This window comes from Papaver somniferum, chromosome 7, assembly GCF_003573695.1.
Source record: "Papaver somniferum cultivar HN1 chromosome 7, ASM357369v1, whole genome shotgun sequence".
NCBI lineage: Eukaryota > Viridiplantae > Streptophyta > Magnoliopsida > Ranunculales > Papaveraceae > Papaver > Papaver somniferum.
Genome location: NC_039364.1, coordinates 212,834,943 through 212,907,031, shown reverse-complemented (window position 1 = coordinate 212,907,031; position 72,089 = coordinate 212,834,943). Strand labels below are relative to the sequence as shown.

The 72,089-nt window shown below is 37.1% G+C and overlaps 2 protein-coding genes across 3 annotated transcripts; both read left to right on the top strand.

Moving 5' to 3' along the window:
- Positions 1-41,933: 41,933 nt before the first annotated feature.
- LOC113299510 (probable protein phosphatase 2C 14) lies at positions 41,934-46,613 on the top strand. 2 transcript variants are annotated; one of them, XM_026548529.1, is made up of 6 exons: positions 41,934-42,382; positions 42,487-42,657; positions 43,594-43,764; positions 43,863-44,042; positions 45,223-45,475; positions 46,354-46,613. In XM_026548529.1, exons 1-6 carry the CDS (start codon positions 42,026-42,028, stop codon positions 46,413-46,415), a joined length of 1,194 nt encoding a protein of 397 aa, XP_026404314.1. In that variant the 5' UTR covers positions 41,934-42,025; the 3' UTR covers positions 46,416-46,613. The 2 variants fall into 2 exon arrangements, with proteins under 2 accessions (XP_026404314.1, XP_026404313.1); XM_026548528.1 differs by lacking the exon at positions 46,354-46,613 and having other exon boundaries at positions 45,223-45,731.
- Positions 46,614-46,744: 131 nt separating this feature from the next.
- Positions 46,745-48,528, top strand: LOC113299511. Its single transcript, XM_026548530.1, has one exon. It carries the CDS (start codon positions 46,923-46,925, stop codon positions 47,961-47,963), a length of 1,041 nt encoding a protein of 346 aa, XP_026404315.1. The 5' UTR covers positions 46,745-46,922; the 3' UTR covers positions 47,964-48,528.
- The last annotated feature ends 23,561 nt before the right edge of the window (positions 48,529-72,089 follow it).

Genomic DNA, 72,089 nt, shown 5'->3' with positions numbered 1-72,089 from the left:
TGTATAAGTCCTTATTCCTTGAACCGAAGTTTGCAAACTTTGTTGATCAAGAGAACCAGAATGGTGGCGTGATCCAAGTCCGCGAACTGGCAGAAGTTCTCGTCCCGAGAAATTCTGCTGGAGTTTGTGAACACCGTCCGGGAACTTAAGTCCGCGAACCCATTCCGCAAACTTGAGTAGGTTATATCTAAAAACGATGTTTGTGAACTTATTCTTATATAAACTAAGGAATGCAAATTGCAAACCGTGGCTATATAGTTCATGAACCGATTCGAGTGAATCAAATCGTTTTTGCTTCAATTGTGTCTTGTGTAGTTACATAAGATTTCTTTGCAATTGAACAACTCTCTAACTAGTTCATTTGAGTCACTTGAACTAGTTATGGTGAAGAAGAATATGGTTGATATGAAAGTGATCATATGGCTAACCATTTTGTTGACTATTGTCGAACCAACAAATGTACAAGTTTGGGTACAGTTACACAAGCCTATAAACGTGCATTTCATTTGTGTGTAACAAGCTAGTTTTCGATCTAACGATTGAAAGATATTAGCTTGAATCTAATTAAGTTTTCATCTAACGGTGAATATTGAATGCTTTGTTACCAAGCTAACATTGATTGCAAACCCTGATTTGAAAGACTATATAAGAGAGAACTCTAGCAACTGGGAAACCTAATCCCCACACCTTCTGTGTGATACTAGTTGTGCTAAGCTAGAGTCGATTCTCCTTTAACATTTGGTTTCTTCTTCTAAACCAGGTTAACGACTTAAAGACTTCATTGGGATTGTGAAGCCAGACCGATACTACTTTCTTGTAGTTATGTGATCTGATCTTGCCGTTTCTATCGTACGAGTACAATTGTAATAATTGGCTTGAGATTGGTATCTCTGATAGGCAAGATATAAAAGAAATCAGAAACACTTCGTCTCATCGTTTGTGATTCCACAATATCTTTTTTCGCTGCGTCGATTAAAATTATTGTGAGGTGATTGATAATACTAGGATGTTCTTCGGGAATATAAGTCCGGTTTATCAATTGGTTCCTATTCACCTTGATTTATCAAAAGACGGAACAAAACTCGTAGGTATATTCGTGGGAGACGGATTTATCTATTACCGTAGACTTTTCTGTGTGATACAGAATTGTTTATTAAAGTATTCGACTTTGGGTCGTAGCAACTCTTAGTTGTGCATGAGATCAGCTAAGGGAATCAAGTACGTAGCATCCTGCTGGGATCAGAGACGTGGGAGCATAACTGTACCTTGGATCAGTGTGAGATTGGTTGGGGTTCAACTAAAGTCCAGACCGAAGCTAATTTGGAGTAGGCTAGTGTCTGTAGCGGCTTAATACAGTGTGTGTTCAATCTGGACTAGGTCCCGAGGTTTTTCTGCATTTCCGGTTTCCTCGTTAACAAATTTCTGGTGTCTGTGTTATTTCTTTTCCGCATTATATTTTGTTATATAATTGAAATATCACAGGTTGTGCGTTGTTCAATCAATTAGAATATCCGACCTTTTGGTTGTTGATTTAAATTGATTGACACTTGGATATTTTTCTTTGGTACCATCCAAGTTATATCTCTAGTATTTGATAAAGACTCGCAGATTTCTATTTGCTTGAGTATATATCAAATCGAGAGATTGATATATAAACTCTTTGATATACTTTTTATCTAGATTGAGTCTGACTGTCTAGTTGATTCTCTAGAAAGTATATTAGAGTTTTCCATACAGATTGCTAAGCGAAATATTAAGTGTGGTTGTTGTACCCCCTCTTTTTCAATTGGTATCAGAGCAGGCAAACACGTTTAAAAGACCTTACAAATCTGTGTTTGTGGCAATCTGAGTCTGAGGACAGAATCTCTGACATATACAAATACCAAGATGTCTTCTAAATCTTTTAACTATGCCAAATGTCTTGGGAATACCTCAAAGGATTACTCCTTAGCTGATTCTTCCGAATCCCGAGGTAAGAAGATTGTTCCATCTTGTGTCAACAATTCTCTCTCCGATGAGATGATCGCTGTCGTAGGCGTCAAAAATAATTACACTTTCTTACTACTTAAAATATATAATGAAGCAAGGGCAAGAAATGATCGTTCCCACAGAGAGGTCTTGGGTTGTCAATATGTTACGGTTTCCTATAGATAACAAGGGGGGATTTTCTGATTTTTATAAAAGTATACTAAAATAAGAGCAAAGCAAAGAAATAAATCAAGGATGTGAACTATTGGGTAAAGATTTCATCTTCAATTGTAAACAAGTTTTTGAATATATGAATAGAATTCGTATTTAATCTCGCTATCATCAAAAGCCCTAGAATACCTTATTGCAAGAATACTCCGTAAATTTCCTAATCTCATCAACATACACATTAGAGCTGCGTATGTGAATTCTACCTAAAGAATAACCTAACGCCTTGCGTTAATTAAGTTCAATTCCTAGGAGCATTAAGTTTCAGAAATAGGCTAATCAATGCAATTGTCATACATTGCGCATAACAATTCGGACAAAGGTCAATTTCTACATATGCCTACAAGAAAGTATCACTACAAACCGTAATCATATCATGCTACTCATATTCAAGGTTATCGCTCGATGGTGAACCCTAAAATAGCTATAGATATGGATGCAAGTTCAATCAATTCTAGACTTAACTAAACAAACATTCAATCATATTGTAATACGTCAATCATGCAATTATTATAAACCGTAGAAAGTGAACGATGATTTTGAGAGAAAGCTAATTCATAAATAAAATATCATGCTTGCAAAATCCAACTACAACCTCAAACCAATAATAAAATTCTAGCTCATGTTCATGGAGTTCATAACAAGAAGAAAGAGAAAAGATTTCATGTCTAAACCCTAGAACAAAAGTAGAAGAAAAGATATCATCAGAATAGCAGTGGGTTTCTCCTTTTATAGCCTCTAAATTGCCAAACTCGTGCAAGTATAATCTGCACGTCCAACACCTTCATGGGATGGCATGTGAACACTAGAACCCAGTCCAAGTCCATCTGAATCAGCTACTGGATCGGTGATTCAACTCGGCTAACTCGGAAACTGGCCGAGTTCTGGCCGATTCCTGACTGTTTCCAGGCCATATTTTAGCCATGCTCTGCACCTGAACTTTGTACCTGGAATCTAAGCATGCATCCAAGCAGTTCAACTCTTTCTCAAACAGCGTCAAGCACATTCACAACAGCAGCTTCAGCTTTACATTGCTGCTTCATCTCACCAGTTGCTTCTCCATTTGTTGTGCTGCAGCAGCACACAATCTCAAGCACAAAGCAACTGCCCATTTTCTGCAGCATCATATCCTTGTTCTTTTCAGCCTTGGAACTCATCAGAACCTGTACCCATTTCAATCACCATCTTCTGCTTCTTCCATATAGTGCCCATTTCAGTTCACATCTCAAATCTTCTCGGCACCAGCTGCACACTCAGGCTCTGTAACTGCATATGTTCTACCAACATCACCAATGCTTTCAACTACAACCCCCATCTCAAGCTGCACTTCTCGGCACAACCTGCAATTCTGCAACACAGCCAAGCTGCCAACCATTCCCTTTTCTCTGTAGCTCTATTTCAAGCCATATCAGTACCACCTGTTGTTGCACTCAACTAACCACCATAGCCTTCTCTTCATCCAGCATTAGATGTCGTCTTGTCCTTCGAAATCAAATTCAACTTCAGTAGCAGCACCAGCTTCAATGTCTGCTCCCATCTCATCCATTTCTTCAACTGATTCAATCCTTGTTTTACCGTGGTGCATAACTCTCCAGCTGCATCTTCTCTTGCAATTGCCTGTGCACAGTCTCAGCTCAGTTTAAACTCAATCCAGTCACCTTCTCCACCAGAAACCCATAACACTGTATCGCCTCTCCACCTTCAATTTCATCTATATCTTTTTATGCAATTCAACACAAGCTCTCAGTAGCACCAGCACTCTTCCATTCATGGCCATCTAGCCATGGCACCAATTCAACCTCAGCAACCCATTTCACTTTCTGCTATTTCATCTGAGCCTAATGAATTGATCTCTTCTATTGCAGCAACAAACAGACACATCGCACCTCAACTTCAACCATTTGCAGCTACATATCCCCTGTATCATATCATCTCAAACCCATACAAACCATTTACTTTACTATAATTCGCCAGCTCTTGAAACCCACTGCACCAGTTCTTCCATCACCACTGTTGTGAATCTGCTCCTAACCCCCTGTTCATCGTAAATCGTCACCAACAATAGCTTATACTCGATGTTAACCTGAACCTGTGACAAACCCATATTCCTGATTTATCTTAAACCCCTTTCTGCTTCAGATCCATGTTCTTCTTTTCAAATCTTCAACGAAAACCCAACTTATCTCAATTGAAATCTCGAATCTCTCCATTCTTCAATTCACAACATCAATTTCATACACATTCAAGAACTAATTTGAATTACCACCTCTCGAAACTTTCCCATCAGAAGACTAATCAAAACCCTTTGAATCTCGACTTTAATCTTCACTTTCGTCACCGCTACACAACAACAATTCTTCATCTGAATCTCCACTCTCAGACAACAACCATCTTTTCTTCAGACATCTCTAAATTTCAAGTGAGTTGTAATGAGAAGAGAATTCTCGATACAGGGTTGTGTAGTGAATTGGGATGGATACTTGCACCCACTGATGGATACGGGCCACCCAGTAGTAGCCCCTTAACCTGTGATTGGCTCAAGATAACACCGGCCTGTGAAATGACCATAATACTCATTTTGCGCCTATTTCCTCTTCTTCTGCTCCCATTGACTCCGTTGCACCTAATAATCTCAAATTCACACATAAGATACATAATTCACAAGAAAAATAGCGAAGAAAGCATAAACAATAGATATAAATTTGGGTGTTTACAACACCTGTCAAATTCCCCCACACTTAGACTTTGCTAGTCCTCGAGAAAATCAAACAAAATAAATTCTAAAACATACATACAATTCCGTGTTGTCGAGTCTACGGTCACACTTAGCATGTATAACAAGCCTTTAAACCCATAGGTGTCCCTAGTGGACGAGTTATAGTCTCGTGAAGGTTTACAAGAGGTGTACCTACAAAACCTATACATCCAAACTCCAGCCACCTGTGAAAATTTAAGAACGGAACTAAAGATTTTTATTAATTGGCATACTATCAATGATTATAAGAGGAAGTACCCACTTTCAAATCCAATTCATAAATTAGTGATATAGCTTCATTCGGAAAGTTGAACACAACCACAATACTCGGAATCTAATCAACCACAATCACATGAAAAGATTAAGAAGATGGATATAGAAAGTAAATGTTGGCGGATTGTTGACTAAGGTGAACGGTGTTTCCCATATTTGTCTGAAGGTCACTGCCAAAACAAACCTAAAAATCCTATTGGATTGAGCTATCGGTTTGAATTCTAATATCAACACAGCCAGCATATACAAGGGAACCAGCGGTCGACAAACTTAATTCTAGATCAATTCACTGGCATATACAAGGGAACTAGTGATCGATTTTATTCAACACAATAATAATTTTTTCTTTTTCTTTTTTTCTTTTCTTTACAATATTTTTTTTTTGAATCGACAACATGATTGGATATTTTGGATCCAAGCGCATGATTCTTGTCAGCAGATTACATGGTAATTCCCATGGATCCTGCATTACACGCTTGTTTAGGCGACGGAGACAGGGAGAACACACACATATTGCTATCCAAGTGTCAATTTTTTTTTCTTATATATATATATATGTACACCGTTTGGTCAAATTGTTATGGTTTCTTTTTTTGTAGTAACTCAATCACTCTACTTCATCCTAGCAGTGATAACAATTCGATGCTTGTGCCCCACCAAATCACTTAGAGAAACAATAGATAAATATGGAAAATAAAAATAGAACGTGATATGGTGACGTCTCCGAGATATGGTAACAACTAACATGTTATTTATTCTTATATTTTGTTCGTTTTCATATGAATAGACTCTACTAATGGGTTCCTCCACTCCTACAACCACGATGTTTCCATTAGTGTAAGGCACAAGTTTCTAGACCTAGGAGTTTATCATCTTTTTTTTTTATTTTTAGTTTTTCTACTTTTTTTTTTCTTATAAACACAAGGGAAAACTAACAAGGCTAAACACTCTATATGAGAACACTCCCCTACACTTAAACTTTACATTGTCCTTAATGTAAAATTTAGTCAATCAAAGTAAAGTTCAAGATGGGAAATTCATAACATGATATATATACACAATAAGAAAATAAAATGCATAATAAAAACTGATACTCCAACTCATAGTTATTTCTGAACAATAGAGGATAAACATTAAACAAGCTATTCAGTTGGCATCTAATCCCAACTCAGCCAATATATACCTCATCGTCAAAAAAAAAAAAATCCATCTACTTAGAAAGGCTAGTGTTTATTCTAAATTGTTCAAAAATCTCTAAAAGTTGGAGTTTTGATATGAAAATATCCAAAATAAGAAAATAAAGATAAAAGACTTGAGAAATAAAAAGATAGAGATAGATACACAAAACCAGTGGGTTGTCTACCATTTAGCGCTTGGTTTAAAGTCGTCAGCCCGACTGGCAAGACGAATTCTCCATACACCAATAATCGGAAAAGTTGGGGATCCACCCATAGCACCTGGTTCGCAAACACTAGCTTCACACAAATATTAGTAATATAAAACAGAAATGAAGCTATTAACCGATAAAAGTATCCCCCACACTTATTCTTGTCCACACTTGGAAGTGGGTAAAGAATATAGAATTCAGGAACTTCCACGGTTTCTTGTTCCAAAACCTGCATAGTAATAGAATCAAGTATCTCTAATGGAGGATATCGCGAAATAAAGTCATTCAACAATACTCTAGAAGCACATAAATTCAAACCAATAAGAGGTAAAAGACAAGAATCATTATGCAAAGGGTTAGACAAACCCTCACACAATCTCTTGTAGCATGGAATCCTCTTCATCCTTGAAAAATTCAAGTGAACTATTCACCTCTTGTATATCATGGTCCTCTATCAAACCTTGCAACCATTCTTCGTCCGAATCTGCCTTAACCAAAGTCTTGACATCAACATCTTCATTACAATCCTTTGCAAGCTCAATTGGGTCTTCCACAATATTGGTCATACCGGTCACATTCTCAACACACTCTTCATCATTAGACTCAAACCTTGTTGCAAGGAAGTTCTGTAAAACACTAGTTTCATCATACTTGTGTACCTTTTGAATAGGTGCTTGATCATTATAAAGATCAAGAGTTGAGTCAACTACACTAATTTCATCAAATATCTCCAAAGGTTGGTCATTTTCAACACAACTATTCATTTCCTCTGTGTATTCATCAATGCCCTTTCTTATGTTGGAAACACCTTTTTGAATCTCTTGGAGTTATCCATCCAAATTCTGAATATAATGTTCCATTTGTTTGTAAAGCTCGTTCGACAAGGCAAAAGTAGAATCACTTACTTTAGTATTGCTACGCCAATTATCTTCCCTTTGAATGGGTGAATGACCATAACTACGATCAGAAATTGGGCCAAACATACTATGAGCATATTCGGTCGATGAAACTGGTTCCATGCTTGGTTGTCTACAAACTGACTCCATGCTGACCATAAATTGTTGCATTTCATCTAACAAACTAGAGGAAATATTAATAGGAGCACAAGTATCATCCCCTCTTTGTGGTTGCTCACTTACATACCCACCATAAAAAGGTTGGCATGTATGAGAATAACTAAAAGGGTACGTAGAGTATTGACCATAACCAAAGGATTGGTTTTGATTGTACTCCCCATAAGGGTGATAGTTGTCATGTTGTTGAGGTTGAAAGCCGTATTGATTGCTCCAATATGCTTTGTCCATAGAAATTGGTACCTGAAACAAGATTCTCAAACCAAGGTTAAAAATCAGAAATGTAAAAACAAAAATAAAAACAAAACAAAAATAAGAAACCAAAAACAAATAACAACCCGCTGCCTCCCTGGCAACGGCGCCAAAAATTTGATCGTTGTCGTAGGCGTCAAAATAATTACACTTTCTTACTACTCAAAATATATAATGAAGCAAGGGCAAGAAAGGATCGTTCCCACAGAGAGGTCTTGGGTTGTCAATATGTTACGGTTTCCTATAGATAACAAGGGGGGATTTTCTGATTTTTATAAAAGTATACTAAAATAAGAGCAAAGCAAAGAAATAAATCACGCAAATCAAGGATGTGAACTATTGGGTAAAGGTTCCATCTTCAATTGTAAACAAGTTTTTGAATATATGAATAGAATTCGTATTTAATCTCGCTATCATCAAAAGCCCTAGAATACCTTATTGCAAGAATACTCCGTAAATTTCCTAATTTCATCAACACACACATTAGAGCTGCGTATGTGAATTCTACCTAAAGAATAACCTAACGCCTTGTGCTAATTAAGTTCAATTCCTAGGAGCATTAAGTTTCAGAAATAGGCTAATCAATGCAATTGTCATACATTGCGCATAAAAATTCGGACAAAGGTCATTTTCTACATATGACTACAAGAAAGTATCACTACAAACCATAATCATATCATGCTACTCATTTTCAAGGTTATCGCTCGATGATGAACCCTAAAATAGCTATAAATATGGATGCAAGTTCAATCAATTCTAGACTTAACTAAACAAACATTCAATCATATTGCAAAACGTCAATCATGCAATTATTATAAACCGTAGAAAGTGAACGATGATTTTGAGAGAAAGCTAATTCATAAATAAAATAACATGCTTGCAAAATCCAACTACAACCTCAAACCAATAATAAAATTCTAGCTCATGTTCATGGAGTTCATAACAAGAAGAAAGAGAAAAGATTTCATGTCTAAACCCTAGAACAAAAGTAGAAGAAAAGATATCATCAGAATAGCAGTGGGTTTCTTCCTTTTGTAGCCTCTAACTTGCCAAACTCGTGCAAGTATAATCTGCACGTCCAACACCTTCATGGGCTGGCATGTGAACACTAGAACCCAGCCCAAGTCCATCTGAATCAGCTACTGGATCGGTGACTCAACTCGGCTAACTCGGAAACTGGCCGAGTTTTGGCCGATTCCTGACTGTTTCCAGGTCATATTTCAGCCATGCTCTGCACCTGAACTTTGTACCTGAAACCTAAGCATACATCTAAGTAGTTCAACTCTTTCTCAAACAGCATCAAGCACATTCATAACAGCAGCTTCAGCTTTACATTGTTGCTCCATCTCACCAGTTGCTTCTCCATTTGTTGTCCTGCAGCAGCACACAATCTCAAGCACAAATCAACTACCCATTTTCTGCAGTATCATATCCTTGTACTTCTCAGCCTTGGAACTCATCAGAACTTGTACCCATTTCAATCACCATCTTCTGGTTCTTCCATACAGTGCTCATTTCAGTTCACATCTCAGATCTTCTCGGCACCATCTGCACACTCAGGTTATGTAACTGCATATGTTCTACCAACGTCACCAATGCTTTCAACTACAACCCCCATCTCAAGCTGCACTTCTCAGCACAACCTGCAATTTTGCAACACATCCAAGCTTCCAACCATTCCCTTTTCTTTGTAGCTCTATTTCAAGCCATATCAGTACCACCTGATGTTACACTCAACTAACCACCATAGCCTTCTCTTCATCCAGCATTAGATGTCGTCTTGTCCTTCGAAATCAAATTCAACTTCAGTAGCAGCACCAGCTTCAATGTTTGCTCCCATCTCATCCATTTATTCAACTGAGTCCATCCTTGTTTTACCGTGGTGCATAACTCTCCAGTTGCATCTTCTCTTGCGATTGTCTGTGCATAATCTCAGCTCAGTTTAAACTCAATCCAGTCACCTTCTCCACCAGAAACCCATAACACTGTATCGCCTCGCCACCTTCAATTTCATCTATATCTTTTTATGCAATTCAACACAAGCTCTCAGTAGCACCATCACTCTTCCATTCATAGCCATCTAGCCATGGCACCAATTCAACCTCAGCAACCCATTTCACTTTCTGCTATTTCATCTGAGCCTAATGAATTGATTTCTTCTATTGCAGCAACAAACAGACACATCGCACCTCAACTTCAACCATTTGCAGCTACATCTCCCCTGTATCATATCATCTCAAACCCATACAAACCATTTACTTTACTATAATTCGCCAGCTCTTGAAACCCACTGCACCAGTTCTTCCATCACCACTGTTGTGAATCTGCTCCTAACCCGCTGTTCATCGTAAATCATCACCAACAACAGCTTATACTCGATGTTAACCTGAACTTGAGACAAACCCATATTCCTGGTTTATCTCAAACCCCTTTATGCTTCAGATCCATGTTCTTCTTTTCAAATCTTCAACGACAACCCAACTTCTCTCAATTGAAATCTCGAATCTCTCCATTCTTCAATTCACAACATCAATTTCATACAAATTCAAGACCTAATTTGAATTACCACCTCTCGAAACTTTCCCATCAGAAGACTAATCAAAACCCTTTGAATCTCGACTTTAGTCTTCACTTTCTTCACCGCTACACAACAACAATTCTTCATCTGAATCTTCACTCTCAGACAACAACCATCTTTTCTTCAGACATCTCTAAATCTCAAGTGAGTTGTAATGAGAAGAGAATTCTCGATACAGGGTTGTGTAGTGAATTGGGATGGATACTTGCACTCACTGATGGATACGGGCCACCCAGTAGTAGCCCCTTAACCTGTGATTGGCTCCAGATAACACCGGCATGTGAAATGACCATAATACTCATTTTGCGCCTATTTCCTCTTCTTCTGCTCCCATTGACTCCGTTGCACCTAATAAGCTCAAATTCACAAATAAGATACATAATTCACAAGAAAAATAGCAAAGAAAGCATAAACAATAGATATAAATCTAAGTGTTTACAACACCTATCATGAGACGTTAGGCACTATGGAAAAAGTTGAAATGAAGCTCACCAGAATGTCAAAAAATTCTACTGAGATCATTGATTTTCAGGATCATGATCAGCTTATTGATGAATTTGAAAAGTCTCTTGATCGAGAACATGAACTCTATAGCATCATTGAGTCCTTCTCTAAGAATATTGAAAAACTTCTCCAAGAAACTACTCTACAACGTGAAAAGATTAGTGTTCTAGAGGATATTTCTAAGGAAGACTCAATTAGAGAGAAACGTTTGATCGAGACACATTCATCAGAGCTTAACAGGCTTCGTGTAGAAAAATAGAAACTAGAAGCATCCCTTACTTTAGCCAGTGAACAATGCAGATCATTGGAAAAGGAAAACTCTGTCTTAAGGAGAAACTCTTCTGTACAAACTAATTCTCATGAATTGCAGTACATGAAGGAAATTCCAGAAGAAGATTGTGACAAGAAAAGTTTACAGAACTTGCAATCTTCTCATATGGCTATGAAGTTAAAACAGGTGCCGTTTATTGCTTCTCCTCCACGAACCTGTACATTCTGTGGAAAAGGGAATCACTATGCTATCCATTGTTTTGCCAGGAGAATTTTTTTTCTAAACTTCATAATTTGCTTCTCTCCACTGTCAATGGAACAAATATTCGGTCGACTACTGCAGTGAATCGCATGCCCACAGAAAACCAGAAACCTTATAAATATGATCTCTTTCCTAGAAATCATCACAGGTCGAATGGTATAAATTCTTGTGCTACTGATAAAAGCATTCCCTGTGTTATAAGATTATTTCTGGAAAATCTAAGTCTAGAAGATGGATTCCTCTCTATCTTGATCCTCTTGAACAAGTTGCAAGAGGTCCTAGATTTAGTCCTCAGAGAAATCTTTCTGACGGATATGATAAACACACCGTGTCTTACTCTTCTGGGATGAAAGACAACCGAAGAAAGGAGAAACACGAAGATCAAACTTTCAGATGATATATACAACTCCTTTCTCAATGATCACAGTGGGATTAATTTCCACTCTACCACCTGACTCCAGGTATTCTTTTCCTTGTTTCTAACTTGAGAGGTGCAAGGAAATTTATTGAGAAACACTCAAGTATGTTGTATATTATTTTAGTTTGAGTTTTTTTGTTTTTTTTTGTGTGCTGACGGTTCACAAACGTCCACGTCCTCCTCTTGAGAGTTCTTAGGGTTTCCAAAAACAAGAGTTTCCTTCTCCAGTTTACATACACATATATATTACTCTATATTGTGTCTTTCCATCCCTAAAATTTTATGAAGAACTCTGCAAAATCTCAAGAGATTGTGCATCTTGATATGGAGGAAGACGCTCAAGGACGTGAGTCAATTCAAGAGCTGGTTCTAAAGAAGATGCTTGAAAGAAAGGAGCACAACTCCTGGATTGATGATTCTGTCAAGGATTTAATTCGTGTTCAGAACGATTCAAAGGTCGAGTTTGCAAATCTTCAACTGCAAATAAACCAACTCTTGGATGGTCAGTCCAGAATCCTTGCTAATCAGAATATTATGATACAGAATCAAAAGAAGCTCATCATGGACTGCGCCAAGGCTAGACAGCTTGCTAGGGTTGTTGATCGCAAAATGATAGACACATTTTTTTGTCTAAATTGTACTCAATGTCTCTATTGTTATTGCTCGATTTTTATACTAATTTTGATGCTTTGTGTGTTTGTAGGTGTTTTTGGAGAAATACACTTGTGTGGAAAAAGTTGCTCAAAAAGTGCTATTTGGACTCCCAGAGAAAAGTACTAAAGGCACCCTCAATTTGGAAAGGGGCACCTCAGTTGGGCACCTGCTATTCGCACCCCCAGTTTGGTTAGGGGGACACCATCTTCAACATTTCAAAAATTCGCTTTGGCGGGAAAATTTTATTCTCAACTGTATAACTTTCGGTCGATTCTTGAAGGAGTTATGGGTAGACTAAAGGGATGAAACTTAATGGGTAGACGTGATATGTCATAACAAAGCTGGTATGGGTGTTTGTTTCGATCAAATTTGGCTGAAAAATCCGTGAGAAGAAAACAGGGCAGCACGTCAACGGAAGAAGATATTCACGGGATTACAGCGAGTTAGACGTGTGATGCTCGTGTTTGGAAGAACCTAACCACTATTTGGAGTGTGAAGAAGTTAAATATGGCAATATGGAAGCTTCAGAACGCGTGAAAATCAATATCAGTGATAAAAATGAAAAGAAAATAACCCGAGTAAATGAAGATTATTTGGAGTTAATGGAGGAGATTCTGTCAGTCACGTATAAATATGTTCACAAGGTATCATGGAAGGGTGTCGAGAGTTTGGGGGGGGGGGGGGGGGGGGGGCTGAGGAGAGCCAGAGAAGAAGAAATTCGAGTTTTCCCAAACTCGGTTTCTGCTGCTACTACTCTGATAAACATGAAGAACACAAAGAACGGACCTGCAGAGACAGTCGTTTATTAACTGTCGTAGTTCACCTTCAATTGCGGCAGTTCTTCAGCGACAGTGGAATAGTGACTACATCACCTAGGCTTTATCGTTTATTCTGTGACGCCTTTTGTACGTCGCAGATTACAGTTTCACACCATTTTCTCATTTTCTCACCATTGTAAACACCATTTGAGCTATAAATAAATCTTTTGAGTGTGTTTTCATCATAATGAGATAAACCCAACACTGGGACGGCGGAGGAAACCAAAATTCATCATGCGGTAAATTCATTTAATTCTTTATTTGACTATTCACATTAAATTAAAATTAAAAAAAAAATTCTTAATTAATTGTCATTTCGTTTGATGGTTTATGCTTAGGATTAATTCTTTTGATATGCCATGCTTAAGATTTACAATTAATATTTTAAGAATCTACCTTAGGCAAAGAAATAGAGTCAAAATACTTGTTGAATGAGCTATAATGGTTTAGAATAAATAGGTGAATCGCATGAATTTGAATATTTGGTGGAATCCTAGTCCCAGTACCTCTCGCCCACTTTGTTAACATTATTTGTATATTTATTTTTATTAAATTTAAAAATCGAACCTTCACAAATCTTGAACGAACTTTTACAACTCTACTACTACAATAAATTTTGAAACACATCACAAAATCAGTGTTCTAACTCATGAACATGGTGTGTCTACAGTCAAGAAAATAAAGGAAATCAGTGATACCTTCTTTGATGGATTCATTGAAAGATATGAGGTTCTGAGCGAACTTTGATTCTCTTTTTTTTTTGCCTAGTAAATCTTCTATTTTCCTGTTTTTGTGAGAAGAATAACTAGAGTTTGGAATAGCCATTATTGTGATTACACATAGCTATGTCCAACGTTTTCATCTTCTTGTTTTTAGATTTATTGGTTTAAATTCTAAATTGTTTGGAAAATGATTTTTGCAGTATTAATCTTTACGGTTTTATATATTGAAATATTGTTATAGGATATGTATGTTTTAGTCCATGAACTTTGATCGTCCCATACCTTGTCAAAAGTAAAGTCTTTCGTATGTCGATATGCATGTATTGATAAAAGAATGAATAAACTTTTGACAAATACAAAAGTTAAGCCTATTATGTCAATTATTGATGGAAGATAGGTTAAAATCTTTTGTTTGCAAGGATTATGTCTATTGAATGTCGTTATGCGAATAGTGATGGAAAATAGAATGAATCCTTGTGTATTCCGCAGTATTGATCTTCCCTGATCCATATTTTATGTATTACTGTGAGGCTCCGTAAAGTGTCTTATGTTGAGCATTAAACGACCAAGTTAATTATTTTTTATGATTAGCTATGTTGTTGTTCCGTGAGGTACTTTATGTCGAGCATTTTCAACTAAATTAATCATCGTGTTTGGTTATTTAGTTGTTGCTCCGTAAGTTTTCTTATGTCGAGCATGACCAATTAAATTGATTACTTTTGTGATTATTTTGATTGTGTATTTCGATTAGATTAATTATGGGTTCTCTTGTGATTAATCTAATTATATATTTTTGAGTCTCCATAAGTTCACTTATGTTTGAGCATTCTTCGATTAAATTAATCATGGGTCCTCTTGTGGTTGGTTTAATTGAATATTTTGGATTCAAATTCATACTTGTATGTGATTTGTTATGTCCAATAAAATCATTCTTTTCTTTCGAAATTAAGGTCACTCTTGTTGTTCTTTCGGGAATGACATATTATGGGGGAGAGTTCTTAATTGAACTTGTGCTTAATTGCCAAATCTTTGTGGGGAGTGTGGTTGTGGAATATTGTAGGGGTTATCTTGTATCTTTATAAACTCCTTGATGAATGCATTTAGCTTTAGCTTTATGATTGCATCTAAATAAGTTGGTATTTTGCTTTCTTTTGGTCAAGAAATATCTCTTTCGGAAATTTCATTAGGATCCCGTTCTTGTACCTTTAGCTTTATGATTGCATCTAAAGGGGGAGAATTAATATGTAGTCCACACTACAAATACATATGGTTTTCGGATCATTATGTAAGGAGGAGTGGTTTCCATGTGAGATGGAGTATTGACTAAGAGGGAGTGATACATATCACCATAGTATTGTTGTTGAAGTTGTGATACAATTGAACTTTGACACTGTGTAATGATACTATGACACTGTATAACAATGATTGAGAACTCTTGTTTTCACGTTGTTATAGCTACGGACTTTCAACAACGATGATGCTGAACTTACAACCTTTGGGATCATTGGAGTACATGGAAGTGACGAAGATTTCAAGTAATGTTGAAGATTAGACATGTGGAATAGGATCTACAAAAGTTAATTTATTTATTTTTTGTATTCCATATGTATTGTTAGTTTTGTCACTAAAATTGACAAAAGGGGAGATTGTTAGAGCATTGCTCGGTCGAACTCGCATGCATTGATATCTCAAGCATGTTTGTCAATGTTAGTGATCAAAACTATAAGTCTTGATTTCTAGTCTACTATAGCTAAGGTCTCGGACTACGATAGAAAGTGTAGTTGAGCTCAAGAACTCCATGGAAATCATCATACAAGACGAAGGACTACTCAAGGAACCGGTGGATCTTCATCGACTAAAAGGTATGTGAAGACTTGAACTTATCTATCACTCAAAAGTATATTTATCTCCTATCTTGAGACAAAAGTCGTTTTGCTATATAGAGTTAGATTATACACATTTGTTATTTCAAGCCGAGTTTATCTCGCCTATCTATTTCTCGAAATATGTGTTGGTAAGCTTTCGCTTTAGCCAAGTTCATCTTTACCTAGTGACGAAAGTCATGACAAGTTTCAATCACTCTGAAAATTGCTTACTTTGACGAAAAATAGTTTGTGAATAACAACTATAGAATATCAACGTCCTCTAAGAAAGTTTCAATGATTGAAATGAAAGTTTAGATAATATAACCATTGGAGGATATAAGCATTGTTGTGGAAACACATATATGTATAAGTCCTTATTCTTTGAACCGAAGTTTGCAAACTTTGTTGATCAAGAGAACCGGAATGGTGGCATGAGCCAAGTCCGCGAACTGGCGGAAGTTCTCGTCCGAGAAATTCTGCTGGAGTTTGTGAACTCCGCCCGGGAACTTAAGTCCGCGAACCCAGTCCGCAAACTTGAGTAGGTTATATCTAAAAACGATGTTTGTGAACTTATTCTTATATAAACTAAGGAATGCAAATTGCAAACCGTGGCTATATAGTTCATGAACCGATTCGAGTGAATCAAATCGTTTTTGCTTCAATTGTGTCTTGTGTAGTTACATAAGATTTATTTGCAATTGAACAACTCTCTAACTAGTTCATTTGAGTCACTTGAACTAGTTATGGTGAAGAAGAATATGGTTGATATGAAAGTGATCATATGGCTAACCATTTGGTTGACTATTGTCGAACCAACAAATGTACAAGTTTGGGTACAGTTACACAAGCCTAGAAACGTGCATTTCATTTGTGTGTAACAAGCTAGTTTTCGATCTAACGGTTGAAAGATATTAGCTTGAATCTAATTAAGTTTTCATCTAACGGTGAATATTGAATGCTTTGTTACCAAGCTAACATTGATTGCAAACCCTGATTTGAAAGACTATATAAGAGAGAACTCTAGCAACTGGGAAACCTAATCCCCACACCTTCTGTGTGATACTAGTTGTGCTAAGCTAGAGTCGATTCTCCTTTAACCTTTGGTTTCTTCTTCTAAACCAGGTTAACGACTTAAAGACTTCATTGGGATTGTGAAGCCAGACTGATACTACTTTCTTGTTGTTGTGTGACCGGATCTTGTTGTTTCTATCGTACGAATACAATTGTAATAATTGGCTTGAGATTGATATCTCCGATAGGCAAGATATAAAAGAAATCACAAACACTTCGTCTCATCGTTTGTGATTCCGCAATATCTTTTTTCACTGCGTCGATTAAGATTATTGTGAGGTGATTGATAATACTAGGTTGTTCATCGGGAATATAAGTCCGGTTTATCAATTGGTTCATGTTCACCTTAATTTATCAAAATACGGAACAAAACTCGTAGGTATATTTGTGGGAGACAGATTTATCTATTACCGTAGAATTTTCTGTGTGATACAGATTTGTTTAATAAAGTCTTCGACTTTGGGTCGTAGCAACTCTTAGTTGTGTGTGAGATCAGCTAAGGGAATCATGTGCGTAGCATCTTGCTGGGATCAGAGACGTAGGAGCATAACTGTACCTTGGATCATTGTGAGATTGGTTGGGGTTCAACTACAGTCCAGACCGAAGTTAATTTGGAGTAGGCTAGTGTCTGTAGCGGCTTAATACAGTGTGTGTTCAATCTGGACTAGGTCCCGGGGTTTTTCTGCATTTGCGGTTTCCTCGTTAACAAAATTCTGGTGTCTGTGTTATTTCTTTTCCGCATTATATTTTGTTATATAATTGAAATATCACAGGTTGTGCGTTTTTCAATCAATTAGAATATCCGATATTTTGGTTGTTGGTTTAAATTGATTGACACTTAGATATTGGTCTTTGGTACCATCCAAGTTATCTCTCTAGTATTTGATAAAGACTCGCAGATTTCTATTTGCTTGAGTATATATCAAATCAAGATATTGAGATATAAACTCTTTGATATACTTTTATCTAGATTGCGTCTGACTGTCTAGTTGATTCTCTAGAAAGTATATTCGAGTTTGTCCATACAGATTGCTAAGAGAAATATTGGGTGTGGTTGTTGTACCCCTCGCTTTTTCAAAAGTATTGACTAAGGGGGAGTGATAAATATCACCATAGTATTTTTGTCGAAGTTGTGATATAAGAACTTTGATATTGTGTAATAATACTATGACACTCTATAACAATGATCGAGAGCTTTTGTTTTCTCATTGTTATGGATATGAATCTTCAACTCCTATGATTCTGAATTGAACATCTATGGAATCATGGGAGTACTTGGAAAAGATGAAGTTTTCGAGTAATGTAGAAGCACCAAGGAGATCAAGCATGTGGACGAGAAGCTACAAAGTTTTATTTATTTTGTAATCCATATGTATTGATAGTTTGCCACTAAAATTGATAAAGGGGGAGATTGTTGGAGCATTGTTCGGTCGAACTCGCATGCGTTGCTATCTCAAGCATGTTTGTCAAGTTTAGTTTTCAAAACTATATGTCTTGATTTCTAGACTACTTATAGCTAAGTATCGGTTTAGGACAGTTTAGTATAGTTGAGCTCCAGACTCCATGGCGATCATCTTATGAAGACGAAGAACTACTCAAGGAACCAGTGGAACTTCATCCGACGAAAAGGTATGTGGAGACTTGAACTTATATATCACTCAAAAGTCTATCTACTCTATCTCCTACTCTTGAGACAAAGTCGTATAAGTATGATAGTTTTCATACATACACATTTGCTATTTCGAGCCGAGTTTACTCGCCTATATTTTTCTCGAAATATGTGTTGGTAAGATTTCGCTTTAACCACTTTTCATCTTTACCCGTGACGATATTCATGATGACGTTTCAATCTTGAAAATAACTTTGATGACGATAGTTGTGAATAACGACTGTTATAACATTATAGAAGAATGTTTCAATGATTGAAATGTAGAGTTGAGATTACGTAACCAACTATGGATATAAGCGTATATAGTGTGTTCACACATTAGTGTATAAATCCATGTGCCGGAAACCAAGTGTGTGCATATGTGTGCATACGGTATTGGTGAAGGAGACAGGTTGAGTACGCATACCAGCGGAAGTTTTCGAACCAAAAATTTCTGCTGAGTTTGTAAGTTTGCAAACTGTTAAACCAGTCACCTTAGGTACGCATACCCGTACGCGTACCCACGGAAGTTTTCGAACCGAAAATTGATTGACACTTGGATATTGGTCTTTGGTACCATCCAAGTTATCTCTCTAGTATTTGATAAAGACTCGCAGATTTCCATTTGCTTGAGTATAGATTAAATCGAGAGATTGAGATATTAACTCTTTGATATACTTCTATCTAGATTGAGTCTGACTGTCTAGTTGATTCTCTAGAAAGTATATTGGAGTTAGTCCATACAGATTGCTAATCGAAATATTGGGTGAGGTTGTTAGACCCCCGCTTTTTCACACCTAGTTTGTTTATTCTTGAGAATCTTCTCTTCTGATATAAGATTCACTCAAACTAGATCGAAGTGTCGACGGGATCTTTAGAACTATTTGTAGATCTAAAGACATCTTGTGATAATCCATTGTTAACAGACTCCATTCTGTGCGTGATTGATCACAAGAGATTCAAGTTGTGGTGTGCAGGTATTTATTGAAGATTTAAGAAGATTTGAAGACGAAGAATATTTCTTATTGGTTTCATAATGTTTGGTGTGCACAAAACTTGATCGGCTGGGATCCAACTATAACCGGTGTATCTTTGATAGACTTGATTGATTAGTTGCGTAGATCGGCATCAATATTTAGTATCTTGGTAGATACTATTATTGATTGCATAGTCTAAGCACAGTTACCTTGGTAGTTGTTAATTAGATTGATCTAGAACCTGATAAAGGAGTTTATTGGATTAAGCAGAAGAGCCTTTGTCTAACTCATATCACTGAGATTGAATAGAGTTGTTTCCGAACATATTTGTTGTTCCTTTACTGTTTGGAATACGAACCAAAGGAATTGTTCCAGTGCGTGCACTTATTGAATGTCGGAAGCGCAATGATACTGAAGAAACTAGGTGAACTATAGGTTTAGTTGCTTGGTCTCAACTATATGAAGTTGGTTTGATTTTGTATAACGGCTTAATTATGAGAGTATTCAATTCTGGACTAGGTCCCTGTTTTTTCTGCATTTGCGGTTTCCTTGTTAACAAAATCTTGTTGTGTTATTTACTTTTGTTTTCCGCAATTATAATTGTTCTTATTATAATTTAAAGTAAATTACACAAACGTTAACTCCGTATTACTTGATAATGATCCTATAGAGTTTGGTTAAGTCCGAACCTATTATCAAGTAATCACACTTTGATTGTTGTATTGTATCGATCTCGTATCCATAGACGATCACACAAAGTGTGAATACCGATTAGTTGTATTGTCTCGACTCAGTCCATAGACAGTCACTTTCTGTAAGAGGACTTATAGGTGGAAAAGTTTTAGATTGAGGTATATTTTTGATTGTTGTATTGTCTCGATCTCGTATCCATAGACGAATACACAAAGTGTGAATACCGATTAGTTGTATTGTCTCGACTCAGTCCATAGACAATCACTTTCGGTAAGATGACTTATACGTGGAAAAGTTTTAGATTGAGGTATATTTGGATACCCTCGTCTTTTCACACTATGGTGTTTAAATCTGGACTAGGTCCCGGGGTTTCCTCGTTAATAAAATTTCTAGTGTCTGTGTTATTTCTTTTTTGCATTATATTTGTTTATATAATTGAAATATCACAGGTTGTGCGTAGTTTAATCAGTTGATAAATCCGACCTTGTTTGTTGGATAGAACTTGATTGACACTTGGGAATTTGTCTTTGGTACCGTCCAAGTTATTTCTCATATCAATCAGGCTCGCAGATTTCTATCTGTTTGATTTGATGATTGTATTAAGAAAGAGATAAAAACTCTTTGACATAATTCTTGATTGAATCTCACTTTTAAGTTGGTGCTCTCGGAATTATATTGGACTTCAGTCCATACAGATTGTCGAACGAATTATTGGGTGTGGTTGTTATACCCCCGCCTTTTCAATATCTATCAAATCCGCGAATAAGTTATACATCCTTCTTTCCAATCGTGTTTCTGCATTTTTTAAATCCACATGGCACTACTTTGAAACTGTAGATCCCGTAAGGTGCAAAGAAAACTTTTTTTTTTTTAATCTTCTTTGCTCATTGGAATCTGGTGGTATTCGGAGTATTCGTCCATCAGAGAGAATAACTCGTGTCCAGCCATTCCGTCCGCCAATTGATTGATGTCACGTTAGGTATAACCATCTTTCGGACATGCCTTATTCAGGTACGTATAATCGATGCATATACGTAGCTTTCCGCTCCTTTTTGGTATGATTACCATGTTGACTACCCATTCCGGGTGGTGCACTTCTCTTATGAACTCTGCTTGTTCCCAGCGGTTTTTGTTCTTCGGATGGATTTTTCAGGTGTTGTACCATCTTTTTCCAAGTTTGTTTGACATGCTCTGCATCTGTTATGACTTTAGCTTGTGGCAAGCTATATCCTCATTTATTCCTAGCATATTTTTTATGCCCCAAGTGAATAGGTCCAAGTTTCCCGTAGTAGTTTGTACAATCCACTTTCTATTTTCTTTGTCATCTTTGTTCCGTTTTGTATGAGTTTTGGCTTCTTATGCATTTGTATGTTTATTTAGTTTTTTATATATAATAAAAATATAATATGTGAGCTATTTGATGAGGTTTCCCACTTCACTCGCATTCATACTTTCTTTTTGTTGATATGTGTTATCCTCATCCTAGGCTACACGTTGTCTCCACACGAACAAAATACAATTCCATCTTTCTTCGTAGCCATATTCTCGCGGTCTTTTGGTGTCCTTTCAGCTCTAGTATCTTTATTTTTTCGGGAAATTTAGGCTCTGATGTAATGTGGATGGTATTTCCTTTGTCTCGTGTATCCATTTTATTTTGAGGATTGTTGAGTATGAGATACTTGCGTGAATCTCTGTGAATTGTGTCGGCATCGTTATTGGTACGAATTTGACGTGTAAGAGGATAAATCCTAGAGGTTGTGTTTTCTTTCCGTAGAGCTGAAGATGTTACTCCTTGGCTATTGTAGGTCATAAAAAGTGGGGGTACAACAACCACACCCAATATTTCGCTTAGCAATCTGTATGGACAAACTCCAATATACTTTCTAGAGAATCAACTAGACAGTCAGACTCAGTCTAGATAAAAATTATATCAAAGAGTTTATATCTTAATTATATAACAAAATATAATGCAGAAAAGAAATAACACAAACATTGGAATTTTGTTAACGAGGAAACCGCAAATGCAGAAAAACATCGGGACCTAGTCCAGTTTGAACACACATTGTATTAAGCCGCTACAAACACTATCCTACTCCAAATTAACTTCAGTCTGGACTGTAGTTGAACCCCAATCAATCTCACATTGATCCAAGGTACAATTATGCTCCTACGTCTCTGATCCCAGCAGGATGCTACGTACTTGATTCCCTTAGCTGATCTCACCCACAACTAAGAGTTGCTACGACCCAAAGTCGAAGACTTTAATAAACAAATTTGTATCACACAGAAAAGTCTACGATAGTAGATAAATCTGTCTCCCACGAATATACCTACAAGTTTTGTTCCGTCTTATGATAAATCAAGGTGAACATGAACCAATTGATAAACCAGACTTATATTTCTGAAGAACATCCTAGTATTATCAATCACCTCACAATAATCTTAATCGATGCAGCGAAAAAATATATTGCGGAATCATAAACGATGAGACGAAGTGTTTGTGATTTATTTTATATCTTGCCTATCGGAGATATCAATCTCAAGCCAATTATACAATTGTACTCGTACGATAGAAACAACAAGATCAGATCACACAACTACAAGAAAGTAGTATCGGTCTGGCTTCACAATCCCAATGAATTATTTAAGTCGTTAACCTGGTTTAGAAGAAGAAACCAAAGGTTAAAGGAGAATCGACTCTATCTTAGCACAACTAGTATCACACAGAAGGTGTGGGGATTAGGTTTCCCAGTTGCTAGAGTTCTACCTTATATAGTCTTTCAAATCAGGGTTTGCAATCAATGTTAGCTTGGTAACAAAGCATTCAATATTCACCGTTAGATGAAAACCTGATTAGATTCAAGCTAATATCTTTCAACCGTTAGACCGAAAACTAGCTTGTTACACACAAATGAAATGCACGTTTCTAGGCTTGTGTAACCGTACCCAAACTTGTACATTTGTTGGTTCAATAATAGTCAACCAAATGGTTAGCCATATGATCACTTTCATACCAACCATATTCTTCTTCACCATAGCTAGTTCAATTGACTCAAATTAACTAGTTAGAGAGTTGTTCAATTGCAAGGAAATCTTATGTAACTACACAAGACACAATTGAAGCAAAAACGATTTGATTCACTCGAATCGGTTCATGAACTATATATCCACGGTTTGCAATTTGCATTCCTTAGTTTACATAAGAATAAGTTCACAAATATTATTTTTAGATATAACCTATTCAAGTTCGCGGACTGGGTTCGCGGACTTAAGTTCCCGGACGGAGTTCACAAACTCCAGCAGAATTTCTCGGGTCGAGAACTTCCGCCAGTTCGCGATTGAGTTCGCGGATTGAGTTCGCGGACTTGGCTCACGCCACTATTCTGGTTCTCTTGATCAACAAAGTTCACAAACTTCGGTTCAAGGAATAAGGACTTATACATATATGTGCTTCCACAACAATGCTTAAATCCTCCAATGGTTATATAATCTAAACTCTCATTTCAATCATTGAAACATTCTTAGAGGACGTTGATATTCTATAGTTGGTAATCACAAACTATTTTTCGTCAAAGTAAGCAATTTTCAAAGTGATTGAAACTTGTCATGACTTTCGTCACTAGGTAAAGATGAACTTGGCTAAAACGAAAGCTTACCAACACATATTTCGAGAAATAGATAGGCGAGATAAACTCAATGTGTATAATCTAAGTCTATATAGAAAAACAACTTTTGTCTCAAGATAGGAGATAAATAGACTTTTGAGTGATAGATAAGTTCAAGTCTCCACATACCTTTTAGTCGATGAAGATCCACCGGTTCCTTGAGTAGTCCTTCGTCTTGTATGATGATTGCCATGGAGTTCTTGAGCTCAACTACACTTTCTATCCTAGTCCGAGACCTTAGCTATAGTAGACTAGAAATCAAGACTTATAGTTTTGATCACTAACATTGACAAACATGCTTGAGATAGCAACACATGCGAGTTCGACCGAGCAATGCTCTAACAATCTCCCTGTTTGTCAATTTTAGTGACAAAACTATCAATACATATGGAATACAAAAAATAAATAAATAAACTTTTGTAGCTCATATTCCACATGTCTAATCTTCAACATTACTTGAAATCTTCGTCACTTCCAAGTACTCCAATGATCCCAAAGGTTGTAAGTTCAGCATCACCGTTGTTGAAAATCCGTAGCTATAACAACGAGAAAACAAGAGTTCTCAATCATTGTTATACAGTGTCATAGTATCATTATAAAGTGTCAAAGTTCAATTGTATCACAACTTCAACAACAATACTATGGTGATATGTATCACTCCCCCTTAGTCAATACTCCACCTCACATGGAAACCACTCCCCCTTACATAATGATCCGAAAACCATATGTATTTGTAGTGTGAACTACATATTAATTCTCCTCCTTTTTGTCAATAAAATTGGCAAAGGTACAAGAACAGGATCCTAATGAAATTTCCGAAAGAGACATTTCATGACCAAAAGAAAGAAACACATATCATCTTATTTAGATGCAATCATAAAGCCGAAGCTAGATGCATTCATCAAGGAGTTTATAAAGATACAAGATAACCCCGATAATACTCCACAGCCGCACTCCCCACAAAGATTTGGCAATTAAGCACAAGTTCAATTAAGAACTCTCCCCCATAAAATGTCATTCTCAAAAGAACAACAAGAGCGACCTTAATTTTGAAAGAAAAGAAGGATTTATTTGGACATAACAAATCACATACAAGTATGAATTTGAATCCAAAATACTCAATTAAATTAACCACAAGAGAACCCATGATTAATTCAATCGAAAATGCTCAACATAAGTGAACTTATGGAGACTCAAAAATATACAATTAGATTAATCACAAGAGAACCCATAATTAATCTAATCGAAATACACAACCAAACTAATCACAAAAGTAATCAATTTAATTGGTCATGCTCATCATAAGAAAACTTACGAAGCAACAACTAAATAACCAAACAAGATGATTAATTTAGTTGAATATGCTCAACATAAAGTATCTCGCGGGACAACAACTAAGATAATCATAAAAATAATCAACTTGGCCATTTAGTGCTCAACATAAGACACTTCACGGAGCCTCACAGTAATACATAAAATATGGATAAGGGAAGATCAATAATGCGGAATACACAAGGATTCATTCTATTTTCCATCACTATTCACATAACGACATTCAATAGACATACTCCTTGAAAACAAAAGATTTTAACCTATCTTCCATCAATAATTGACATAATAGGCTTAACTTTTGTATTTTTCAAAAGTCTATTCATTCTTTTATCAATACATGCATATCGACATACGAAAGACTTTACTTTTGACAAGGTATGGGACAATCATAGTTCACGGACGCAAACACACATATCCCATAACAATATTGCACATATAAAACCATAAAGATTAATACTGCAAAAATCATCTTCCAAACAAATTTAAAATTTAAACCAATAAATCTAAAAATATGAAGATGAAAACGTTGGACATAGCTATGTGTACTCACAATAATGGCTATTCCAAACTCTAGTTATTCTTCTAACAAAAAAAAGAAAATAGAAGATTTACTAGGCAATAACACCTTTGAAGAATTATTTATCGTCCCCAAACTCCTTGTCGTCAACAGCCATTAGGACATAAGTTTCATTAAGGTAGGAGTTTATATCAATAAACATTCTTGGTTGATGATGTCGAACCAGGGCCTTCTGAATCTCATGAGTCTTATACACAAAAGCCTTTATTTATTGAATCTCCTTTCGCATCTCCTTCAACTCTTCAAGAACATCAGAAAACTTCTGAGAGTTTGAAGGAACGGCTTTTGGCTTCCTCACATTCCTTCTGTTTCTTTTCAAGGTAGGAGATAACGGAGATTTCTCTTTTTCCTTCATGATTGATGGCTTAACAATCATATTAACATCTTTTCCATCAGAAGACATAACGCTTGGAGTACCCATAACGTATGGATTTGTGAGAGGAAATCACAAATTGAACTCAAAAAGTAGTCTTGAGATAAAAAGAGGTTTTGAGGAAGGAAAAAGGAATGTAGGGTTTCGAAACCTTTAAACAGGTTCGTACACGTCCAACTCACAACCCTATAAAGAGTAGAATTGTCGATAATAACCCTCTTTTGTTGATAGACATGGAAGAACAAAAACTAAGAAAATAAGAGAGAAAAAAAACTTTTTCTAAAGCCTGAGAGGTACAAAATCATTGTCTCTTTTGATCAGGCACATGAGACAAGATTTCCAAAACAACACAATCAAGTTGCGTTGTGGTGAACAACAATTCGTTCACCATTTTCCTCTTGAGAGGAATCCACAGACCTCTATAAATCAAAACGACTCGAGCATCCTTTCTTCTCTAATGGTCTTGGTTTATTCTTGGAAACTAACTTCTTAGACGAAGATAAAATCCTACATACCTCAGCGGTCTTCTGATCAAGTTTAAGCTTATTTGCTAAATGATTTGCTCTTCGTTGAAGTTTGTTGACGTGCCTCAATTGGTGTTTGTACTTGTAACACTTTGAAAGTTCATGACCCTTTAGAGAACAATACGAGCACGTCAAACTAGGATAAAAGTCAGGATTCTGAGATGTGCACGCAGCTAGACACATGGTGGAACCTGAAATATTACAAACAGAGTTTCCAAGAAATGGATCAATTTTTTCTTCCAGATTAGTTGGGCTTTCTTCTGAAAGAATATCGAGATTGATGTATGTATTGCTACAGTTATCAAAATCAATATTTTCACCAAGAAGTGCAACACTTGATTTCTCGTCTCCATTAGAATCATAGTTGTCAGACATTTCATCAAGAGTTGCAGCAAGACCTTTGTTCCCGGTGTATTTTCTATGATTTGGGCACTCGTTTGCAAAATGAACAAATCCCTTACACTTACAGCACTGAGGCATATCCTCATCATCTATTTCCCTATTTTTAGAAGGAATACGATTATGAGGTTTAACTGATGCTTTAGGCTTATCTCTGGAGAACCGTTTACTTCTCTTCAACAGAAGATCCCTAAATTATCTTGTGATCATCGAGACCGACTTGTCAAGATCTTCATCTGATGAATCTGTCTCAGAGTGATCATCTTCAGAGATATACACTTTTTTACTCTTATCAAGTAATTTAGTATCCTTTTGTGCTTTGAACGCAACATCCTTAGTTTTGGATGAATGTTCGTGATCAAAGATCTTAAGCTTCCCAACCAGCGTATTTCTGGAGAGATTATCAAGGTTATTTCCCTCAACGATGGCATGCTTCTTAGAATCGTATCTAGATGGCAGCGATCTGAGAATTTTCATCACAATGTCCTTTTCAGGAATAATCATACCCAATGCAAAAGATGCATTAACAATTTCAGACACTCTGTGATTAAACTCATCAAATGTATCTCCATTTGCCATACAAAGGTTTTCCCAATCGGAATTAAGGGTTTGAAGCCTACCTTCCTTTTCACTGGAGTTACCTTCGAATACGGTTTCTAAGATATCCCACGCATCGTTAGACCTCGTGCAATTTGACACATGGTGCTGAAGATTTGGGGTATTGGCATGTATGATGGCATTCAAACCGTCGGAATTTTTCTTTGCAGCATTTATCTCGGAAGGGGTGTATTCACCAATATCTTTGGGAACGTTTACATCTCCAACTGCCACGATGGGAGCATTATAGCCATTAACAACATATACCCACGATTTAAAATCACGTGCTTGAAGAAAAGATCGCATAACAATTTTCTACATAAGTAATTAGATCCATCAAAGACTGGTGGTACGTTAATTGAGATAGCACCTCTATCCATAGAGTCAGATCGCTACAAACACAGACTTATAAGGTCTTAAACGTGTTTGCCTGCTCTGATACCAATTGAAAAAGTGGGGGTACAACAACCACACCCAATATTTCGCTTAGAAATCTGTATGGACAAACTACAATATACTTTCTAAAGAATCAACTAGACAGTCAGACTCAATCTAGATAAAAAGTATATCAAAGAGTTTATATCTCAATCTCTCGATTTGATATATATTCAAGCAAATAGAAATCTGCGAGTCTTTATCAAATACTAGAGAGATAACTTGGATGGTAGTAAAGACCAATATCCAAGTGTCAATCAATTTAAATCAACAACCAAAAGGTCGGATATTCTAATTGATTGAACAACGCCCAACCTGTGATATTTCAATTATATAACAAAATATAATGCGGAAAAGAAATAACACAAACGCTAGAATTTTATTAACGAGGAAACCGCAAATGCAGAAAAACCCCGGGACCTAGTCCAGTTTGAACACACACTGTATTAAGCCGCTACAGACACTAGCCTACTCCAAATTAACTTCGGTATGGACTGTAGTTTAACCCCAGTCAATCTCACACTGATCCAAGGTACAATTATGCTCCTACGTCTCTGATCCCAGCATGATGCTACGTATTTGATTCCCTTAGCTGATCTCACCCACAATTAAGAGTTGCTACAACCCAAAGTCGAAGAATTTAATAAACAAATCTGTATCACACAGAAAATTTACGATAATAGATAAATTTGTCTCCCACGAAAATACCTACGAGTTTTGTTCCATCTTTTGATAAATCAAGGTGAACATGAACCAATTGATAAACCAGACTTATATTCCCGAAGAACAACCTAGTATTATCAATCACGTTACAATAATCTTAATCGACGCAGCAAAAAAAGATATTGCGGAATCACAAACGATGAGACGAAGTGTTTGTGATTTCTTTTATATCTTGCCTATCGGAGATATCAATCTCAAGCCAATTATTACTGTTGTACTCGTAAGATAGAAACAACAAGATCAGATCACACAACTACAAGAAAGTAGTATCGGTATGGCTTCACAATCCCAATGAAGTCTTTAAGTCCTTAACCTGGTTTAGAAGAAGAAACCAAAGGTTAAAGGAGAATCGACTCTAGCTTAGCACAACTAGTATCACACAGAAGGTGTGGGGATTAGGTTTCCCAGTTGCTAGAGTTCTTCCTTATATAGTCTTTCAAATCAGGGTTTGCAATCAATGTTAGCTTGGTAACAAAGCATTCAATATTCATCGTTAGATGAAAACCTGATTAGATTCAAGATAATATCTTTCAACCGTTAGATCAAAAACTAGCTTGTTACACACAAATAAAATGCACGTTTCTAGGCTTGTGTAACCGTACCCAAACTTGTACATTTGTTGGTTCAACAATAGTCAACCAAATGGTTAACCATATGATCATTTTAATATCAACATATTCTTCTTCACCATAACTAGTTCAAGTGACTCAAATGAACTAGTTAGAGAGTTGTTCAATTGCAAGGAAATCTTATGTAACTACACAAGATACAATTGAAGCAAAACGATTTGATTCACTCGAATCGTTCATGAAATATATAGCCACGGTTTGCAATTTGCATTCCTTAGTTTATATAAGAATAAGTTCACAAACATCGTATTTAGATATAACCTACTCAAGTTCGCGGACTTAAGTTCCCGGACGGAGTTCACAAACTCCAGCAGAATTTATCGGGTCGAGAACTTCCGCCAGTTCGCGGACTGAGTTCCCAGACTTGGCTCACGCCACTAGTCCGGTTCTCTTGATCAACAAAGTTCGCAAACTTCGGTTCAAGGAATAAGGACTTATACATATATGTGTTTCCACAATAATGCTTATATCCTCCAATGGTTATATAATCTAAACTCTCATTTCAATCATTGAAACATTCTTAGAGGACGTTGATATTCTATAGTTGTTATTAACAAACTATTTTTCGTCAAAGTAAGCAATTTTCAAAGTGATTGGAACTTGTCATGACTTTCGTCACTAGGTAAATATGAACTTGGCTAAAGCGAAGGCTTACCAACACATATTTCGAGAAATAGATAGGCGAGATAGAAACGCATGCGAGTTCGACCGAGCAATGCTCTAACAGGTCATAGATTTGCATTTTTATTGTTGTAATTCCCCTTCTGAAAATGAGAGGGTACTTAGTACACGACCAAAATTTTGTTAGCGAACTTGTATGGACAAGCTTATGCAATCAATAAGTATTGACCAACAGTAAAGACTTATACCTGATTGTAAAACAAGGTCAACTGAGTATGTATCCGAACTGTACACGAACCGAATTTCAACAAGAAAAAGTCTTGTTATCTATATTTCAAGACACGAATTTACAAGAATAAGTATCGTAGATTCTATACAATTGAGTTAGATACTGTCTTGGTTGATTAATATAGTACTTGTGATATTTCAATTATTAAAGATAAACAATATAATGCGGAAATAAAATAACACGAGACACCAGAAATTTTATTAGCGGTAAAGCTACAATGTTTTCTGAAACTCCCGAAATCTAGTCCAGGTTGAACACTGCAATGTTTTTCGTACAAGCATACCTGAAATCCGATGACTGATTAAGATAAGATAACGCGGTTCCTAAACGGATCTACTCCTTGGATGTTAAAATTGCTAGCAGATCACTAGAATTAGAACTGAAAGTCTGAAGGGAATTTTGATAAAGTACCCCCGTTTTCTGAAACCCATAAAATTAATGCCCCCGTTTTTTTCAAACTTGTTAAAATGCCCTCACTGTTTACTTTCACCCCTTGGGCCCGCATAATTGAGTCAATGGTCGTTTAACTAGTCAAAAAACCGGGTAAAAATATCATAAACCCATAACTTATCCTAAAAGAGTGAGAGACCTCTTTCATTTATTTCATTCTGTTCCATCTGAAACTGAGAGAAGAGAAGCAGCTGCTGCTGCTGTTGTTTCCGTGAGATTGAAAGATAGATCTCGTTGATGCTGCTTAAGGGAGTTGTAAGGGTTTCCTGAACTGAGGTTTGAAGCTGCCGAAGAACAAAGGGAGGAGAAGAAATTCGAATCAGGGAGGAGAAATGAAGACTAGGGTTTGAGATTCACAGAGAAGAACACAACAAGCTTGAATCAGTGTTAATTTGGTTTAGATTTGAGTTATGTTAATCCAATTTAAGGGAAAAGGTTTTGCTGGTGGAAAATAAAGTATGGGTTCGATTGAGATGGAATTGGTGTTGGTTACAGTTTTGATTTGGTGGTGAATATAATGAGTATTTGTTTGATTTCGTTTTGAGAAGAAATTAGATCTGCAGTGGTGTTGGTGGTATATTTGTTCTCACTTACATGTATTGTTCGTGCTCGTTGTTGTACTTATTTGGTTATTTTGCGCTTTTGTAGGTGTTTTTGGAGAAATAAGCTTTTGCGGCGAAATGGGATCGAAAAGTGGTATTTACACTCCGAGAGGAACTACCAGAAGCACCCCAGAAGTATGTTGGAGACACCCCAGAAATACCCCGGAGGAACCCCGAAAAAGTGCGGAAAACATCCTAGAAGAATTGCTAAAGGCACCCCTAAGTTAGATAAGGGGCACCCCATTTCAGGGCATGTACTAAAGGGACTCTCGAAATGGATAAGGGGAGGCCATCTACATAATTCAAATACAATTTTTGGCGGGAAACTGGCAGCAGCGAGGAGCAATTTTTGTGTGAGAATCTTTGGGCAGTTTTAAAGAGATTCAATTGTGGAATTCGATTTGGCTGGACTTACTATAGCAAAACAGGGTTTGTGTGTGCGTTTGGGTCGAACATATTGGGATAGAATGTCCGGGAGAAGTGAATCAAAGATTAACAGGGATACATATTCTTTCTGTTTATTTTCAAAGATTTTGTGAAGAATTTTGGGAGAGTTTTATGTTGGATAAAGATGTACCTAGTCTTGTTCAAGTCAAAGAATAGTTTGGATACGAGAGAATAGCCAACAGAACCACGTGAATCAACAGGAAAGTGATTTTTCTCCAAACTGCCCGAGAAGAGTAATGAGATTATTCTCGGATTTGATCGAGTTTCTAGGGAGTTGGATAGCTATAAATAGCTGTGTTTTCATCGTAGAAGGGTTAGAAACCCTTAGGAGAGAGTTTAGAGTTCAGGATAGACGAGAAGAAGAAGTTACAGGAGATATTGCTGCTGCTGCTGCTGCCATTGAAGATCCTGAAAAACACGAAGAACAGACTCGCAGAGTCCGTCGTTCTTCAACAGTCTTAATATCAATACCCAAGTGTCGTTGTTCTACAGCACTTGGCTTGTATCGTTTATTTTCAGCCTTTTCCACTTTGTAACAGTGACGCTGTAACACTTCTACAGCGTTGCTAATTCCTGTTTCATCTTATATACATCAATAAAAACACCTATTTTAGCCATGAATTTATCTTGTGAGTGTGTTTTTGGGATGAGGAGCTAAACCCATTAGCCGAGGAAACGAAGGAAGCCATTGTCCCAGATTAATTGGTATAATTCTATTTTTATTATTTATTTGTAATATTTTTATATGATTATTTGCATGGAATTGAAATAGATAAATTGATTTTTATTGAGTAGTTGTGAATTATTTTGATGAAGCATGCTGGGTTTTTTAAAACTTTTGATGTTTCATACTCTGTGATTACAATTATTACTTCAAAAATTTATTATAGGCAAATATTAGAATCACTTGAAAAGGAAAAAATTGCATGAATATTGAATAGAATTTATCATTTAATGGGACAATGGTGGAATCCAGAGTCTTGGTGTTTTTCTCTATAACTTTGAACAACTTTATTTAATTGTCTAGTTTAATTTAAATCTAAAAATTGTTTTCTTCACAAGTCTGAAAAGAACCTTTTTACCACTATTACAACAACTTTTGAAACACCATCAATTTTTGGCGCCGCCGACGCGGATTTGTGTTTAGGTAGCATTTTTTTTTAGATTTATTATTTATTTTTATTTTTTTGTTTATTTTTATTTGTTCCTTTTTACGTTTCTTTTTGTCTTTGATTTACAGGTTTGAAGTGAACACTAAGAGTTGGAGAAAAAAAAAAGCTTAAAGCGTAAAGAGAAGACAAAAAGAAGAATTTTTTTTTTTTAGGATTTAGTTTTATTATTATTTTTTTTTTAGAATTGTATTAGGAAATATTTTGTAATTTACTTTTTGTTTTTGCACTTTATTTTTGTGGACTGTGGACTTTAAACTTTGGACATTTTTATTTTTATTTTTATACCCTACGGAAGGGTAGTTTAAATACAAACTGTTTGCAGGGAAGGACGACGATTGCGATATCGTCTCGGCCCCTCGGGTTCGTACATGACATAGGAGTCGTGGCGCGAGTCGACTTCAACGGTTCATCCCCCGTCTGGTACCGGAGGTAAGTCCAATCGAAACACTCGTGAATCTCCTGTAAGCGAGTTACTGTATTCCTTAAGGTGATTCATTGATTCAGGACGAATTTGGACTGTTTTTAAATTCCTAGTAAAGGGCAAGGACTGACCATACAAGATAAGGGTTCGGATTTCATCACCGTTCTCTTCTTGCCCGCCTTAGGAAAACGAAACCTAAAGCGAACCTAAGCCTAAAATTTGGACTAGAAAGAGACCTATAGGGTATAGAGCTTAACAGGACAATCATTCGAAAAATATTGGTTACTCCTTTAAGCACACCTCGAAGTTCTTGACGGTTTCTGCGAGTTGAATGCGTGACTGCGCCGCATTGGATCGGTGAGGTTTTGGGTATCAAAGCTCCACTGAGCTTCCCTCGCCTCTATTCAACTTTCTTTAACTCGGATTGATTCCAGAGGGGTTTGCTTAAATTGTAACGAATTCCCTTTCGAAGGATTAGAAGCTGGTCTAGAAACAATCTAAGTGGAGCCATCATGCTTGTTGTTTGCTAGAAATCTTTAGGTTTGTTGTGGTAAAGTCGAGTCAGCCTGCTATGTGATTGCTAGAACCTTCATTGTTAGGTTTTTATTCTTTTTGAATTTTTAGTGTATGCTCGATTTTGTTAATAGGGCTTGGAAAAGAGATACTCTAGGTCGATTGATTAGCGAAAAACCTAGTAGTTCTTCTGATATAAGCAGGGAGCTCGAAGATTCTTCTTTTGAGAGCCCTGTTTTTGGAAACTTCAGTTTTGAGAATTTATCTCTGAGTCACAAAAGTACCCCCAGTACTCCAGTTGTGCCAACGATGGCAACTTTGAAAGATTACATGTTCCCAACTAGGACCAACCGAGCTTCATGCATTAAATTGCCAGCCACTACGGCTAATTTTGAGATAAAACCTAGTATTCTTCAGATGATCCCTATATTCTTACGAAAAGATGATGAGAACCCTTATTTCCATATTAGAGACTTTGAGAAAATCTGTGGGACAATTAGAATAAAAGACCTTACTGATGAAGTCTTGAAACTTAAGATGTTTCCCTTTTCCTTGAGAGATAAAGCCAAGACCTGGCTGAACAACCTACCATCTGAATCCATTGAAACATGGCAGGAACTTATTGCTGCTTTCTATATGAAATTCTACCCTAAGCATAAAACTGCAGATATCAGGCAAAAAATTAGTGCTAGTGTGCAACAAGAGGGAGAGTCTCTTTATAGGTTTTTATAGCGATTCAATGATCTCCTATCTCAGTGTCCTCACCATGGATTTGATAAGATGAAACTCGTACAGATTATTTATGATGGTTTAGATTATTCGACCAAAACCATGGTTGAGTCTATGTGTGCTAGTGAGTTCACTAGTAAAAATGCTGATGCTGCTTTTACCTTCTTAGAAGTTATCGCTGAAAATCCAACAGTGGGAATCTTGTGTTGAACCCCCTAAAAGACTCTTGGTCAATAGAAGTAGCACCAATGTGGTAGATACAAGCTTTGGGACAGATGTTAAGTTTGCTGCCTTGTCTAGAAGGTTAGAAGCTTTGGAATTGAATCAGTCTAAACATAGGTCTCTTGTTGAACCTGATGATAGGAATAGAGCCTCTCAAGTCTCTAGTTGTGGAATAGAACCCAATAATTCATTTTGGGAAGGTCAGGTTAGTGAAGAACAAGCCCATGTTGTCTATAACAACGCTAGGTTTGAGAAACGTCGGAAGTTTGACCCATACTCAGAAACCTACAACTCTGGTTGGAGAAACCATCCTAATTTCTCTTGGTCTAAGGGCCAGAGTCAAGGCCAGTCTAGCAATTCTCAGCCTCCCCCAGGTTTTTCTTTTAAAAACTCTTCAGGTCAAACCCAGTTTCAGAACACTTCTGAGAAAAAGATCTCTATCTTAGAGGAAGCTATCACTATGTTAGTAAGTAACCATGACATGCTATCAAAGAACCACATGAGCTTTCAACAAGAAACTAGGCAGGAATTGAAGAATACTTCCCATAGTCTTGCCAAGTTAGAACTTCAAGTAGGACAAATAGCTAAGTTTATAAGTGAGAGAGAAGATGGAAGGTTCCCTAGTCATACCGATCCTAACCCCAAAGGAGAGAAATCGTACAATCATGTGAATGCTGTCACAACCCTGAGGAGTGGAAAGAAGGTTGACAACAAGGTTGCCATGCCTGATAGTGAACATGTTGTAGTTCACCCTGCTGAGCCAGAGAATGAAGAGACTGATAGAGTCTCTAAAGAGACCAATAAGGGTCCTGTTAAGCCCGGCCTTGTTCCCAGAGCTCCGTTTCCCCAGATGCTAGTTCCGACTAAGAGGGAGTCCAACTTTAATGATATATTGGAGGTTTTTAAGCAGGTTAATATCAACCTTCCATTATTAGATGCAATTAGGCAGATTCCCTCTTATGCCAAGTTCCTTAAGGACTTGTGTACGCGAAAGCGTAAGCTCAGTGTCCAGAGGAAAGCCTTCATAATTAGTCATGTGAGTTCTATTATTCAGAATACCACTACTCCTAAGTATAAAGACCCAGGGTCCCCGACCATTTCTTGCACAATAGGTAAATACCGTGTTGAGAAAGCGTTGCTTGACTTAGGAGCCAGTGTGAACTTAATGCCATACCATGTGTACCTTAAGCTAGGACTTGGTGAGATGAAACCTACCCAGATGACACTTCAGTTAGCTGATAGGTCCGTTAAAATTCCTCGTGGTGTGATCGAGGATGTTCTCATAGTAGTCGACAAGTTTATATATCCGGTGGATTTTGTTATCCTAGATACCCAACCTGTCCCTGACCCAGAGAACCAAATACCAGTGATTTTAGGTCGCCCGTTTTTAGCTACATACAATGCGATCATTAATTGTCGAAATGGTATAATGAATTTGTCTTTTGGTAATATGACTATTGAGCTGAACATTTTTAATATTAGTAAGCTACCCTCCGAGCTAGATGAATCGAGCGTAGAAGAGGTAAACATGATAGGAACCTTACTTCAGGAGTCATTACCAAACATCGTATCGAAAGATCCGTTAGAGAGTTGTCTATCCCATTTTAGCCTGGATTTCGACGATGGTAGTAACATTGAACAAGTAAATGCTCTGTTAGATTCCATTCCTGTGTTAGATATTGATATATGGAAATATAGGTTTGAACCATTACTAGCTTCCGAGTCTACCTTAATACCTTGTTTAAAAGAGCCTCCTGAGTTGGAGCCTAATTATACATTTTTAGGCCCACCCAAGTCTTTTCTTGTGATTGTAACATCCGATTTGGATAGTGATCAAGAGAATAGGCCAGAGACCGTGCTTCAAGAAAATAAGGAAGTTTTAGAGTGGACCATAGTAGCTATGAAGCAAGTAGAGGATGAACAACCTGATTATAACTTAGAGAAAGCAATTGACCTTTTTCAAGAACCCGATGGTCTAGAAATTAGGAACATTGTGACTAGTCTATGTAGAGGCACCCAAAATTCTAAGTTTGGGGGTAGAGAACTAGAAGAATCTCTTGAGCATTTTAAGGACTGGGAAGATCCGGAAATCCAAGCAATAATTAAAGGTTCGTCTGAGAGTAGTGAAAACCCTAAGTTTGGGGGTAGTAATGATTCTTGTGATCGTCAAGTATCCCCATTGGAAGTCCCTAACTTGGGACTCAAGCCTAGTGAGGTATTCCTGAGTCTATTCAGACTCCACAACCCGATCCTCCTGATACTGTCCAGGAGAAAATACATATGTTAGAGACCCGTTTTTCGGATGAATCTGTTTGCCGAGACACTCATATGAAGCCCAAGTGGGCACCTCAGATAAATCCAGTTTCTTGCGAGAAACTTTAGATCAGGTTGTGCTCTATCTGCTCTTTTTTCTGATCTTGAGCATTTGTCTCCTATTCGTGGCAGTTCTATTTGGTCTTATGGACCCACAAATGTTTCGAATATTGGTATACGACTTTGGAAGGTGACAATTCTTTTAGAGGTATTTGATGTCTAGCTAATGACTATAAATTTAGAATTTACTGGGAGGCTCCCGCGTTCATGTGATACGGTAATATCCTTCCTTATTTCTTTTCCCTCCAGTGGTAATAGTTTCTCCTTGTTCATGCTTTTAATTTCATCTTTAGAACATTGAGGACAATGTTAGATTTAAGTTTGGGGGGGGGAAGAAACACTTTTTGTCACCTTTTTGCAATAAATAAACTCCAGAACCTAGAAATTTATGCCTATTAGGATGCACTAACCAATCTAAGTGGATGGAAGCATTTTGGTTTAGGAGTTGAGGAACCAATCTGATTAGATGGCAACATCTAAAGAGTCTATTCATAAAAGCACAGAGCTCAGGTGTTTAACATGATAGTTTCACCATATCTCGTTGAGTCCTTTTCACTTTTTTTTTTTTTTTCTTTTTAAATATGTTTCTAAGTGATTTGGTGGGGCTCACGATTCAAGTTGTTACCAATGCTAGGGTGAATTAGAGTGATTGAGATACCATGAAAAAAAAAAAAGAAAAAAAAAAAAAAAAAAAAAAAAAAAAAAATTGAGACCAGACCATTTGACCAAAAGGAATAAATTCAATAAAGTCGACCACTGGTACCCTTGTATATGCCAGTTGTGTTGACCTAGAGTTAGGTTATCGACCACTGGTACCCTTGTATATGCCAGTGTGTTGATATTAGTCAGACTAGTATCTCAATCCATTAGGATAGGTTCATTTTGGCGGAGGCCTTCAGACAGATATGGGAAACGCCGTTCACTTAGTAAACATCAAAACCATATATGTTTTTCTATATCCATCTTCTTGATCTATCCATGTGATTAGTTTTGACTCCGAATATGATGTCCATAGTGCAACTATCTGAGTAGAGCTCTGTTAATTTATATGAATTTTAGTATGCTTGAGTGCAAACTCGTGTACATCAATTGGAATTTCGCATCAAGGTACTTCTTCGTGTAGTCAATAAGTATGCCAACCAAGGAGATTCTTTAGTGCCTTCCAAGGTTCTGCGCAGATAGATAGGGTCTGGAGTAAAGATTTTGTGGGTATATCTCTGGTAAGCCCTCCCGAGACTATAACTCGGCCACTAGGGCCACCTAGGGGTTTAAAGGCTTATTGCATACGCTAAATGCAACCGACGATGCCTGCGACAGTGAGTTAGGATTTTATTTTGTAGTTTTGATTTGCTCGGGACTAGCAAATAATAAGTTTGGGGGTATTTGATAGACACATTTATGTGTCTATTTGTTCTCATTTACATGTATTGTTAGTGCTCGTTTTTGTACTTATTTGGTTATTTTGCGCTTTTGTAGGTGTTTTTGGAGAAATAAGCTTTTGCGGCGAAATGGGCTCGAAAAGTGGTATTTACACTCCGAGAGGAACTACCAGAAGCACCCCAGAAGTATGTTGGAGACACCCCAGAAATACCCCGGAGGAACCCCGAAAAAGTGCGAAAAACATCCTAGAAGAATTGCTAAAGGCACCCCTAAGTTGGATAAGGGGAACCCCATTTCAGGGCATGTACTAAAGGGACTCTCGAAATGGATAAGGGGAGGTCATCTACATAATTCAAATACAATTTTTGGCGGGAAACTGGCAGCAACGACGAGCAATTTTTGTGTGAGAATCTTTGGGCAGTTTTAAAGAGATTCAATTGTGGAATTCGATTGGGCTGGACTTACTAGAGCAAAACAGGGTTTGTGTGTGCGTTTGGGTCGAACATATTGGGCTAGAATGTCCGGGAGAAGTGAATCAAAGTTCAACAGGGATACGTATTCTTTCTGTTTATTTTCAAAGATTTTGTGAAGAATTTTGGGAGAGTTTTACGCTGGATAAAGACATACCTAGTCTTGTTCAAGTCAGAGAATAGTTTGGATACGAGAGAATAGCCAACAGAACCACGTGAATCAACAGGAAAGTGATTTTTCTCCAAACTGCCCGAGAAGAGTAATGAGATTATTCTCGGATTTGATCGAGTTTCTAGGGAGTTGGATAGCTATAAATAGCTGTGTTTTCATCGTAGAAGGGTTAGAAACCCTTAGGAGAGAGTTTAGAGTTCAGGATAGACGAGAAGAAGAAGTTACAGGAGATATTGCTGCTGCTGCTGCCATTGAAGATCCTGAAGAACACGAAAAACAGACTCGCAGAGTCCGTCGTTCTTCAACAGTATTAATATCAATACCCAAGTGTCGTTGTTCTACAGCAGTTTACTTCTATCGATTATATTCAGCACTTACCCCTTTGTAACAGTGACGCTGTAACACTTCTACAGCGTTGCTAATTCCTGTTTCATCTTATATACATCAATAAAAACACCTATTTTAGCCATGAATTTATCTTGTGAGTGTGTTTTTGGGATGAGGAGCTAAACCCATTAGCCGAGGCAACGGAGGAAGCCATTGTCCCAGATTAATTGGTATAATTCTATTTTTATTATTTATTTGCAATATTTTTTATATGATTATTTGCATGGAATTGAAATAGATAAATTGATTTTTATTGAGTAGTTGTGAATTATTTTGATGAAGCATGCTGGGTTTTTTAAAACTTTTGATGTTTCATACTCTGTGATTACAATTATTACTTCAAAAATTTATTATAGGCAAAATATTAGAATCACTTGAAAAGGAAAAAATTGCATGAATATTGAATAGAATTTATCATTTAATGGGACAATGGTGGAATCCAGAGTCTTGGTGTTTTTCTCTATAACTTTGAACAACTTTATTTAATTGTCTAGTTTAATTTAAATCTAAAAATTGTTTTCTTCACAAGTCTGAAAAGAACCTTTTTACCACTATTACAACAACTTTTGGAAAAACACCAAATATAATGGGTATTTGTTTGATTTCGTTTTGAGAAGAAATTAGATCTGCAGTGGTGGTATTGAACTCTAGCCGGAGTTGAGATGGAGCTGATGTTAGAAAGATTCAGAAGCTGGTTATGAATTAAAGAGTGGGTCTAGGTTGAATAAGTTGTTGGTTGTGACCATAAATGTTATATTGCTGCAAATGGAGGTTGAGCTGCTGGTCTTGTAGTTGAATTGTTGGTGGTTGCAGGGAACTGAAACTGGGGATGATTGAAGCTAGATAATGATCTTAGATGTATGTTAGGACCACACTCAGATAAGAAATGAGTTATGCTAAATCTGTGTATGAATGATTAACAATTATGGGTTTGCACCAGATTTGAATTTGTTGCAGGAATTGAAGAGCCACAGTAAGTGATTCCTAGGTGCAGAACAATAACATCAAACTGTGCACAACAGCTGTTTGACGAAAGGGCAGAGAGAAGTTCAGTTGGACGAGCTGTGGTGATTGATTTTGTGGAAAGTTTTCAATGGGTTTTGAGAGATAACTGAAGTATGAAAGAATACGGCAGAGATGTCAGTATGAACTGATGTTGCAGTCGTTGGTTAGCTGTCGAAGGAAGGTGATTCACAGCAGTTCAGGCAAGCAAGGAAGGGGAGATTGGGTGCAGTTTTGGCAGCGATATTTCTTTGGCAATGGGACTATGGGATTTGTATTTGGCAGAAATGGGTGCAACTGGTGCTGATGAAGGAATACAAGGTGTTGGTGGTACTGTCATGTGGTCTGTTATTGCATAAGTGGAGTGTGGCTCAATGACCTTGAATCTTGTCTCATGGTGGAGTTGTAATCAGATTTGAACCTGGATTGAAACAAATCGAAACAGAGACATATACAATTGATGGGTTCTGCTGTTGAAACGAGAAGAAGTTCACAGAGTTGAACTGTGAATTAGATGTATGTTAGGAATTGATGCAGGGATGGATACAATCAAGGGTTAGAAGAGAATGAATCTGTTGATTCAGCTCTACTCAGTCCGAAGGGCTTTTTAGACTTTTTGACGCTGCCACCTAAGCGTTAACGGCTGCTAACTGCCGTTTACCGTTTTTTGAATAAAACGGTCAATGTAAGGGTACTTTAACAAATTTCTAAAAAATGGGGGCATTTTTTTAGTGTAATGTAAAAAACAGGGGTACTTTATCAAAAAGCCCAAGTCTGAAGCCCAATGATCCGGTTTCGGGTAATTGATCGGGTGCCCTCGAGTCCAATGACACCCCTAGTCAAAGAAAAACGATTAGTCATCTCAAGAATGAAATGACAAAATCTTCGCCGTCAAAATTTCTAGACCGGCTCATTAAAAGATATCCGAATCTAATCTAAGACCGTTGGTAAAATTCTTCTTTTTTCTTCCCACGAAAAACTCGATCCAAAGTTCAAACCTTTTGACCCAAAACCCTAATCTTTCGCCTTGCAAATCTCTTTCTCTAAGACTCCATTTTTATAGCCGTTGTAACTTTCTTTCTCTCTTCTCTCTTTCGGCGAAGCAATGCCGAGTATAGTTTCAACAATGGACGAGAATAATAATCCCTTTCAACTTTTTTGCCCTAAAAATGAAATCTTGTTGTCTGCAGATACCAAGAAGAGCACCACTGAACCTAATCTGAGTAGTGGAGGTATATCCTTGAAGAGAAAAAGACCACCAAAGATACAAATACCTTCAGTTTTGAAGGAAATTCAGGTAGACAAGGTTAGAATTAGGGATTTTAACAATGATAATAAGGTAGAAAATAGGATTGTTGAGTATATTGAACCAGGAGTTGGGGTTTTTTCTATTAAAGGAAAGAAGAAGAACATGGAAGATTCTCATATGATTGCTCTGGGTTTTAATGGAAACCCTAAGAAGGTAAATGTGTTTATGTAAAGGATTTTCAATTTCAGCTATTTCATTTATAATTTTCTTGAAAAGAAGGATTATTGATTATGGGTTTTTGTTTTGGGTAAATTTAGGGTTTTTTTGGGGTTTATGATGGGCATGGTGGTAGAAAAGCGTCAGACTTTGTTGCAGAGAATTTACACAAGAATATAATGGAAATGATGGAGAATTCAGAAGGAGATTCAGGAAAGAAGGAAGCTATTAAAGCTGGATATCTGAAAACGGATCAAGAATTCTTGAAACAGGTTTGATTACTTGCAAAGGGCATACCTATAGTTCTTGATATCAACTAGTATCTTCTTGTATATCATGTAAATTAGAGTATCCAGCGTTCCCGGTTTTGGCATAGTCTCATTTTTAACATCGTGTTTTAGTCGCTGTGGGGGAGTTTTTGTATGTTGAAATTTGGAATTATCAATTGAAGTAACTAGTTCAGGCTCTCCAGGCCCCAAAAGTTGTCCTTATTGGCAGGGGTGTATATTGGGGTTGTTTTCAGTTTACAGCAATCGGGGCGCCATCCATTTGTTGGTTTAATGTATTTACATGCGTGGTTCACTATGGCATTTGTAGGTATAGATTCTTGATACAAAAATTGATATCTATGTGAACTTATTATAAGAAAATCATTGTTGTGATTGATGTTTACATAAATTAGTTCATCATAGAATGCTTAGACACCTTGATGTTAATTGATAACTAGATGTTCATTTCTAGTTTCACAATGCGAATTTCTATCCATATAAGAACGTTTTCTCTGGTTGTTTTCAGTTTACAGCAATCGAGGTGCCATCCATTTGTTGGTTTAATGTATTTACATGTGTGGTTCACTCTGGGTTATGGCATTTGTAGGTATAGATTCTTGATACAAAAATTGATGTCTATGTGAACTTATTATAAGCAATGCTCTATTGTGATTGATGTTTACATAAATTTGTTCTTCCTTGAATACTTAGACACCTTGATGTTAATTGATAACTAGATGTTCATATCTAGTTTCATAATGCAAATTTCTATCCATATAAGAATGTTTTCTGGAGCTCGTGGACTCCTTTTTGTCTTGTCTGAATTTTAGTTCGAGTTATATGCAAATGGATCCACTAAATTTTGATTGTAGTGTCCCTTCAGTTTATTAATCTTATATTTGTTGAGGAAGTTCTTGATGTGAGCAAGGTATAATACAGGGTTTAAGCAGTGGTTCTTGCTGTGTCACTTGCCTTATTGAGGAGGAGGACATTACTGTCTCAAACTTGGGGGACTGCAGGGCTGTTCTGTGTAGAGGTGGTGTGGCTGAAGCTCTCACGATGGACCACACAGCTCGACGAGAAGATGAGCGGAACAGAATAGAAAGCAAGGTAGTGTATGGTTTACCCAAACTCAATAATGTTTACATTGAAGGTTAAAGGGTTAGAAAAGCTTTTTTACACTTCTTGCCTTTGAATGTATGCTATAGGGAGGATATGTGGAGATTCACAGAGGTGGTTGGAGGGTTCATGGTATCCTTTCTGTTTCAAGAAGTATTGGAGATGTCCATCTGAAGGAATGGGTAGTGGCTGAACCTGATACAAAAGTCTTGCCTTTGACTCCAGACATGGAATTCCTTGTCTTAGCCTCAGATGGACTCTGGGAAAAGGTTAGTAGAGTATAGCTCTTCCTTGTTTTAATTGAGCGATGCTACATTGACACAAGATTTCTACCGTGGAAAATCCCGGTAGAAACAGCCCCATGGGCCCCCCAACAGGGATTAGCAGGAGGGTGGGCATTACCCACCATGGGTTCCACATGATCTGTTTCTGCCGGTATTTTTCACGGGATTTTGTCCCCGGTAGAGAAATCATTTTCGGTTTTAATTAGGCTGAAGTAGTTATACATAGAACCTCAAACATTGTGTAGAGAGGATCCCTTTGTGTGTGTGCACACTCAAAATGCATGTGTTGAAGAGAAAATTTATTCTTTCCGAAAATTGTTCAACTCCTACGTGAATCTAGGAAGCTCATCTTTTTTAAGCCATTTATGAAAGTTCTTTTTGTTCTGCTTATTCCTTTTACTGTTTTTCATTTCCCCCCTTTTCTGTTATTCTTTACAATCTTCCTTTTAGGCATCCATGTGGTTTTTGGTTTTGGTAACTGCTGGTTACATCCAGCTGGTTCAAAAAAAAACAATAAACTAGTCAAGGATAATATGATGCTGGTGGTGATGTTATTTTCGACTTTTCCCCCTATCCGTTATCACGGTCTAATGTAGTGGTCCATGTTTGGCTTCTATACATGCTTTTGTTTAATTTTCTTATTCTTAAGTTGGGAATTGGGACCATATTTATGACCTTTTAGAGTTGTGACAGCCAGCAGCATCCAGTTAAGTGCATGTCAACCAATGGTCCAATATTTGATTTACATGTTTTTATTTAAATTTACCATGAACATGAAATCGGGTCAAATGGAACAAATTTTATGGCGGGGGACGAGACCAGCATAAGTGTCCCTTTTCAGGACACCTTTAGGTTGCCCCCAACCCCACTGACCCTATCATGTATCTTAGCTTTTCTCTATCATTCTCTACTGTGTAGTCAAATAATATCTGGCAACTATTCCATCTAAGAGACTATTGAGTGAGTGATTAGCTGTAGTCTTTTATGGATCACGTTTATTTGTGTCCTATACGCTCTCTTTATACAATTGTAATATGTGAGTTATACTGGCTATAATCTTTGGTTGTTTGTATTGTATTTATCTTTAGTAGGTAAACTTGGTATTATCATATTTTGTCAGTTGATCAGAAATCTTAATTTGTCTCTTTTGTTTTTCCATGGATAGGTTGACAATCAAGAAGCCATTGATATTGTGAAACGTGTCTACTTTGTACCAAATAAGCTAGGATCGAAATGTGATTTTCTGAAACAAGAAGAAGAGGGTCAGCCTGGGCATGAGAATATTAGTCCTCTTCCGAAAACAAGGAGAATATCGGTGGTCAAGCAACAGATTATTAAGACTCCATCCCCGAAACAAGTTAAAAATGGAGGCTGTAAGAAGAGATGTACCACCCCTCGTGGGGGACTACTATCTGCTTGTAAGGAACTTGTAAACCTTGCTCTTACTAGGGGTAGTTTAGATGACATCACGGTTATGATCATCGACTTGAGTCACTTTAGATGCAACAGATGACATGATTGACTACCATCCACTGTCTTCTGCTACTTTAATCGCTGAATGTGCCTTGTACATATGAAACTCTTTGATGAACAAACAAAGCATCCATAAATGATCAACTTGTGCATTACTTGTAAAGTTATGAATGACGTGAAGACACGCTAATTCTTTTGTTCTCCAACTACCTAGATATATAAGAAATTAGAATGCTTTCTTCTCTTTTCCTCCTTGGTACTCACCAAAATTGTTAGTTTGTTACCCGTTCTGTCGGATATGTTTCATCGAATCACATACCGTGTTTTTTTTTAACTGATTTATTCATAACTTTTGTGCAATGAAGAATGATGAACTGTCTTCATGTGGAAATTCCACATTATTATGTTATTAGGTAGCCTATCAAGAACAATACTAGCTAGCTGTATAAATAATAAGTTGAAGATGAAAATAGAATCAGTAATACTGTCTTTCTTATTAATCATAACTAAGTTCATCCTCTCCTTAACAACAACAACCAGAGTAGAAGAAGACTTGATAATTTTGACCTTATCATAAGTGCCAACCATAGATCCTCCTTACTCTCTGTCCACCTTACCTCATGTCTCAACAGCTAGTCTTAGATTACAATTATTGACTAAACCTATACAGGAAGACACCAAACCTATGTTTGTATTTGTTAACATGAATTGATTACTTTTCCCACTCACACATGCTAAAGTTGTCCTGTCTTTGAAATTCTAATTTTTTTTTCTTCTCAAAATTGTGTAAAAAACTGTTTCTTTCACTTCCTTTTAACAACAGATCCGCGATACGCAAAAGCTGGTGCACGTAGTCTCATGTGGAAGTCTAATTGTCCAAGGTGAATCTCTGGTGCTTCGTTCACTGCATGCAAGAAAAGACCAGACCAGACCCACAGATTATTTTCGTCTCATTTCTTAACATGAAATTGAAAAGTTAAAAAAATGGCGGTAAAAAGAAAACATAAGAATGAAAAAGAAAATCTAGATTTATGTATTAGAAAAGATGGAATATAAAAAGTTTATTTCTTAGTTCTTAATCTTACTCCTTTTGCCTTGTAATTGCCAGTTTGTAAATTGAAGAATTTTTCTTTTTATTGTATCTTTTTTTGACCCATATTGCTGTCAAGAGAAACTCTTTTCTGGCAGCATCTGTGAGTGGATCTTGTGTATGGGTCTCTCTGTCCCTTTCTCCCTCTCTCTCTCTGTGTTCATACATACGGAGAACTCTATATGTATATTTTCTAGTTCATCAAATTCATTTTAAATTCCATTTCTCCGGTTCTCAATTTGTATTCATTTTTTCATCAATTCATTTTATCGATACCCATATAGCAGATTATTCATAAACACATGATGCAAGAACCGATTGGTATACCTGCTTGTTTTTCATCGAATGATAAGGATTCAGCCACCATAACAAGATCAGGTCAAAGTGTTTTCATGTCAGTATATCAAACTAAAGTAGCAGGCCAATGTCGTCTGATTACAGTTTCGTGGTGCAAGAATTTATTACTCCATGGTTTATCAGTTTCCATTGAAGGACCAAATGATGGTGAGACTCAATACAATTGTAAAGTTGAGCTTAAACCATGGTATTTTTGGAAAAAACACGGTTCCAGTCGATTTCAAGTCGAAGGTAAAAGCGTTTCAATCTATTGGGATCTTAGAACTGCTAAATTCAATGGAGAAACTGAACCACAATCAGATTATTATGTCGCGGTTGTTTGGGATAACGAAGCTGTATTAGTTCTTGGTGATAGAAAGAAAGATGCTTATAGAAAGACAAGTTCAAGACCAGCATTGATTGAACCAATACTAGTCTCGAAAAAAGAACATATTTTTGGCAAGAAAAAATTCTCTACCAGAACTAGATTTCATCAGAAAGGTCGAGTGCATGAGATTTCTATCGAGTGCAACAACAACAACAATAGCTGCAGCGGTAGCAGCAATAGTAATAGCAGTGATAACAGCACTTCTTCTTCGTCGTCTAATGGTGGTAGCGGTGGATTTGAACCAGAAATGGAGATAAAAATAGATGGGAAATTAGCAATTCATGTCAAACATCTGCAATGGAAATTCCGAGGTAATGAATCATTATCTATTAGTAAAGTCAGAGTAGAAGTATATTGGGATGTTCATGATTGGTTATTTAGTCCTGGTTTAAGACATGCATTATTCATATTCAAACCAACTTCCATACCATCATCAGCAATTACATCATCTCCGCCTTTAATATCATCTTCTTCGTCTACAACAACGCCACTTTCAATGCAAACACCGGGGCGTTCCGTTTCAGTCAAAGACCCTCATCGATACGATACCAATATCGATAACAACCAAAACAGTTCATCGGGTTATTCTTTGTTTCTTTATGCTTGGAAAGTTGAATAACAGCATGATCGTCGTCAATTCACAATGAAAGCCTGCAAATGGGTTAGTGTTTAAAGTTCAATTTGTCCATGGCCACGGAAGAGAGGGCTTGTGCTTGTGGTGAAGATGAAAAGACGAGGGTGGTGGATATCATGTGTGTGTAGTGGGGCCCACAAAGAGTGTGGAGGAAAGGTTGGTGGTTAAAACAACCACCTTGACAGCTGGTATTGTTTTAGTAAACTGGTATGATTGGGCAGCACAAATTGGGATAATCAAATCAAAATATATGTATGATTGTTTCAATAATTCCATCCATCTGTAAGAAGAGATCAAGTTTTTTTACCCCTAAAACCTGATTTTTGTTTGGGTTTAAGGCTTATAAATCTATTTTGTATTGTTCTGACCCATGTGAATTCCAAATCGGCAGAAATGAATAGAGAGAGATGATGATGAGGTATGACGAGGTATGACGAGGTGGCTGAAGGGAGGCGAGGGTTTGTTAGATATGTGATGAGAGCACTAATTATAACACCTTGTTTGTATGTTTATTTCAATTAATGCACATGAAATATTCTTTTTTTCTTTATGCTTATCGATCAAGGATCATCTAACTTCATCCCCAACTAGCCGTATACAATACAAGAAATACAGGATTCGATATGCACACAGTATCGAATTCCATATAAGATAAACAAATCGAATTCTCATAAGAGTGAGGTTCTGTTGGGATTGCTCATGAAACAAGGCAAGCACAAGACCATAATAGTGCTAAGCGAAAATCGAACTCATTAAAGGTAGCGATGATTCTATGTGTGTGGTGTTTCCGGTTGTGTCACACGGGAGTAGAGGTTTAAAACGAAGGCCACCATCAACTTCGACATAACTTTGAAACGTTTACACTAAGTAAAAGTTTAATTTTAGTGACACCTTTGTGTATGCATAAAATCATCACATTACTCGTTGGACTTGTATATTTAATCTAGTGGGGGATTGTTGGATATCTGATTACTATCCAAATAAATTAGATTAAATATATGTTTGGTTATTAATGTAACCAGATGAAGGAAAGGAAGTATGCAACTATTTTGTTTGAATCACGGGAGGCATAAGTTAGTTATGGACGGCTTTAGTTTTTGACTTGAAGAGACATGTCCACAAGTACCGATTGGATATCATGTATCTAAGAGACATGTCCATAATGAGTCTGTTGATGCTTCCTCGTATAGGTTTTGAAGAGACATGTCTTTTCTCTTTGAAATCTATAAAAGGTAGTTCAAATAAAACTTGAAAACACACTGATTCTAACTTATTCTCCCTCTTCTATAACGAGTAGTAAAATACCAATAAGAGTTCAAGGGTGATTCGTCGATTGTTGTTGATCGCCGATCACGCAAAGGCTTGATTGTATCCTGAGAAACGGTTTGCATTCAATCCTGCAACAAACTCTTAGCGAGTGGGAGCAAATAACGTTTTAAGAAAAGCGATTACGTGACTTCAATCCATCGATTTTCGATTCCATACCCTAAATTTCCAACATTCTTTTTTATTCATTCTTATAGTGGAGGTACTATTTGTTATGTGAGCTGCATCATTGAACTTAATCTCTGGTTTCAAGCCTTCTTCTGAAGCTTTTGAGATCAATCATCTGCAGTTTGCTGATGATTTGAATGTATTCTTAAATGATAATTCTGATCAGGTGAGCAATCTTAAAATATTTTGATGGGTTTTGAATTTGTCTCTGGTTTGAAAGTGAATTTTTTAAAAAATACTCTTGTGCCGGTGGGTAATGTTGTGAATGCAATGCACGCTGCTTTTATTTTTGGTTGTCAAATTACTTCTTTTCCTATGAAATATTTAGGAATTCCTTTGGGCAACAAATCAAAACCAGTGGGAGTATGGGATGTAATTCTTCAGAATTTTCAAAAGAAGTTGAGCATGTGGCAAAGAAAGTATCTCTCAAAAGGAGGAAGACCGATGTTGATTCAAAATTTGCTTTCTAGCTTGCCAGTTTACTATTTATCTCTTTTTCAAATTCCACATTTTGTTGAGAAGCAAATGGAGAAGATTATGAGGCAGTTTCTTTGGGGTTCTGTGAATAAGAAACCTAAGAAAGGTTGGGTTGGTTGGAAAAAGGTAAATTTACCAAAGGAATGTGGTGGTACTAGAATCAAAACGTTAAGGCTACTGAATAAGTCACTACATGCTAAATGGATATGGAGGTAGGGAAATAAGGAAAAAACTCTTTGGAGAAAAATTGTGAGGCTTAAATTTGGTGGCAATGAGAAGTCTTTTCTACCAAATCCTACAAACAAGTCAGTTGGTAAGAGTTTGTGGACTGCATTTTGAAGTGTAGGAATCATGTGGAGCAAAATTCAACTTTATAAGTGAACAATGGTGATAGAGTGCTTTTCTGGAAGGATGTGTGGCTCAACGGAAAGTCTTTACAAGTCTTGTTCCCTAATCTTTACAATTTGAGCAGACTGCAAGATGCTACAATTCAGGAAGTGTTAGATGTTAATACAGGGAACAATTGGAATTTTGCATTTTGCAGGAACTTAAAGGATGCATAAATTGAAGATATTGCTCATTTGCAGAATTTGCTTTCTACTTTTAATATGGGGTGAAGGCCAGGATCATAGAATTTGGCAGAATGACACAATTTTTTTCTGTGGCAGAATGTTATAAGTCTTTGTAGGATGATGGTTTGCTTGTATTCCCTTATAAGAGGGTGTGAAATCCAAAAATACCATAGAAGGTAATATTTTTTGTCTGGACCCTCTGTTATAATGCTGCACCAACTACGAATTCACTGAGGAACACTTACAATGTCAATGGATGCCTGTTACGCAAGAAAAGTGTTGAATCGAACCATCGTTTGTTTTTACATTGTGATACAACCAGAGAAATTTGGTTTTACTTCTTAAGTGGCTATGATCTTCAATGGGTGTTTCAAGGTAGTGTAAGGGATACATTATGAGAGTGGAGGAAAAAGAAAGGGAAGAACTTAAGTCTAAAAACAAATATTTGGGATATATTTGCTTCTGCAATTTGGTGGGCAGTTTGGATTGAAAGGAACTCAAGAGCTTTCAATGGCAGATATAATTCAATGGAAAATTTGAAGGATAGTGTCAAGACTTTGATCTTTAATTGGTGTGTGAGCACTAAATTTTTTGAAGGAATCACTCTGAATATGGTTTTGCATAATTGGGAGGCTGTTGTTCATTAGTTCTCTGTAATTTTGTTTTTTTTCCTCTCATGACATTATTTTAGTGTGTTTTTATTCTTTGCTTACACCAATACTATTATTTCCTTAGTGATGTATTGGATTTTTAATAAAATTTTCCTTTCAGAGTCAAAAAAAAAAATTTGTTAAAGGGAGAGCAAAAAAGAATTTTAGGAGTGCGAAAATTGTAGTTAACTCATTGACTGGGAGCGATTTAGTATATTTTTCTAACTCATACAAATATACCCTACTAAATACACTCGTTAACTAACAAGTTTCACACCGAATCACCATTAATCCCACCACCACCATCAACGAGCCTTTAAGCATTCCCAACTCTAAATACTTGTGAGATTTGAGAAAACAAATCCAAAGTCTCCAAATTATGTTAGGATTTCAATAACTTGAAAATTTGAACAAGAACAAGACAACATGGAGTGGTTTTTTTTGTTACAGATAAGTCTCATTGCAAGCAACTCTTGATTTATGTCAAAATTGATACTGATAAGGTATAATTGAAATTACCTTCACCATTCGAGGAGGGTCTGTACTGTGTCTCCACCACGAATTGATTCCAAGTGACACGTTGGATGATCAGTCCCTAAAAAAATATGTGGATATATATCACATCTAGTTTAATGTCTTGTTAAGGTATGCCAAATTTGCCCTCGTTCTAAATATAATCCGTGATCTTCATCTTGGATGATAAAATTTGAGGAAAATTCCTGGATTCTTTTCCACCATCGCATAAAATTTTTAGAAGATGCAAAGTACTTTACTAAATCTTATCATATCACAGTTTACATATGAAACTAAATCTTAGAAGACCTAAAGAAGTTTTTGCTGAAACTCTGATCAACAACTAATTTATCGGGAAGATGATTGTAGTGGGTTGTGGACCTTGGATCTAATGTGCGGTCAATAGAATTATTTAATAAGGATATATTTGTCCGAGTTAGAAATAATACATTGAATCGATGTAATTTGCGAGTCTACTTTGCGAGTCGACTACGATTCTTGCACTCCTCGGATCCATTATTGCTCTCCCTTTAATAAAAAAAAAAATCTCTATTTTATATGAAATTTGATACCCTCCTCAGTAAATTGTTATCACCTCTTAATAATGTTGACACATTTGTCTAGTCTGTCGTTGAAATCTGATTGGGTAGACTTGTGATTGCCTTTATTTATACTATGTTACTAAGTATGAGCCCAGGCCAAGACTACTAGTATGAACGTTATGAATTATTAGCTTTGATTGTCTTCGAAAATCCATTACTTTGTAAAATGCCAGGGACGGCCGATTGCCATACTAGTATATTTAAGAAAACAATTTGTGTTTCTTATTTTGCTCCTTTGTCTAAAGCGACTTGATATGACATACACAGAACCCACATGCTTCCCTTGTTTTTTTTGCCGCTTCAACTTAGAAACTCATTCGTGGACAAACACATAGATGTAATGAGCCTCCTTCAACTTGACCAAACCAGTGCTATGTCTTACCAAATGGTTCTGGCTTTCTAGCACACTTCTGAAAAGGAGAGACACTACCAACTTTTTCGTGCGACAACTTGTATGGACAAAACCTAATACAATTGCAAGCAAACCAACTTAATGATCCTTGATAATATGTATGTAGAGTTTATGTCTCTATCTATTCTCAATCGGTACGTATAGACTAAGGAGTCTGTGAACCTGATTGATAAGAAGAGTACTTGGACGATCTCAAAAATCAATATCCTATCAATCTGGGCGTATCCAAATAATCAAATCGGAACTGTGCCCCGGATAATAAACTTGTTATCCATCTTTCAAGATACGGATTCTACAAGAAACAAGTCTCGCAATCGACCACAATTATATGGACGTATCTACTAAGGTTGAATACATACTAATTATGTAAAACCTATTATAAAGATAAAAAATATAATACTGAAAGGGAAAAAACAAGACACCAGAAGTTTTGATAACAAGGAAACCGCAACGACAGAAAAAACCAGGGACCTCGTCCATATTTGAACACCAAACTGTATTAAGCCGCTACAGACACTAACATGCTATCAGACTTCAGACTGGAATATAGTTGAGATAGAATCTACCTTACAAGTGATTCAGCTACCGTCGCGCTCTTTACGTCTCTTGAACCTCGCAAGGCAATTGATTCCTTTAGATGATGTCTTTTACAACCAAGAGTTTCTTCAACCTAAGTGAAGACTTTTGATACCAATCTATCTCTAACAGATAAACCTATTTGATTTCCCTTTAAATCAAAGATCAAGGCTTGAAAATATGTTTGTAACAGACAAATCTAGCAAACCTCACAAATCCGGAACACTTACACTTACTTAGATGAGAATCATGGATTCTTTACCACCTCAAAAGAACGATCTTCAACTTATCAATTAAGAATAGTTTTCAGATATCCATCTTGAGGAATCACAAAGTATGAGACGAAGATAACTTTACGATTACTATCTATCTTGCCTGAAAGAGATTACGAGAACATCGATAACAGAAAAGAAAGATCAGGATACACAAACTATCAAGGTAAAAAAATTCGGACCTGGCTTCTCGAATCCCCAAAGCGAAGATTTTTAGTCGTAAACCTAATAACGATTCACAGAGGAAACTTAGGTCAATAGAAGATAACTCTAACTATCAACTAGGATACAAGGTGTCAAGGATTGAATTTATCAGTTGAAAGAGCATCTGTATTTATAGTTTTCAGGAATGAGGTTTACTTAGAATTTAAGCTAAGATAACTTGAGATTCAAGCAAACTCTTTCTCTGTTTATCAGAAGTTCTGAATTTCTCTCTTTTGATGTTTGAAACATTCCAAAATGGTAAAATCATTTACATGGGAAATTTTCAATTGATCCACAAATTAATTCTTGAACAATAAATTTTTTAGAACTAATATTGTTAAGGACCTTTGAACATCTATGCTTGAATCATATTTCGAGATATTTAACAAGACAAGCTTGACTCGAAATTGAAAAAGCAGGGGTCTAACAACCTCACCCAATATTTCTCTTAGCAATCTGTATGGACTAACTCCAATATACTTTCAAGAGAATCAACTAGACAGTTAGACTCAATCTCAAGAAAAGTATATCAAATAGTTAAATCTCAATCTCTCAACTCAAACCAAAAACAAACAAATAAGAATTTGCGAGCCTGATTGAATATAAGAGAAATAAATTGAACGGTACCAAAGACCAATGTTCAAGGATCAATCAATTTCAATCAATAACCAAAGGTTGGATTTACCAATTTGATCGATTCAACGCACAATCTGTGATATTTCAATTATATAACAAAATATAATGCGGAAAAGAAATAACACAGACACCAGAATTTTTGTTAACGAGGAAGCCGTAAATGCAGAAAATCCCCGAGACCTAGTCCAGATTTGAACATCGCACTGTATTAAGCCGCTGCAGACACTAGCCTAATACAAAGCTGACTTCGGTCTGGAATGTAGTTGAGCCCAAATCAATCTCACACTGATCAAGGTACAGTCGCGTTCCTTACGCCTCTGATCATAACAGGATACTACGCACTTGATTCCCTTAGCTGATCTCACCCACAACTAAGAGTTGCTACGACCCAAAGTCGAAGACTTGATAAAAAAATCTGTATCACACAGAAAAGTCTATTGAATAGATAAATCTGTCCCCCACGGATATACCTACGAGTTTTTGTTCCATCTTTTGATAAATTTATCAAGGTGAACAGGAACCAATTGATAACCCGGACTTATATTCCCGCAGAACAGGATAATATTATCAATCACCTCACAATCATCTTAATCGATTAACGAAACAAGATATTGTGGAATCACAAACGATGAGACGAAGGTGTTTGTGACTACTTTTCAATCTTGCCTATCAGAGATATAAATCTCAAGCCAATCTTACGATTGTACTCAATCACGCTAGAAAACAGCAAGATCAGATCACGCAACTACAGAGAAAATAGTTGGGTCTGGCTTCACAATCCCAATGAAGTCTTTAAGTCGTTAACCTACAGGGTTTCGTGAAAAACCTAAGGTTAAAGGAGAATCGGCTCTAGATTATACAACTAGTATCACACAGGATGTGTGGGGATTAGGTTTCCCAGTTGCTAGATGAAAATGCGGGGTTCTAACAACCACACCCAACAATTCGTTTGGCAATCTGAGAGGACTTACTCCAATATACTTTCTAGAGAATCAACTAGACAGTCAGACTCAATCTAGAGTAAAGTATATCAAAGAGTTTAATATCTCTAACTCTTAATTCAATCCGCAATCATCAAATAGAAATCTGCGAGCCCGATTGAATAAGAAGAGTAACTTGAACGGTACCAAAGACCAATGTTCAAGTGTCAATCAATGTAAATCAACAACCCAAGGTTGGATATTCTAATTGATTGATCTTAACGCACAACCTGTGAAATTTCAATTATATAACAAAATATAATGCGGAAAAGAAATAACACAGACACCAGAATTTTGTTAACGAGGAAACCGCAAATGCAGAAAACCCCCGGGACCTAGTCCACATTGAAAAACACACTGTATTAAGCCGCTACAGAAACTAGCCTACTACCAATTAACTTCGGACTGGACTGTAGTTGAACCCTAATCAATCTCACACTGATTCAAGGTACAGTTGCGCTCCTTACGTCTCTGATCCCAGTAGGATACTACACACTTGATTCCCTTAGTTGATCTCACCCACAACCAAGAGTTGCTACGACTCAAAGTCGAAGACTTGATAGACAAATCTGTCTCACACAGAAAAGTCTATAGGATTGAATAAATATGTCTCCCACGAAATACCCAAGAGTTTTTGTTCCGTCTTTTGATAAATCAAGGTGAACAGGAACCAATTAATAACTCGGACTTATATTTCCGAAGAACAGCCTAGAATTATCAATCACCTCACAATAAACTTAATCGACTAGCGAAACAAGTTATTGTGGAATCACAAACGATGAGACGAACGTGTTTGTGATTACTTTTCTATCTTGCCTATCGGATATAAAATCTCGATCCAATTATTCCAATTGTACTCAACACGATAGAAACAACAAGATCAGATCACGCAACTACAAAGATAATAGTTGGGTCTGGCTTCACAATCCCAATGAAGTCTTCAAGTCGCTAACCTACAGGGTCTCGAGAAGAAACCTAAGGTTAAATGAGAATCGACTCTAGTTATGCAGCTGGTAACACACATGAGGTGTTGATATTAGGTTTCCCAGTTGCTAGAGTTCTCCTTTATATAGTTTTCAAATCAGGGTTTGCAATCCAAGTTACCTTGGTAACATAGCATTCAATAATCATCGTTAGATGAAAAACCTGATTCAACCAAGCTAATATCTTTCAATCGTTAGATCGAACTTAGCTTGTTACACACAAATGAAATGTACCCTCATTTAGGTTTATGTAACCGTACCTAAACGTGTACACCATGTTTTTCACGAATAGTTAACCGAGGTTAGCCATATGATTACTCTCATATCAACCTTATTCATCTCAACCATAACTAGTTCAAATGACTCAAATGAAACTAGTTAAAGAGTTGTTCAATTGCTATAGAAAACACAATTGAAACCAAATCGGTTTGATTCACTTGAATCAATCATGAACATTATAGCCACGGTTTGCAAAGATTGCATTTCTTATGATTTAAATGTTTAAGTTCATGAACTGACCGATTTGACAAAGTAACCAGCTTAAGTATGCGTACGGGTATACGTACTTAAGCAACCAGATTTGAGTTTGTTTCGTTTCCAAACTCCGCAGAAATTTTCGGTTTGAAAACTTCTGCTAGTATGCGTACGGGTACGCATAATTAAGGTGATTAGTTAAGAGTTTGTCAAAACCAAACTCAATAGAATTTTTCGGTTCGAAAACTTCTGCTAGTATGCGTACGGGTACGCATACTTAACCTGTCTCCTTCACCAATGGCTCCCGGTTTATGGATTTATACACTAATGTGCGAATACACTATATATGCTTATATCCAAACATGGTTACATTCTCAACTCTTTAATTCAATCATTGAAACATTCTTCTATAATGACAATAGCCGTTTTCACACGCTCTTAGCATCAAAGCAATTTTCAAGATATTGAAATAATCATTATTGAAACATTCCAAGCCTACATCAAATGATTGTATCATACAAAACATGTAAGATGTTACTCGAAAATTTTCTCATGATATAAGATGAACTTGGTCGAAGCGAAAGCTTACCAACACATATTTCGAGAAATATGTAAGCGAGATATACTCAGCACGAAATCTCAAATGTGTATAGAAAAAACTATATCTTAACACGAATTATGTCTCAATATAGGAGATAGTAGAAGTAGACTTTCCAAGTGATAGATGAGTTCAAGTCTCCACATACCTTTTGTTGAAGAAGTTCCACAAGCTCCCCTTAGTATTTCTTCGTCTGCAAATGATGAACTCTGTGAAATCTAAGCTCAACTACACTATCTATGTCCTAGTCCGAGACATCTATAAATAGGCTAGAAATCAAGACTTGTAGTTTTGATCACTAACATTGAAAAACATGCTTGAGATAACAATGCATGCCAGTTCGACTGAGCAGTGCTCTAACAATCTCCCCCTTTGTCAATTTTAGTGACAAAACTATCAATACATATGGATTACAAAACAGATAGAAATTGTAGCTTCTCATCCCAATGCTTGATCTCCTTGGCATCTTCAACACGACTCGAAGTCTTCGTCACTTCCAAGTACTCCATGATCCTAAAGGTTGTAAGTTCAGCATCACAGTTGTTGAAGATCCGTAGCGATAACAATGAGAAAACAGAATTCTCTGAATCATTGTTATACAATGTCATAATATTATTACACAACATCAAATTTCAATTGTATCACAACTTTGAAAATAATACTATGGTTATGTATCACTCCCCCTTAGTCAATACTTCATCTCAACATGAAAACCACCCCCCTTACATAATGATCTGTAAACCATATGTATTTGTAGTATCACACTACACATTAATTCTCCCCCTTTTTGTCAATATAAATTGGCAAAGGTAGGAAAACTAGTGGGATCCTCATGAAATTTTCACAGAGATACTTTATGACCAAAAGAGAATACCATATCAGCTTATTTAGATGCCATCATAAAGTCGAAGCTAAATGCATTCATCAAGGAGTTTATAAAGATACAAGATAACCCCTAATATTCCACAGCCGCACTCCCCAGAAAGATTTGGCAATTAAGCACAAGTTCAAAATGAACTCTCCCCCATAAAATGTCATTCCCGAAAGAAAAACAAAGGCGACCTTAATTTCACGAGAAAAGAAGGATTTCTTTGGAAAAAATCAAATCACATGAAAACATGAATTTGAATCCAATGTATTCAATTGAATTATCCACAAAATAATTCATGATTAATCCAATCGAAAAGCACAACAAAATTAACCACAAGAAAACCTATGATTAATTCAATCGGAATTACACAACTAAATTAACCACAAAAAAGTGATCAATTCAATTGGTCATGCTCGTCATAAGAGAACTTTACGGAGCAACAACTAAACTGACCACAAGAGAATGATCAATTTAGTTGGCCATGCTCAAACATAAGGAACCTTACGGAGCAACATAGTATATGCACAAAAATGTGGATCAGAGAACGACCAATAATGCGGAATAACAAGGATTCATTCTATTTTCCATCATTATTTGCACAATGACATATAATAGACTTAATCCTTGTAAACAAAAGTTTTATCCTTTCTTCCATCAAAACAATGACATAAAAGGCTTTAACTTTTGTAATGTCAAAAGTTCATTCTATCTTCTATCAATACATTCATACCGACATAATAGAGATAACTTTTGAACAAGTATGGGACAGTTTCAGGTTCACGGACGTAAACAACATATCCCATAACAGTTTGCAATATATAAAATCATAAATATTAAAATCGCAAAAATCATCTTTCGAAAACTTAGAATTTAAATAAATAAATCTAAAAACATTGAAGATGAAAATCGTTGGATATAGCTATGTGTACTCACAATAATGGCTATTCCAAACCCTAGTTATTCTTCTAAAAACATAAAAAAGAAGATTTACTAGACAATCAAAGTTCCTTGAGAACCTCATACCTTTCAATGAATCCATCATAGAAGGTGTCACTGATTTCCTTCACTCTTCTGACCGCAGAAACTCCATGTTCGTGAGTAAGAACACAAACTTTTCGATCAACAACCCGAGCAAGTTGTCTAGCTTTGACACAGTCCATGATGAGCTTTTTATGATTTCGTATCAGAATATTTTGATTTGCAAGGATTTTGGCCTGACCATCCAAGAGTTGGTTTATTTGCAGTTGGAGATTTGCAAACTCGACCTTTGAATCGTTATCAAAACGAGTTAAATCCTTGACAGAATCATCAATCCAGGAGTTGTGGTCCTTTCTGGCAAGCATCTTCTTTAGAACCAGCTCTTGAATTGACTCACGTCCTTGAGTGTCTTCCTCCATATCAAGATGCACAATCTCTTGAGATTTTGCATATTTCTCCATATAATTTTTGTTAGGGATGGATTAATACAATATAAGATACCTATGTATTAAGAGAAGACACTTCTCATTAAGGAAACCCTATGAACTCACAGGAATAGGACACGGATGTTCACGGACTGTTCACAAGAGAAGGATGGATTTAAACTAAATCCAGTAAGAGGAAAAACACAATGTTTGTCAAATATTGCTCAATAATCCTTAGAATTAGAGCCTGAGTCATAAAACAAACTTTCATAACTTTGATTGATTGACAAAAGAAAACGACACACAATGACATACAACAAATCTTGAGACTCCCATAGTCATCATCCTTGTTCCTCTCAAGATAGATTCAAGGATAAGGTTACCTAAAGTTAGGTAAATGAGTGAGAGGTGATTTCACTGCCAAACATGGGAGAAGGGTTGTACAAGTTGTTTGACCGTTTTACTTGTATATTCCCCTTTTTCCATTGATTATAACGTATTCCAGAGGAATTAGTCATAAACCCTTTAAAAAGTCCATTTGAAGGATTTTTCTGAGGACTGAGTCTAGGACCTCTAGAAATAGGTTCCAGAAAAGGGAATTTGGAGGATTTCCATTTTCTTGATCTAGACTTACCAGACTTGTTCTTATAAACACAGGGAAAGTCTTCATGAGTGGCACAAGATTTTATACTGTAATAAGTAACATGCGACCAGTGATGATTTCCTGAAGAGAGATCTTTTTTTATAAGAACTCTGGTTTTCTGTCGGCAAGAGATTCACTGTAGATGTTGTCAGACGATTTACTCCATTGACAGTAGAAAGAAGCAAATTATGGAGAATAGAAATCTGTTTCTTTCTGGCAAAGCAATGAAGAACATCGTGATTCTTTTTCCCGCAGAACAACATCGTGGATTAGAGACATGCTTGCCTTGATCCATAATTTCTTCTGTCATATGCAGATTTTGCAAGTAATTCACAGCGGGTAATTCTTTAGAAAAACTATTCATACTAGGTAAACCCTTGTGAGAAACAGAAGAAGATGCAGGAGATGATTTTTTCATCAAAACAGAGTTTTCCCTTTTTAAGGTATTACACTGTTCTCGGGCATATTGAAGTGATGCAACAAGTTTATCTTTTTCAACACGAAAACTGTTAATTTCTGATGAATGAGTCTTGACTAGGCGTTCTTCTCTAGCTGTGTTTTTTCTGACAGTATTTTCAAGCATACTAATCTTCTTGTGTTGTAGAGTAGTTTCTTGAGCCAGTTTTTCGATACTGTTAGAGATAGATTCAACGTAGCTATAGAGTTCATGTTCCCTGTCAAGAGATTTCTCAAATTCATCAATAAGCTGATTATTGTTTTCTTCAAGAGACTTGATTTTGGCCGCTTGAAAATCAATGATTTCAGCAGAATTTTTTAAAGTTCTGGTGAGTTCCATTTCGGATTCTGACACGATCTCACAAATCTTGTTTTTCTCTCGGGATTCAGAAGAATCTACTAAGGAGTTATCCTTTGAGGAAAACCCAAGACTCTTGGTGATCCGAATCTTTGGAAGGCATATCAATATGCGTTGTCTTGAGAGATACTTTTTAGGTCCTCAGAACACAGATTACTACAAACACAGACTTATGAGGTCTTTAATGTGTTTGCCTGCTCTGATACCAATTGAAAATGCGGGGGTCTAACAACCACACCCAACAATTCGTTTGGCAATCTGAGAGGACTTGCTCCAATATACTTTCTAGAGAATCAACTAGACAGTCAGACTCAATCTAGAGTAGTATATCAAAGAGTTTAATATCTTTAACTCTTAATTCAATCCGCAATCAACAAATAGAAATCTGCGAGCCGATTGAATAAGAGGAGTAACTTGAACGGTACCAAAGACCAATGTTCAAGTGTCAATCAATGTAAATCAACAACCCAAGGTTGGATATTCTAATTGATTGATCTTAACGCACAACCTGTGATATTTCAATTATATAACAAAATATAATGCGGAAAAGAAATAACACAGACACCAGAATTTTGTTAACGAGGAAATCGCAAATGCAGAAAAACCCCGGGACCTAGTCCAGATTGAACACCACACTGTATTAAGACGCTACAGACACTAGACTACTACCAATTAACTTCGGACTGGACTGTAGTTGAACCCTAATCAATCTCACACTGATTAAAGGTACAGTTGCGCTCCTTACGTCTCTGATCCCAGTAGGATACTACACACTTGATTCCCTTAGTTGATCTCACCCACAACCAAGAGTTGCTACGACCCAAAGTCGAAGACTTGATAGACAAATCTGTCTCATACAGAAAAGTCTATAAGATTGAATAAATCTGTCTCCCACAGAAATACCCAAGAGCTTTTGTTCCGTCTTTGGATAAATCAAGGTGAACAAGAACCAATTGATAACCCGGACTTATATTCCGAAGAACATCCTAGAATTATCAATCACCTCACAATAAACTTAATCGACTAGCGAAACAAGTTATTGTGGAATCACAAATGATGAGACGAAGGTGTTTGTGATTACTTTTCTATCTTGCCTATCGGAGATAAAAAATCTCGAGCCAATTATTTCAATTGTACTCAACACGATAAAAACAGCAAGATCAGATCACACAACTACAAAGATAATAGTTGGGTCTGGCTTCACAATCCCAATGAACTCTTCAAGTCGTTAACCTACAGGGTCTCGAGAAGAAACCTAAGGTTAAAGGAGAATCGACTCTAGTTACGCAACTAGTAACACACATGAGGTGTGGGGATTAGGTTTCCCAGTTGCTAGAGTTATCCTTTATATCATTTTCAAATCAGGGTTTGCAATCCAAGTTACCTTGGTAACAAAGCATTCAATAATCACCGTTAGATGAAAAACCTGATTCAACCAAGCTAATATCTTTCAACCGTTAGATCGAACTTAGCTTGTTACACACAAATGAAATGTACCCTCATTTAGGTTTATGTAACCGTACCTAAACGTGTACACCATGTTGGTTTACAAATAGTTAACCGAGGTTAGCCATATGATTACTCTCATATCAACCTTATTCATCTCAGCCATAACTAGTTCAAATGACTCAAATGAAACTAGTTAAAGAGTTGTTCAATTGTTATAAAAGACATAATTGAAACCAAATCTGTTTGATTCACTTGAACCAATCATGAACATTATAGCCACGGTTTGCAAAGATTGCATACCTTATGATTCAAATGTTTAAGTTCATGAACTGACCGATTTGACAAAGTAACCAGCTTAAGTATGCGTACGGGTATGCATACTTAAGCAACCAGATTTGAGTTTGTTTAGTTTCCAAACTCAGCAGAAATTTTCGGTTTGAAAACTTCCGCCAGTATGCTACGGGTATGCATACTTAAGGTGACTAGTTAAGAGTTTGTCAAAACCAAACTCAGCAGAAATTTTCGGTTCGAAAACTTCCGCCAGTATGCGTGGCGAGGTGTCGACTCGCAAACAATATTTTCTACTTCTCTTTACACTATCAAGTAATATAATGAAAGCAGATTCGTCCCAAGGGAGGTGTGTTAAGCAAAAGTTGTTATGCAGATATTCTTAGCAAGATTGTTTTGTTATAAAAATTCTGAAAATTGTAAAGTTGTATTCAAATATGAGATGGAATTGATTAAGGAATCATTCTCGACCACGGAATATAAACCAAACCGACATATAACTACGTTCTTCGCATTATCTCGTTACAAACAACCCTAGGATAATTAGTACGCTCAACTATCCCGTTATTATCTCCTAAGCTCACCGGATACGAAAGCGCTCGACTACCGATTTCTACTTATCTAAGTTACCTAGAGGTACGCTTACTAGGTATGATTCAAACAAGTGCTCTAAGTTTTGTGAGATAAGATTGTTCCTAGTGATGAATTCAAAAGCATGAATCACTTACTAGTGTCAATTTCTACATATGAGTACTTAACAAAGTCCCATCTTGTGCTTTTCTTCTCTAGACAATTAGGGTCGAAGAAAATCTAAACTAGCAATAAGATTGTGACATAACTATTTAATTTCGAACTTAAACAATTAAGGAACAATCCATACGCATTATTAGAATGGTAGAAATCAAACAATAATGAGAATAAGTGCAAGAGAACAAGCTATTCCATATCAATTATAGGTTCATATTTCGGGCTTTGAAATCACCCTCAATCAAAGATAATTTTAGCTACTCATATTTTTGGAGTTCATCATCATAATATTAAAATAAAGAAAATGAAATAATAAGCAAACCCTATTATCCGGCTCTCCTCCAAAGCTCCAAGTAGAATAATACGTGATATAAAGTTGTAGAAGACTTTCCTTTTGTAGCTCCTCTTATTCCAAAATTAGGTATAGTCTTCAAAGGTCCGATAGATGAAAGTCCACCAAGCCCATATATGAGAATACCCATGTAGAAAATATGCTTAAAAGTGTCGCCGGAGAACTGGGTCCACGCCGGAAATTTGTCGGGAAAGTTACCGGAACCCATCTCAGGTAGCCGGGAAATCAAACTGGTCGCCGGTCAACCGAGTCGAGTCAAGCAGTCAACTCAAGATCTCTGAGTCAGTCACCGAGTCAGAGAGTCAGATTCAGAATTAGCTAACTGACTTGTCTAACTGGGCTGAATGGTCTTGGCCTAGGCCATTTGCACTAGCCATAACTAATAACGCGCCATTTTGCAAAGGCCAACACCTGTGATGCTCCAAGATGGCTTGCACTCCAGCACAAACAACCACCACTGCCTAGCCTACAATCCCTCATTCCATTCTTTCTGTAACTTCACCAACTTCTTCTCATACACACATTACCAGCACCTACAGCTTAACTAAACCATTCACTGCTGCTGCAACTTCAGCTACAACCCTGCCCATTTCAGCTTCAATTTCACTTGCAGTTCAGCACAAAACCCATTTCATTTCCATGGCAGCAACAACATCAAATATCCATTCCCAACTGCGACTGCACCAGCATCATCTTATATTCCATTTCTGTCTTGCCTGTATCCACTGCAAATCTTGTAATTCTCAGCTGAACTCATTTTGTTACTCTAGTTCAGTACCACAACCATTCTGCAGCTCACCAACAACTCCAGTGTGTTGTCATAGTCCTTCTGCAACTTCATAACCCCCTAAGTCGTCACAAATGCCGCAACCTAACCACTCTGCACCTGCAATTGCTTACCACTGTCAAGTTCCTGAGCATACATCTATAAAGCATCATCACCTCAGTTAAGACCCCTCTCCTGCATCTCAACACATAACTTTGACATCCAGCACCAGCTCCTGCAATCTCATTCAAGCACAGACCATCAAGACCTCCATCTAACATCATCACAGTCCCATTCATTGCAACATTCTTTGCTCACTGCAGCATCCATGTCACAATATAACTGCATCCTCCACCTTCCATTACCAACAACACTGCATTCCAACTCCAACATCCCACTGCAACACAACACATCAGAACTGAAACACAAACACATCTCAACAGCAACTCATACCACCATCTCAAGCTGCACCTGAACTGCACTTGGTACCTGAACCTAAGCATTCATCTAAACCAGCACTTCCCCCTGCCATTACTTACACTTGCCATTTTTTGTGGCTCTTGTCACTGGAATCTACAACACCCATTGCAGCAAAATGCCAAGAACATCTCCATCGGAATTTCGCAGTAGCACCAACACTCTTCCATTCACAGCCATCTAGCCATGGCACCAATTCCATTTCTTCTCACAGATTCACCACCTGCAGTAGCAGCTATCACACACCATTTCAGGTCTTTTTTGTTGTCTCGGTACCAACACCACATAACTCCTTGTTGGTTCCTTTCTTAGATTCAAATCAGTAACATCAACAACCATCAGAAACTCATTTTTCAGTTTCAATACAATCAACCATTATCCCTTATAATTCCCCTTGAATTTCTCGATTCACACTGAGTTCATCTGGCTCTCAATCAAACCCCATTAAGAAAATTCATCTTCTTCTCAATTCGAACAATCACCACAAATTCTTCGAGAATACATCATCAGATTCAAAACCCCTCTTCTTGCTTCAAACCACAAACCCTACCAACTATTTCACCACAAACCCCTCATCAATTCCTCCACCAACAGAAGCTCTCCAATTAGCAGCATCATCTTCTCATCTCCCTAATTCCTCTGAATCTCTATCACCAACTTTGAGACAGCAACCATCAGCGCCTCTCTCATTTCTCAAATTCAGGCAAAACAAATGATAAGAGAGAAGATAAACTTCTCTGACTTTTAGGGTTGTGTAGGAGTGGAAAAGACACAGGCACCCATCGATGGATACGGGCCACCTGATGGCAGCCCATTAACTCTCCTTTGAACCAGAGCTAGCAGCCCCTTATCGTTGACTTGACTCCGCATATCACTCATCGTTGAACGCTTTCACCAACCTTGCTCCAAATGAATGCTTCCTTCTTTCTCGAATTCTTCCATCAACAACGTCCGTCTCTTACTTCTCAGATCCACTTCTTCTCTTCAATGTCTCTTCATCACTAAAGCTGCCATGCTTTTCAGACAGAAATTGCATCACTAAAGTCGACATGCTTTTCATACAGAGATGAAGAAATAAAAGCAAATAATGATAAATAGTTCGCCTCCAACACTTTTGCCATGTTTCTTCTTCTTTTGTTCAAATGACTCCAAAGTACCTAAACACTCAAAAGCAAACATAAGATATATAATTTACAAGAAAACTTAGCAAAGAAAGCATAAACAATAGATAAATATTAAGGTGTTTTAGACACCTATCAATGCGTACGGGTACACATACTTAACCTGTATCCTTCACCAATTTCGTATACACACATATGCATACACTTGGCTCCCGGTTTATGGATTTATACACTAATGTGCGAACACACTATATATGCTTATATCCAAACATGGTTACATTCTCAACTCTTTATTTCAATCATTGAAACATTCTTCTATAATGACAATAGCCGTTTTCACACACTATTAGCATCAAAGCAATTTTCAAGATATTAAAATAATCATTATCGAAACATTCCAAGCCTACATCAAATGATTGTATCAAACAAACCATATAAGATGTTACTCGGAAATTTTCTCATGATATAAGATGAACTTGGTCGAAGCGAAAGCTTACCAACACATATTTCGAGAAATATGTAAGCGAGATATACTCAGATCGAAATCTCAAATGTGTATAGAGAAAAATATATTGTAACACGACTTATGTCTCAATATAGGAGATAGTAGAAATATACTTTCCAAGTGATAGATGAGTTCAAGTATCCACATACCTTTTTGTCGAAGAAGTTCCACAATCTCCCCCTAGTAGTTCTTCTTCTTCAAGAGATGCACGCCGAGAGATCTAAGCTCAACTACACTGTCTATATCCTAGTCCGTGACATCTATAAATAGGCTAGAAAACAAGACTTATATTTTAATCACTAACATTGACAAACATGCTTGAGATAGCAACGCATGCGAGTTCGACCGAGCAATGCTCTAACAATCTCCCCCTTTGTCAATTTTAATGACAAAACTATCAATACATATGGATTACAAAATAGATAAAAATTGTAGCTTCCCATCCACATGCTTGATCTCCTTGGCATCTTCAACGCGGCTTGAAATCTTCATCACTTCCAAGTACTCCATGATCCTAAAGGTTGTAAGTTCAGCATCATAGTTGTTGAAGATCCATAGCTATAACAATGAGAAAACAAAATGCTCTCAATCATTGTTATACAGTGTCATGGTATTATTACACAACATCAAAGTCCAATTGTATCACAATTTTGACAACAATACTATGGTGATATTCATCACTCCACCTTGGTCAATACTTTATCTCAACATGAAAACCACTCCCCTTCACATAATGATCTGTAAGCCATATGTATTTGTAGTATCATACTACATATTAATTCTCCCCCTTTTTGTCAATATAAATTAGCAAAGGTAAGAAAACTAGTGGGATCCTCATGAAATTTCCACGGAGATACTTCATGACTAAAATACAATACCATACCAACTTATTTAGATGCAATCATAAAGCCGAAGCTAAATGCATTCATCAAGGAGTTAATAAAGATACAAGATAACCCTTAATATTCCACAGCCGCACTCCCCACAAATATTTGGCAATTAAACACAAGTTAAATATGAACTCTCCCCCATAGAATGTCATCCCCTAAGGAACATTCCAAGCCTACATCAAATGATTGTATCACACAAACCATGTAAGATGTTCCTTGGAAATTTTCTCATGATATAAGATGAACTTGGTCGAAGCGAAAGCTTACCAACACATATTTCGAGAAATAAGTAAGTGAGATATACTCATCTCGAAATCTCAGATGTGTATGGAGAAAACTATATCTTAACACGGCTTATGTCTCAATATAGTAGAAATAGACTTTCCAAGTGATAGATGAGTTCCAGTCTCCACATACCTTTTGTCGAAGAAGTTCCACAAGCTCCCCTTAGTAGTTATTCGTCTTCAAATGATGAACTCCATGAAATCTAAGCTCAACTACACTATCTATGCCTAGTCCGAGACATCTATAAATAGGCTAGAAATCAAGACTTATAGTTTTGATCATTAACATTGACAAACATACTTGAGATAGCAACGCATGCGAATTCGACCGAGCAGTGCTCTAACACTAGAGTTCTCCTTTATATAGATTTCAAATCAGGGTTTGCAATCTAGGTTACCTTGTTAACAAAGCATTCAATATTCACCGTTAGATGAAAACCTGATTAGATTCAAGCTAATATCTTTCAATCGTTAGATCGTTAGCTTGTTATACACAAATGAAATGTACCTTCATTTAGGTTTGAGTAACCGTACCTAAACGGGTATGTTTTGGGGTAAAAACTGATCTGCTGGAAATGGTAAATTTGGCTGTGCCGCCGAGAAACGAATCTAAACCCTAAACAAATGCACTGTACGTGAGTACTTTTATATTCGAGAGATCAATCTGTACAATTCTGGCCTAAAGAAATGGCCGTTCCAGTCTTGCTTCGGTGACAAAATGAAGGAGAAAGGTTAATCTTAGGGAGGGAAGTGAAGAAGGTGTTGAGATCAGAATGGCTAACTCTGAAGGTGTGGTTGTTTTATGACTTGTATCAGAATGTGGAACTCTCTTGCGGAATGTAAGTTATGAGTTCTTTTGTGTTTTTCTGGATACTTGTGTTGATAACCGTTGTTGGTTGAAATAGGTTGAAAACCTATTTATATCATTCATAGTTGTACGCACCCTGATCTCATAGGAACTGGGAATAGTCGAGTGATGGAGGAGTGGGATCGTGCAGGATGGTGAAAACCACGTCTCCACTATGAGGGGAAGACTGGGTGGTTTCGTCCCACTACTTCTCTATCATCACTAACAGCCCGCCTTTCCTGACACTTTCTTGTAATGGGCGTGTTGCATGCCGCACGCTGTATACTGCCAGACCAATACCCTGATGAACATCCCCCAGTTTGTGACACGTTTGATGTCTCGAGTATTTTCGTGGAAAATATGCAGCATGTTGCTGAGTGGGTCTTGTTTGCAAGACCTAGTTATTTTGACCAATCACGCGCAAGCCAGGCGGCGAGTGGTCATATGTTGCAAGTAAAATCATGAGACTTGCCGAAAGAAATAACATGTAATGCTTTTAAGCCAAATAATTGAATTATTTGTGAAATCGATATTTATAAAACATCGTTTATAATAAATGCATATAAAGTATCGCTTTTAAGCAAGCGGCTCAAAAATAATCGATGCTCGTGAAGCAACGTTATGTAAAGCTCGTTTAAGTTAGGCGCGGAGCTTAATGTCTTAAAAGCAACGTGACCGGCCATTTTTCGGGAAGCTTCCAGGAGTCATTCACGCGCATCAAAGGCAGGCCGTTCGGTCTTTATAGGAGAGTGACGGCTGGCTATCACGGCGATATCTTATTGGTTGCCTAAAATTAGATCTGGTCCAGTCAATTCGGCTAGCGAATTTTAACGACCGAGATGATTTACGACAGTTAATGACTGTTGTTGAATTTTTTAAAATTCCTAAATGCAGCGCGACTAGCCATTTTCGGGCGACCGTCGGGTTCCATATAGGCAAGCCGCGTCTTGGCAATTGTAGCTTATGGAAGGGGGTGGCCGGTGATCATGGCCACATCTTGTTGACCGTCTAGTGGCGATCATGGATGATTACATCTTTAAGCAATCGTTTAGTGGCTTTGTTGGCATGTTAGAAGGGCTCCGATTGGCCGGAGTGTTAGTGGGACCACCGGTATGCCTGATGACGCTTTTCCGGTCACGTCAGGGAGCGGCCAGGCTTGATAAATAAGCCGGCCAAAACGTGCATCTATGATCGTTTTGAGACTGACATGGGCATCCTATGCCTAATTCCTTAAGGAATTAAGCGTGTCGACCAACCCACTTCCACTTTTAATTGAAAGTGCATGTGGTGCTTTTAAAGCAATCTGATTGGTCGATGGGAAAGGGGGCCGGCAAGCAGCAACATGGAGCATGGCCAGCCGGCCACAGGTGGCGCCTGCTGAAGCCAATCGGTCGGCCAAGTGGCGCGGACACGCCTCCTTTTTCCGCTGCTCTTACTTGCCGCATTTCCTATTTATTTCTTGTTTTTTGATTTTTGGTAGGATCTTGCTCCTACCTGATGGTTCAATTTCCTAGTTTGCCTAGGTTTAGTTTCGACCAATAGGGTTTGAATTATCGCGCAGGGCGCAAAAAACCTAATTTTTGTAAATTGATAAAATTAGGTTAAAGAACTGAATTTTGCAGGTTGCCGCAAAATCAATCAATTTTTGGTGAATTTTGCATACTTATACAAAAAATCACCAATTTAATATCAAAGGGCAACATAACTTTGCGTGCCTCTGATTGAGTACTTCCACGTGCATCTTAATCCTGACACTTCAGGAGATTCATGCTACTCGGCTGGGAGCGAGAATTAGTCGTCATATCATGTCAGTATTAAGAGTTTAGCTGGGGAACCTAACATAGAATAAATACTCAGAAATTTACATAATATTTGGGATTGTTGCTACACGCACCATTCTGGATAAATTTCGTATAAATATACTGAATTGCTCAATACACATGTAAGTAAAGAGGCCTGGGAACTCATCACTTTTAAATGGCTCAACTTCTTTGCAGAATGACGGCGCATTAAATACAGGGTTTTAAAATTTTAACCCTGAACTAAAAACCACTATCAACACTAAGTCCCCTGCTTAGTACGTAACAGTGACATTGTTGCGGGGTAAGCACTAGATGGTGACAGACGAGGATAAAAATCGAAAAGGCGAGACATGTGGAGGTTACCAGGAAAAGTTTGATTGACCTTTGGAAACAGATCTGTGTGGCTGGTGATCTTCGTATCGGCGCACTGCTATTTCGGCCATGGAGTGCTGGCGTCGCGGGCCCAGCTGCCTTTCTCCGTGCATGGTCCAAAAGGAAACCCTCCTTTACTCAAATTCCAAAGGTTCTATGTGTATAAAAGGGAATCGACCTTCCCTTTTCTTCCAGTTTTTATTTGCTCGCCCATCTTCGTGCCTTCATCTGCAGCAGCAAGCTTCTCGCTGTAGGTAGTACAGGCGCGTCAATTGTCAGCGGCAAGGTAAGCAGTCTTGTTCGCTCCTACTTCCTCTTTTATATGAATTCTTGTATGGGTTGCTTTCGTAGTTTCAAAATTCCATTCAATTCTGAGTGAATCCTCTTTGTTAACAGCGTTGCAGTGAGCATCAGTAACGGAGTGATCAACAGTAATTAGGAGGATTAGCAGCAAGACCAGCAGGAGAGTTCGAGGTGAGTGTCGTTGCTCTCTTCTTCTTTTTTTGTAAAACCTAGTTTCAGGTTTTCGGCCGCGGGACCGGAAAAAAATTCTTTTGGTCGAGCAGGTGAAGGTTTCTACTCGACCCGGTTATGAGCGTATATCCCGCGACCATTTTTTTTGTTTGCGTGAATGCGTCTCCGTTAGGGATGCACATGGGTTGTATTGGGTCGGTTTTGGCCTCACCCACCACCCAACCCACTGATGGCGGGTAATAGGAGTTGTCACTCGCAACCAACCCAACATTACAATGGGTTGGTTTTCACCCGACCCACATTACGACGGGTTGGATCAGGTGGATTGCGGGTATACCCACCCAAATCGTTTGTCAACTCGTTTTCCTTCGTTCCCAATTTATTTTTTCAGACCGATAAAAATAAGAAAAGATAGACTACATTTTTCAACTGTCGATAAAAAAAAGTATTTTTTTCGTATAAGAAGAAGACTTACAAGAGTACAAGACTGTAAATATTCCATCAAATATCATCATTTGCAATGGTATCAAAACAAATACCAATTTCAGATTAGTAGAAGACTA

What these genes read in the sequence shown, in the direction of transcription:
- LOC113299510 (XM_026548528.1), top strand. Translation starts at nt 42,026, where the DNA reads ATGCCGAGTATAGTTTCAACAATGGACGAGAATAATAATCCCTTTCAA. An exon ending in TTAATGGAAACCCTAAGAAG is followed by an intron (nt 42,383 to 42,486) that starts GTAAATGTGTTT and finishes GGGTAAATTTAG; the next exon opens with GGTTTTTTTGGGGTTTATGA. An exon ending in CAGATGGACTCTGGGAAAAG is followed by an intron (nt 44,043 to 45,222) that starts GTTAGTAGAGTA and finishes TTCCATGGATAG; the next exon opens with GTTGACAATCAAGAAGCCAT.
- LOC113299511 (XM_026548530.1), top strand. Translation starts at nt 46,923, where the DNA reads ATGATGCAAGAACCGATTGGTATACCTGCTTGTTTTTCATCGAATGAT.